This window comes from Papaver somniferum, chromosome 1, assembly GCF_003573695.1.
Source record: "Papaver somniferum cultivar HN1 chromosome 1, ASM357369v1, whole genome shotgun sequence".
NCBI lineage: Eukaryota > Viridiplantae > Streptophyta > Magnoliopsida > Ranunculales > Papaveraceae > Papaver > Papaver somniferum.
The window spans coordinates 16,517,333-16,589,421 of NC_039358.1; the positions used below are offsets into that span (position 1 = coordinate 16,517,333).

The 72,089-nt window shown below is 37.2% G+C and overlaps 6 protein-coding genes and 1 long non-coding RNA gene across 7 annotated transcripts in view; 3 read left to right on the forward strand and 4 right to left on the reverse strand.

The window, feature by feature from the left end:
• Positions 1 to 21,704: 21,704 nt before the first annotated feature.
• LOC113354505 lies at positions 21,705 to 24,898 on the forward strand. Its single transcript, XM_026597844.1, has 3 exons — positions 21,705 to 22,536; positions 22,702 to 23,844; positions 24,399 to 24,898. The coding sequence occupies exons 1-3, from the start codon at positions 21,705 to 21,707 to the stop codon at positions 24,896 to 24,898; spliced, it is 2,475 nt and encodes an 824-aa protein (XP_026453629.1).
• A 502-nt stretch (positions 24,899 to 25,400) lies between these two features.
• Positions 25,401 to 26,768, reverse strand: LOC113354594 (putative F-box protein At2g02030). Its single transcript, XM_026597871.1, has one exon. It carries the CDS (start codon positions 26,766 to 26,768, stop codon positions 25,401 to 25,403), a length of 1,368 nt encoding a protein of 455 aa, XP_026453656.1.
• A 423-nt stretch (positions 26,769 to 27,191) lies between these two features.
• LOC113354749 (F-box protein At1g11270-like) lies at positions 27,192 to 28,502 on the reverse strand. The gene is made up of 2 exons (XM_026597877.1): positions 28,302 to 28,502; positions 27,192 to 28,145 (listed from the first exon to the last, which is right to left on the reverse strand). Exons 1-2 carry the CDS (start codon positions 28,500 to 28,502, stop codon positions 27,192 to 27,194), a joined length of 1,155 nt encoding a protein of 384 aa, XP_026453662.1.
• A 2,531-nt stretch (positions 28,503 to 31,033) lies between these two features.
• LOC113326310 (F-box/kelch-repeat protein At4g19930-like) lies at positions 31,034 to 33,147 on the reverse strand. Its single transcript, XM_026574064.1, has 2 exons — positions 32,805 to 33,147; positions 31,034 to 32,449 (listed from the first exon to the last, which is right to left on the reverse strand). The coding sequence occupies exon 2, from the start codon at positions 32,430 to 32,432 to the stop codon at positions 31,260 to 31,262; it is 1,173 nt and encodes a 390-aa protein (XP_026429849.1). The 5' UTR covers positions 32,433 to 32,449; positions 32,805 to 33,147; the 3' UTR covers positions 31,034 to 31,259.
• Positions 33,148 to 47,778: 14,631 nt separating this feature from the next.
• Positions 47,779 to 48,222, reverse strand: LOC113326315. The gene is made up of 3 exons (XR_003348360.1): positions 48,142 to 48,222; positions 47,952 to 48,048; positions 47,779 to 47,865 (listed from the first exon to the last, which is right to left on the reverse strand). It is a non-coding gene; the product is annotated as an uncharacterized LOC113326315 (long non-coding RNA).
• Positions 48,223 to 59,124: 10,902 nt separating this feature from the next.
• LOC113354904 lies at positions 59,125 to 60,807 on the forward strand. Its single transcript, XM_026597880.1, has one exon. The coding sequence runs from the start codon at positions 59,125 to 59,127 to the stop codon at positions 60,805 to 60,807; it is 1,683 nt and encodes a 560-aa protein (XP_026453665.1).
• An 11,185-nt stretch (positions 60,808 to 71,992) lies between these two features.
• The window catches only part of LOC113280157 (probable 3-beta-hydroxysteroid-Delta(8),Delta(7)-isomerase), a 2,537-nt gene continuing 2,440 nt past the window's right edge, over positions 71,993 to 72,089 (forward strand). The window contains exon 1 of the mRNA XM_026528817.1: positions 71,993 to 72,089. This exon is cut by the window's right edge and continues 59 nt beyond it. The gene's annotated coding sequence lies outside the window, so the exon portion shown is untranslated.

A 72,089-nucleotide genomic window follows, 5' to 3' on the forward strand; every position in this document is an offset into this window, starting at 1 on the left:
AGACGTAAAAATTTACACAATACCAAAACATCCCATATATAAATAGTTGGTGTATCAGTTCAGGGTTAATCCTGTGTTTTTGGTATAGTTTAACATTTTGGAATGGTATTTGAGCAATCCTACTCATATGACGTAAGTATTCAGAAATCCGAACGATGACCCTGAAACTTTGATATCATAATATCCAAGTCCCAACCACCTCCAGAGTTTTGGCTATTTAATTTCATTCCTCATTCATCTCTACTAGGAAATAGTCCCAACCACCTTTCAGGGTTTTGGCTATTTAATTTCATTCCTCATTCGTCTCTAGTATGAATTGGTGTGCATTGTCTTCTTCTACAATCATTATTTATTTTCAGAATTATTTATTTTCCAAGTAGGTTAATTAGATTTTTATTAGGCTTAAAGATATATTGTTTTCCTACAAATGTGATAAGTGTATTGTAGTTCTACAATCTACTAAAATTATTCAACGAAAAAATGAATTAATTATCCCACCTTAATTTCTACGGTATTTTTATAGTTACCGCACTCCGTCAGGAGCCTAACCAAAAATAAATAAATAAATTATATAGGAGTTAAAAATTTGTACCTTTTATTTGTTGTGGACCGCGAACGTAACCTGAATGTGCAAAAATGCATCAAAGGCCAAAATTATGGACGTCTGGTGTAAACAAAACAATTTTTATTTACCTAAGGAAACAAATCCATCTTAAATATGACACGTAGGATTTTATATCTCTATTCACTCTCCAATAGTTAGTTCCTCCAGAGCAGGAGGGATGATATATCAAATCTAAAGGTGGTGAAGAAAGTCTTAACTAGACTTTTGGAATAACCCCTGGCTATTTCCATGTTATTAATTTATTTAAATTCTTTTATATTTAAAATAAGATTATATAAAAAAAAGAATGACATTTCTAGGTTTATCTAAATTTAAAATACATGATGCAACTTTAACTTCTGGAAATGAATTTAAAGACAAGAGGCCTTACTCGGGCTCATATACGAAAACCCCCGCAAATGGAGGCCTAAGTAAGACCTCCATATGGGATTATTTCGACACATAGCTGGAGAAGCTCTAAGGGGATAACAGCTCTCCTTGTTTTATCCCATCAAGGAGTTATCCGGCCACGGGGAAAGCATCGTACGTAGGAGTTAAGTATGAAAAGAATAACAATTAGCTAAGCACAAAATCATGTCCCTTATATATACGAAACCAGTATATTCTGAAATGGAGGGAGCATGTTATATCCAAGATACCCATTGTATAATTGATACGCTACCGTCGAGAAAGTGATGAGAGGATAGAATGACCAGTTTGAGATAAGCGGCCGAGCATTCAAAGAGTCATACGGATCATGAAATGGAACTCTTTGGAAGATACTTACATATTCATTTTGTATTAGTTTAAGTTAAGCGGAATCCATTGATTTGCGTATCACAATATATTTGTGCAAGTTATCAAGTGGTTACCGATTCGTATGACTGCCTTCCCGTGATCGTTTCATTGTATTTTGTTAACGATGACTTGAAGTTCAAATGCTGTATATCGTCTCGTGTCATAGCTTACATTAGTGTAGAGCTAGGCGGAAAACAAAAAAAGTAATAGAGCAAAATTCAAAATAGCAACTTGGGGTAGTTAAAAAAGTGGAACAGATACAATTTTGTTACTAACGACCCGGAGACATTCATTAAGTGCGAATTTTGATATTCCATGTTTCCGGTTCACTTTATTTTAGTTTGTTACAAAGAGGCATCACTTATGATATATGTAATTTTTTGATTCTTTGATGGAGATGATTAGGAATCCATTAAGTGCCTTAAATTACAACGTAACAGTTGGAATTTTATGCTCGCTACAAAAAATTTCTTGTTTTTGGTAAATAGATGATTTAAAAAATTGGGAGGGTCCCAATTTCCTGGTCAATGTGGCGTTTGAGTCTTTAGACTAGCGGAGTGCTTCTAAACAGACCGGCCTTTTAGACAATCTTTAAACCAAATACACATGAATTTTCTTTTTTAGAGTGGTTCTGATGGGTCCCGTGGAGAACAATAGGGGATATGTTGTTGTGAAAGCTTTTAGAGGTCCACGGTGGTGCGAGTATAACCAAAGACCAAAGACTAAAAAAAAGATCAAATTTGGGTTTAGTCCGTCGTGTGACGCAGTGGGGAAAGAATATATTTGGTCGCGTGTTGATAAAGCTTATGCCTGGAATCAGGTGTTGATAAAGATAACGCCTGACATGGGGCGTTTGTAAAGATTCCGCCAGACATATTCAAAAAAAAAAGAAATGGGGCGTTGATAAAGTTAACGCCCCAAGCAAAGTTTTGAAAACTTTGTGAGTAAAGATCATGACTATATCAACGCCCCAAGAGAGGCGTTAACATTATGTACGCCTGGGTGCCCGGCGTTAACTTTACGTACGCCCCATCCAGGCGGACATTATACCAACGTCCCATCCAGGCGGACATTATACCAACGCCCCTGCACCAGGCGTTAACTTTACGAACGCGCGGCTACAAACGGACATTATACCAAGGCCCGTGGGGTAGGCGGACATTATATAAACGCCCGACTATATTTGGGATTGGTCTTGATCGCCGACCAAATTTGGTCTGGGTTTTACTCTTTGATCAAATTTTGATCGATGATCCGTCCCACTACGCCAGCCCACTCGACTAAAAATTTGGGTTTAGTCGTCCACTGCAGTTGCTCTTAGACGAGTTTTCTTCCATACGGTTTTTATCACGGTCCGTTAAGAATTTTTATTAGAGTTAGAGTTTTAGGAGGTTGATGATTGTCTTGGATATTATTAAAATATTATTAGAAACTTAGCAAAACAAAATAATAAATAAAATAATTTTTATTATTTTTTTTTAGCTAGCACCGTTTAGTATGCGTCACTTAAAAACATAACTTAGAGAGTGCATAAAATTAGTTCAAGTAAAACTATCCGATAACTTTTCTCACCTGAAGATGCAAGTATAAAATCTTAGCGGTGAGAATACCGGCTACTTCTCCAAATAAATGTATACGAATCCTTACCCGAAATGGTAAATTTAACGTTAAACCTGCCTATCACAAGGTGGTTGATCTCAAGCGTGAATAGGTTGATACCCCACCTAATTATTTGTGTTTTGTTTTGGCTAGTGATGTAGAGGGAAGAGCCTTCCCTATATATGCAAGGCACAACTAGTTTACTGTTACGTAGATCCCAAGCATAATAGTAATATTATGATGCACGTATGGGGAAGTTATGAAGGAAATTATGGAGCTTAAACATACTTACACGAATAAAGGCTTTTCTATGAAAAAATTGTAAATGATATCATCCCTTCCAGTGAAAGAATGGCTAAAATCATGCACTATGGAGGGAAGCACTGTAACATGTGTCATCAGGTTGTAGAAGCCACCAAACATGTTTGAGACTGTTTATTTGCCCAGGGTTATATGGACTTTCATTTCTAAAGCAAGAAGAAGCATGGAAACAGCTGATATTTCTATTAAAGACTGGACCATGAGTTTGTTTGATAATGATTTCAGCAGATTAGATGATGACTAGTTAAAATGACTAATGATGGTTATAAAATTTGGAAACAAGATTCATGTGTGTATTTCAGGGATTAAAATCAAATCCCATTGAAGTAAGCATACAATATTTCAATAGCATGACATCAAGCAAAGAGATGAGAAGAGCTCATAATATCACCGACAATACTGGTATGAGCTCTGAGCCTCAGACTTGTTGGATACCCCTAACCCCTCTAGACTTTTTTATTTGTTGTGATGCTTCTTTTAATAATATATTTTCAATTTAACAAATAAGAAAAATGCAAAACAGAGTTTACAGCCTCAAAGATTCTAAAGATCTGAATTTAAGAGTCTCACAATTGTATAGACTTCATTCTATTTTATTGAGTATTTATACTATTTACATAAGAATGATTCAATTGAATCTGAACTACATGAACGAATATACAGGACAATTTACAACAAAAGACTAGGAATGGAAGACTAGGTTACAACAAAAGACTAGGACTTTACAACCAAATACGTCATATATGTAACAACTGACTAAGACTAGGTTTTATATGCCGGTGGTGTGTGCTGTTGCCGCACACTCCAAGTGTGGAAGCTATACACGTCTAATACAGCCTTGCTGGGACGCGTGACTGAGAAAAAGAAATCCGAAAGAAAAATAACTCAATATGAAGAAAACAAAAAATGTATGGATATACTTAGCAAAAGTATAAGCTCTGCTAAACAAAACTTATAAAATCCTTTAAATTGTTGAGCTTGCGCAAGATTCCTAAAAATAACTAGAATTAAAAATAAGAGACATACTAGAATAAATAAATAACAACGACTTCTAAAGCCAATTTCTAAATAACAGTTAATATATGCATGCCTGATGTTCTACATCATAGACTTATTTTCGCTCTAAACTGTTAGTGGAAGTCTAACTTTAAATATTTTGTTATTAAAATTTACCATAGATGAGCAAGAGTCCGTATCAAATTGAAGTACTGGTTTACGAGAACATCATAAAAAAACATACAAACATTTTGAAACAAACATCAAATTGAGTCAGTTGCTCAGTGTTTCTCTACCAGCTAGATATTTAGGAGGACAATATATTTGTATGCTCTTAAAGCAAGTCCAACGGGACTCACAAAGTAACAGATTTGTCCGTTATACGCCCATAATGGGACTGACAAACACTCAAAATGGATGGAAAAAAGGGTTTTCCCATCGAGCCTCAAGTTGAGACGGTCGGGTTAGCTTCAGACGAACACATCCACATAGGCCAGCCAACCTATAATGAGCCGAGTCTCGGCGCAGGTAGAGATGAGTCTCCTATCACAATGAGACGCCCGTCCTTGATTGAGCCGGAAGCGACTACTCTCATCCAACGGCTCTAATTCCGCTCTCTATAAATACATCCATCTTCGACTCCAAAACCGCAGCTTCTCCATCTTATACACCACAACTTCTCATAATTTCACCACAATCTTCATTTTTCATTCTCAAAATATTTAAAAAAAAAAGGCTATCAGAGTTCGTGGTTCTCAAGTTTACTCAGGAAGAAAATTTAGCAAGTTGCATAGATTATGTTTTTCCAATAAGAGAAAATATCCACAATGTTATGAATTTTTTTCAAACGACTTTTTGACAACAAGTTTTGTAATGTTCACTGCAGAAACAGGGAATCTGAAAACCGTGATGCTAATAGATTGTCTTCTCATTTTCAATCAATTTATCGTGTTGTCAACCAATTTCTTGGTATGCTAATGCAGATTAACCAAAAAAGGCTTAACGGTGAAACTGAAGCCGAAGTGATTCAAAGAAATGCAGCAAAATAACGTAAGAGCTTTTCAGTTTTTAGCTTGTCTCAACATCCTTAAAAAAAATTACAGGTTCAACGCATTTTGTCTTCTAGAGGCTCCACCAGTCGCTCCATGAATGAGGATGTTGATTACCTCGCCTTTATGATTTAGTTGTAATTGAGTCTAATGTAATTTTATATAATCTAATGTACTTTGATTCAAAAAAAAAGAAATTTTCAAATTGGTTATGCTAGTGAACGGATGGTGCAAATACAAAGATATTTACATTCCAAGACAACATAGCGATGGTCGAATCAGTTTACTCATTTAATCAGACAACTCCAACTTAAAACACAATGGACATTTCCAGAAGTGTTTTCCAAATGTGTCTTCTTCTGTTGAAGTGTGCAACTGCATAAAATATGAATAACTAGGGCTTAAGCATCTACTAACCAACTGTGTTGTAGACTCTACTTCATGGTCGTGTTGTGACTTCTTCAACTTTTCTTTAAGTTTCAAGTTTTTCATAATGTTGCTACCTTTTTATCTTCTTGCTCCTTCATAACATCAACTAGCATGCGTGGTTCTTCACGTCATTTAGGATCTTGACATTGCACATACCTAAGCTTTCCTGGTTATGATTCAATGACCATTATGTTAGCTGAACAACATACTTGTGGACACTTAGAATACATCCAAGGCCATTGCGTCAGACCATGGTCATCCATGAAACATAATGTAAAAACCTCTTTTGCTTCCACACATAATATTTGTTTTCCTTTAGTTTTATGAAACATGGTGTTGGTTGAGAACGTTTTCGGTTGAGAATGTTTTTGGTTGTGTTTGGAAAATATTGGTTGCAATGTATGATTTATATAAGGAAAAATATGACCGTTATAATAAATCCGTTATCTCTTCTCACATTGAGACAATCGACCTTGATTGAGTCGGCAAATGGCTAGTCTCATTTAACGGCTCTTATTTCATCCCCTATAAAACTCAAACGATTTCAGCTCCAAAAACACACCTTTTCTACCTTAATCTATCATTTTCAAACTTCTATAATAAAAATCCAAGAAAAATGTCTGCTAGAATTCATGGTCCTAAATTTACTCAAGAAAAGGATTTATCTATATGTAGCCTATGTTTTTCATACTATAGAAAATGATATGCCCGATCAAGCCATGTCACACATGTCTATATGGAAGAACATTTTCACACTATTTTTTTCAGAAACGGGGAATCCTAGAAACCGGGATGCTCGGGGATGGTATGCTCATTTTCAATAAATTGATCCTGCAGTCAAGCGATTCCTTACTAAGGTGAGGGAAATTGACCGAGAAAAATTTAATGGTGTAACTAAAGATGAAGTATTCTGAATAGCTCCAGGTAAATTGAAGCAAACTCACGGAAAAATTTTCCTTACGAAGCTTGTTTCAATATCTTTAAAGATGGTCCATCTCAATCACATCTGTACTGCACCCAAAGAGTTCTCCCTCACTTTACTATGGATGCAGATGTTACTCTTATTCGATGTTGGCTACAGATGGTAAGAAGAAATATGACCAGTGACTATTTCTGGGATAGGGTGTGTCAAAGGTTTGTAGTGTTGGGAAATGAACATTTAATAAACAGTAAGATCCTTAAACTAAGATTTTCATTCATCAATAAGGATGTCAGCTGTTATACATAAGTTTTTTGGATGGTTCACCGTGATAATTCTGGATTGTCCAGTGAAGAACTGGTCAGTATATCTCTTAATACCTTTTTCCTCATTGAGTAACTACATCATAGTTTAATTAAAATCATATTATTAACTTGTTGTTTATCAGAAAACTATGACTCAAGCCCAGTTTATTGAAGAAAACGAAAGAGACTTTAAGCATTTTGAATGCTATGAACTTCATAAGGCTTATGTCCCTGAATTTGATATGGTTTGATGTTATTGTTAGCATTATGAAAATAAAGTTACTTTATATGCAAGTCTAAATGTAGTAAGTATCGTTTAATATAAAATATGAGTCTAATTTAAGGTTTAAATATTTTCATTAATTACTGCCACTTCTTTTACAAGATAGAAACATACACAATAATAAGATCTTAAATATTGACATCGATAAAAATCTAGTAACATCTTTGGTCTCCTGGTTTTCTTCATTTGACGTATCTTTCAATCAACGCGCTCGTGAACTGTTTCACATTTGTTTTTGAAACTTCGGTTGTTAACTTTAAAAACTAGAACTTTTCTTTGCATTTTAGCAGGACATTTTCTTGGATTAATTTCTAAAACTTGCACAACTCCCTCCTTTTTACGATTTTCAATTTTCTAAATTTACCACCTATTTTATTTATAGCAACCTCAAGTTTGGATTAAAAAAAAGAGAACCAATAGCCCTATGAGACATTTCGAGAGAAATATTTATAGTGCAAATATCAAAGAGAAGATTAAACTTTGGTGTGGGTTGATGTTTGAATGGATTGATTATTTATTTGTAGGGTTAAAACTAGCCATTGTAAATCCGACCATTGTCGGTGCAATGTGGGACGGACATCCCACTTTGAGACGATCCTCGTCTCAGATTGAGCTGAGACTCATCTCACTATGGGACCGTCGTCCCATATTAACCACCTCATCTTAACCCGTCTCGAGAACATTTTCCCCACTGCACAAAACTCAGTTTGTCTATCCACATGGACAAGTAAATCAACAGATTTGATGGTGCCCATTGGAGTTACTCTTAGGCCCTGATTTTGACTGAAACTTTGCCAAGCTAGTTGCTTCTCTTCACTTGGCCTATATAAACGATAAAAAAAATTAGTAAAAAATTGTTGGACAGTTTTTTCATAGCAAGAAAATCCATGAAGATGTTATTGAAATTACCTTGGCATATATATGATGATGCCATAGATATCCAGTAATGAATTTTGGATCTTCCTTTTAGAGTATATTCAAATTCGACAAATATCAAAATGCACCACCACATAGAGATTATATTCGGATTTTAGAGGGTGATTGTGCAACTCATTCAAATAATCTAAATTGGCCATATCAAATTCAAGAGATGTTCTAGATCAAGTTGCAAAAGCCCTGTGAACACATCCTGAAAATTTTTTTTTTTTAATAAAAGAGGGTTACGATTTTATTGATTAAGAAAATGAAAGTATTACAGATTGTAACCAGTTACAAGTCCAACTTGGTATCTTACTTATTAGTTACATTCCATAATTGTTTCCCATTGCATAACCACCTCCCGGAATCCATGAAATCTAAACCAATTTGGTTTAGAACTCCATTGATAGATCATTCTCTTGATCTCTATAATTACATCATCCCTGTCTCTATAATTACTGTTAGAATACGGGCATCCAACTCAAAACCAATTGGAAATGAGTGGAGTGGCCCATAGAGTTATAAGCCGCGGGATCTTAGATTGCACATGATAATGTGGGACTAATAATCTCAACACGCCCCCTCACGTGTAGCCTCGTTGGGTTTAACGCGTGGACAATAAATCGGGTGACGCGGAGTAAAGGCGCGGTCAAATGACTCGGCGCAAATAGCCTACTCTGATACCATGTTAGAATACGAGCATCCAACTCAAAACCAATTGGCAATGAGTGGAGTGGCCCGTAAAGTTATAAGCCGCAGGATCTTAGATTGCACAGGATAATGTGGGACTAATAATCTCAACAATTACATCATCTCTATAACACATCCTGAAAGTTGGGGCAGCTCTTAAAGTTGCTACTGAATAAATCAACTTTGCTTGTGATCACTATAGTGAAGAGGTAATCCCATGAGAGATGCGATGAATTTATTGGAGAAAATGTCTTTCTTTGTGCTACTAAATTTAACTTGGTGCCTTAATTACGGCAGAAACCGTGGTCAGCATCCCAAAGAACAATCACATTGCACGGTGCTTCGAAGGAAAATGACAACATCTAACGGCTCAACCAACCACCGTAACAATTAACATTACGTCATTATAGGATCGAGCAAGAGAGAGGAGAGCACACGCAGAACCAAATAAAAGACTAAATTGATAATCAAATTCGGTGTACAATTCTTATGGCTCAATAGCACACGCAGACTCAAAGCAAACTTTCCTAACAAAGATAAAACTCTAAACAAAGGCACTTTCATAACATAAATCAAACTCTAAATAGAATTCTTCTGGAACTCTCTAGAACTCAAACATCTTGCTTCTCAAGTAATCTTGTCTCCCAAATGTAACTAATCAATGGAGGTTTACAACATACTGGTAAAGCTCTTAGATGGCGAAACAACAACCTTAAAATTCACAACCTCGGCGATATCAGGTGAATCAATAAAAACCCATCTTCATAAATTAACCAAAATCCCCCCAAATCAACAGAGATTGATCACATGTACTAAACAAATTCACGATGAAACACTAATAAAAATACCTGATAAAGATGGCAGTACCTTTTTCACAATCAATCTACTTGGTCTCCTTCTTGGTGGTAAAGGAGGGTTCGGTTCACAATTAAGGGGTGCAGGAACAAAAGTTGGGCAGAAGAAAACTGATAATTTTAATGCTTGTAGAGATATGAGTGGAAGAAGATTAAGGCATAATAATGCTGAGAAGAAGTTAGAGGAATGGAAATCCGAAGAAGAAGAGAGGAAGTTGGAGAAAGTTGCTGAGGAGTTTTTGAAAAAGAAAGGGAAAGAGTTGAAGAAATCTGGGAATAAAGGAGATGACAAATATATTGAGAAGTATAGACAGGATTTGGAGAAATGTATGGAAGGCATTGAAAATCTTGTCAGGAATGCGTTTAAACATTTTGGGGAGGATAAAATGAAGAGCATTCCTACTTCTGAGAATTCAGAAAAGCGTTTGAAGTTATGGTCGGTGGAAGAAGATGGTGATGAATCCGATAGAAGTGATGACGAAGGTGATGAAAAATCTGAGGTTCTTGATGATGGAAGTCATGAAGGAAAGTTAAAGGATGGTGAAGGTAGTTCTGGTTCTGGTTCAGTGGAGAATTCTGGTGGTGAATTATCTTCTCCTGGAGGTTTGACAGAGAATAACAGGGGATGTTTTGAAGTGGGGCAAGGGTCCAGAACTAATGATGAAATTGATGGGTTTATGGGTCCAGATTTAGGAAGTCGTGAGGATATCGTTCCTGAAGCTGAGACTGTTCATGTTGAAGGAAATGGGTCTGTTGAAACTGAATCTGAAAGTGATAATCAGACAGTTGATCAGAGTGTCAATGCGAACTTGGAGATTAGGGATGAGTTTCCTGGAAACTTTGTTGTTGATGAAGTGAACGGTTCTGTTGAAGAAGCAGCAGTTGCGAGTGAGAAGAGCTCTGATACCAAATGTAGGATCTAACAAGAGAGAGGAGAGCACACGAGGAAGCAAATAAAAGACTATATTGATAATCAAATTCGGTGTACAATTCTTATGGCTCAATAGCCTACTTATAGTCTCGCAAACTTGACGATCACTCAAAGAAAACTTTCCTAATAAAGATAAAACTCTAAACAAAGACACTTTCCTAACATAAACCAAACTCTAAATAGAACTCTCTAGAACTCAAACATCTTGCTTCTCAAGTAAGCTTGTCTTCCAAATATGACACATTGTGTCAACTGTTTCTGTTGATCCAACTTGACTGCGTTGGTGTGGTTAGAAAACACACAAAAACTCTTGCAAGTATACAAGGCCAAGTTTTAGTATAGAAAGTAAGCAAGGGATCATTCCACAGAGACTTGGGGTGTATTGAAGTTTCCTAGACTAAAGTTATCTAAACAAGTAACTAAGTGGCAGTGAGATAGTGATAGTTACAATGGCAATGAGCCAAAGGCAGTGAAGTAAAGAATGAAAGAAACTAAGAACAACTTAACCAAAACAGAACATGGAAAAGAAATTGTGGATGGGAAGTGTAAGGAGATGGATGAGAATTCCCTTCACCTAGCTAGTTCATCTAGGTTAAGTTTTTGTCATATGTCTAGTTAACTAACCTTACAGCCTTAGCTAACCCCTAGTATTGGCTGTCTGTTTAAGGCACAACCAATCACAGACTAACTAGGAAGTGGCTTACTAACTAATGTAGCTGATTAACTACTTAGAGCCACCACTGACCCCTAGCATTAGTGGTCTTCTTACAGCACCACTAATCACAAATCAGTTGGGCTTTTAGGAATCTAACTAGCCTAAGCTATTTTGAGTTCAACAAAAACCATCCTAATAGCTAACCATCATGGTTCAAAGGTCTTCTCTGAGGTTTAAACAGGGAAAATACATGATCATGTGAAGAGACATTACAAACATGCTAATTAACACAAACATAACATGACAGATGGATACAAAACATCACAGGAACAAACATCACACACAGAACACAACAGGATATTACACTAAACATGAACACAACATTAACAGCACAAAAATGATCATTAACAGAACTTGGTTCTGGACACACTGGCTAATCCAGGCATAACTTTTACAACAACACCACAGTCTATTTATACCCAAATCCCTAAATTATACAATTAGGGTTTATAGAAAAATACCCAAATTCAAACAGTGAAATTAACTCACCTAATCTTCAAATTGACGTCGACCCATCCTTCTTTGCCTTCTCTCAGTCCTTCTCCTGCTCCAATTCAGTCTTATAGCCTCACCTATTTTACTAATTTCCCACCTAGGGTTTCAGGGGAAAATTAGAGGGGAAATGGGTAAAATAGGTGGCTAGAGATGTATGTAGGGTATGGGGGTGATGTGGGTAGATACGGTTTGGTGGAGAGAGTTGTTGGCGGCGTTTGGTGGAGATGACAGGGGAGAAGGTGGTGGTGATGGTGGTTGCAGAGTATGGGGGAGAAAGAAGTCGATGGAAAGAAGGAGGGGAGTGTTTGGCGATGGGTATAGGGTTAGGTTGCTCGGGTGTGAGGCGGGCTCATCAGATTTCGATGTTAGGCGAGTGATAGGAGTTTGATCGATACATCTGAAATGCATCCAACGATAAGATGGAACATAGCCTTCAGCGACCGTCGGATGAAGAGATACAACGAAACTAACGGCGTGAGATGGAGTTAGGTGTTGTAGTGTTGGTCAGGAAATTCAGACTTTGATGCACGAAGAGGAGGCGACCGTTGGATGATGATATGGATCCAATCTGACGGCTACATGAGAAGTGGGTTATGGATTTGGGTTTTGGTTTGGGAGATAAGTTGGGCTTGGGATAATTCTGAGCCCATTTCTTCTTTAAGAACAATTTCTTCCTCTTCAAGCCCACTTCTAGCCTTTTGGTCTTGTGCACAACATTCTTCGCGGCTTCCTTGTGTAATTCCTCCCGGCTTTTCACCACTCTTCAGCTCTTTTCCGCTCCGCAAGTTATCCAGACTTTATTTATTACCTAAAAATGCAAAATTAAGTAAGAAAAATATTTATTCTTGAAAACAATGAAAATACAGAATATGGGATAAAATGTAGAATTAATGCACAAAAGATGAGTTAAATGCCAAGAAAAATATATAGAAATATGCACTTTTTAGGACTCATCATGCGTCAACTGTAGCAGTTGATCCATGCTCTTCTTCATACTGTGTCAACAACACTTGTTGATCCACAAACCAAATTACCATATCTTGGTTTAACTTCCAACAATCATGAGTAAACACCACTGGTGCCTTTGTCTCAAAGAAGGGAGTGAAGCTAAACCATCGTGAAGTGGAATTTTTTGGAGAACTCTCATCAGATTTTGGTCTTTACTACACAACTAGATTTTGTGCCCGTGTTATGCCCGGGAAGCTTCGCAAACTTGGTTCACCAATTCAATCTACAACTACAAACTACAAATACAATGCATCACAGCCTCTTTTCTTTGAGTTGGTAAAGATCGGCTTCGCCTCGCCCAAGTCCTTCCAAGATGTAACATTATTCAAAATAAATGCGTCAAAAGCCAACACTTTGTCGATGCCTTGTTTAATTTTCACAAATTAGAAGCCTACACACTATGAACAACTACATTATGAAAGGAAAAAAGTAAGAAAAGCTGCGGTACCTTGCCAGCTTTCTTGAAAGGAAATCTCCATGTTTGTAGGAACAGAAGTATGAAGACTTCCTCTCTGCCTATTCCGCTCTTTGGCTCTTTTCCTGATGGAAAACGAAAAAGTAATTAAAATACTTTACAGTGAGTACTTTCTTTTCCTGGATAAAATACTTTATTCGGTACAATAACAGTGACTAACAATATCATCTGAGCATAATATTTACAGGAATGGCGTTTTAAAACTACAAATCATGAAAATGTAAAGCTTAATTTGCAATATAAATTATGACATCATCATCACCTTAAGATACCTTGATCCTTCCAAAAGCCACGGTGAGAATACAGGGAGGAACATGGGAAACGACGCCTTAAGAAACAGTCATCACCATCAAAGACACGACCACTGTCTTCTTTCACCCATCACCAAGCATTAACAACATCACCCTTCCTTGTTCTCTCTAACTCGAGCAGCAGCTAAAACCCATCTTAATTCTTCATGTTAGCTGATATTGGGAGCATGGGGCATTCCCTGTTGGCAGCATGGATGGATCATTCCATGTCTTGAATTGATTCTTCCGTCTTTACAGCTTCTCGAGCTCCATCATCAATCACTGCCATCGGCGGGTGTTTGGCCGAAAGTATGTTTGATTCATATCTTATTTTGGTGCAAAGTAGTTAGAAAGTAACCAAATCATGTAAATGTAAAGCTTAATTTGCAATATAAATTATTTTTGAGGACATTCTCTGAAAAGATAAACAAAAAATATGAACCCCATAGGCTATAGCATGCTATATTTCCGAAGATATTCACTTAATTTGCAAATGTTTCTTAGCCTTTATTTGTATTTTCATGCTATTTTCCTAGCATTTTGACTACCGTAATTTGTCATTTTCACTACCGTAATTTGTCAACTTCACCTTGATAACTTTATATAAAATGATTAATACACTGAATGAAAAGTATTATATACCTTACATAGAGAACCTCCGATATGAGTATTCGAAAAAAAAAGAACAGCTCCAGGGGTGTCCTTGTTTATGAGGACGAAAAGCAGCACCTCCTAAATCTTCTGATTGGAATTTTTATACTTTTTTGCATCTGCATACAATTATTGAATTTACAAAACCCGCAATCCAGATATCTAGATATTGCTAATAAAGAGTACTCAGTAAATTTGTATTCGAGCTTTTCAACCAAAAGAAAAAAATCATATTTAACACCACCAAACTTACAATCAACTGAATTTACAGTCATAAGAAAATCACCTTGATTTTGAATGATTAGTCTAGGGAGGAATCATCATAATCCTGCTGAAAAATGAAGCCTACAACGCATGTTATTTCTCATCCATGAAGATATAAGTGTCCCTTAGATGTAACTATACTGGACGAAGGTTAAGATAGAGATTAAGATCGCATTCATATTCTACAAACGTAGTATACTTAAGAAGAGCATACATCTAAATGAACATTTAACAGAAAAACAATGCTAACGAATCCATAGTACACCAATAATGGAAATATTCGCCAACATTCTTCCTGCAACATTTCACCACACCAAGTTAGAGGTAATTTTGTCAAAAATTCAAGTTTATTTTTATCTTGCGCTTTTAATCCCAACACACGGTGCAGACAATAACAAAAGATCTTAGTCCAAAGTAGAAAATGACTCAACCAAATAATAAAAGGAAACTTACAATGAAAATTAGTTGTGAATACAGTAAGATACTCAAGGGTAATAGTAAATCCTGATTGAAAAAGAACGAAATCTCATGAGCATTTGCTTCCAAAAAATCCTATAAGCCCAGAAACTAAAAGGAAAAGTGGTAATTGAATTATTGTCCCTACTTTTGATGGTCTATACAAATATCCTTATCACATAATAATTATGTCCCTCTTTATAATTAAGCCCATCAGGGGCCCATCAACAATTTAGGGACTTACAAATATACCCCAACCTTTATGCCTTATTGCCTTTTGCTTCTTCTTATCTTCTTTATTTCTCATCCAGAGAAAAACGATCGAGCTCACCACCATCTTCATTTCCGTCGCCACCACCATCTTCATCTCCGTTGCCACCATAACGAACGCAACCAACACCAGCACCACAATCATCTCAATCGTCATCATCACCATCTTTAACCTCAAATCTTAATCGTCATCATCACCAGATCGAGAAACTAATTGAGAAACGATTTGGTGGTTCGATTCGATTAAGAAAAGGGGATCTGAGAGTTGCAACGTTAAAATTGATTTGGAGATGGTTTTGGTGTGTGAATCAATAGGATATGTTGGAGATAATGAACTTGTTGTTGCTGAGAAGTAATGAGTGTGTTCGAATCTGAAGCTGTTGATGCTTTTAATGGATTGTGATTAAAATGAATAGATGAATGTGTAGGAATTACAGTGAATATATATATAATTATGAAGAGAGAAGTAATGATGATAATGGTAGCGGCGATGGTGGTTCTGGTGGCGACTGTGGTGGTGGTTCGAATTGGTGTTGAAGCTTCATAGAAAACAGTGACGGTTGTTGATATGGATTATAAATGGTGGTTGATGGTTTTGTTGGTGGATCTGAAACTGCAGCTGGTGAAATGGTAGCATTTTTCCATCAGTATGGATAAACATCCATTGTTGATCCAACTAAATTGGATAAACTTATACTATTGATCCAACTGCAATGGATAAACTTTTATTGTTGATCCAACTGAAATGTATCAATTTCAGTTTTACGCCACTTAAAGTTGATCCAACTGAAATGGATAAACATCCATTGTTTATCCAACTGAAATGGATAAACTATTGTTGTTGATACAAAGTTATCTGAACCGATGGTGGCGGTCGCGACGGTGGCAGTGGTAGCTGCTATGGATTATTAATGGTGGTTGATGGTTTTGTTGGTGGATCTGAAACTGCAGCTGATGAAATGGTAGCATTTTTCGATCAGCATGGATAAACATCCATTGTTGATCCAACTAAAATGGATAAACTTATATTGTTGATCCAACTGCAATGGATAAACTTTTACTGTTGATCCAACTGAAATGTATTAATTTCAGTTTTACGCCACTTAAAGTTGATCCATCATCATGGATAAACATCCACTGTTGATCCAACTGAAATGGATCAACTACTTTTGTTGATACAAAATTATCTGAACCAGTGGCGGCGGCGGACTAGTGGTGGTGGCGGGGACGGATTAGTGGTGGTGAAGGACTGTTGGTGGTGTAATGGTGGTGGTGAAGGAGTGGTGGTGGAATATTGGTGGTGGTGGAGGTTGGTAGGTGGTGGTTGTTGAACGGTGGTGGTGGAATGTAGTTGAATGTTGGTGGTGGTGGTGCTAGTGGTGGAGGAAGAAATTTGTTCCATTTTGAAATAAAGAAAAATATTATATGGGTGAGGGTATTAAGGTAATGTAATGTTAAATGGAGAAGGTTATAAAAAGTAGGGACATATTTATTGTTGAATAAGGATATATTTATTGGGTGTCAAAAGTAGGGACATATAATTAATATACCCAAAGGAAAAAACCTTAATATTTTGTGATTAAAGCTCTCAAAATTCAGATAACTGATAATCCTTCTTAGTTCCAAGTTGAAAGTGACTCAACCAGATAATCATTATGATAAAGTTAGAAAACTTACAAATGAAAAGTAGTTGCGAGTCTTGTGACTTAAGTAAGACATCCAAGGTCCTAAAGCAAGATTAACTTCATGATTCACCATTGAAATCGTAACTGCAATATAAAACGGAAGGGTTAGGTCTTATGGATTCAGAGAAATACAGAGACAGAAAAAGAGTTAGCGTTTACCAATACAGAATTGGATTTGGTTATTTATCTCTTCTTCAGAATTGGATTTGGTTATTGAAATCGTAACTGCAATATAAAACGGAAGGGTTAGGTCTTATGGATTCAGAGAAATACAGAGACAGAAAAAGAATTAGGGTTTACCAATACAGAATTGGATTTGGTTATTTATCTCTTCTTCAAAAACCACACCTGCAAAATAAAATCAATAGTAAATCAGAAAAAACAAAGAGAGTTTCATGTCCTCTACTTATGACTGCAAGTGAAGCTTAGCTACGATATCTGTATAACTAATAGAAGCTTCATTGTTTCCTGTACAAAAGATCCTACAATATTGATTCTTTCGCTTCCGCTTTGCGGTTTTGTCAGCAGGTCCATTGAATTCCATAGATTTCGCAGCAGTAACATTAGATCCTTCTTCAACAACATCAAAAACAAAAACCAAACAATCAAGGTACTTGAAAATTGATTGATATGTGTAGATCCTCTCTGTTGATATAGAGTCAAGGTACTTGAAAATTGATAATAAGAATTTTGAGTTTCAAGTTTGCTGTAGAGATTCTAAACCTCCTTTTAGAATTATCGAGAGGTTTAATGGGTATGTCAATGGATGTACAATACCTTTTGATAGAGTAGAATGGATTATTAACTCTATTGCGGATGCCGGAGATGGTTTTAAGGATACAGGTTATCCTTTTTGGAGAACATCACTGGGTAATGGAGCTTCTTTACTCATTCTTGGTCGTGCTAACTCGAGGGGAAGATATCTTTCTCTTGATTGGTTTACCGGCAACAGAGGTGAAAAGGTCCATCGTATTTTGATTCCAGAAGGAAAGAGTAGCTATGGGTGGAGTAATTTTGTTCTTCTATTAGAATACTTTAGGGATAAATGTCTCCATCCAATGCAACCAAATTTTCATCCGAATCAAAAGGGAGCTTTTAATCTTCTCAAAGAGTCCTGGCCTTCAGTTATTGCTAACAAAGACAAACCAACACACTTTAATAACCAGGTGAAGTACTCTATTTCTCCATTAGTAGATGGGATTGATATTAACTTCAAAGGAAAAGCTAGGGATTTCGGAAAGTGGGTTGATGGCATTATATGCAAGCTGGATCAGGAACCTACAGATTGGAGAATGGTGGAGGATCGAATTAAAGCCTCTTTTCATACTCATGATAAAATCAAAATCCAGATTTTTGGTCCTGATGTGGGAATCTTCTTTACCTCATCAGAAAGAGAGTATGATATGATCATCAATCAGAAGAGTATAGAATTCCTAAGCGGAGAAATTAAATTCATGCGGTGGTGGCCATCTGTTAACGCCGCTAACCCAATTTTATCCGATAAAATAGCTTGGATTTCTCTTGTAGGGGTTCCTTTTTACCTTTGGTCACCAGGAATCGTTGAAGGTCTACTCATGAAGTTTGGATCGGTTGGAGATATGAATTTCAGTGATCTTAAAGGGATTAAAGTTAAGCTGAAAGCTTCTCTATTGATCAAAGATCTTCCGAGGACGGTTGTATTGAAGGAAGAATGTCTTTCTTTTACTGTTGCCTTAGTTATTCCCGTCATTCAACCGGAGAAATCGATGGGAGATCGAAAAGACCAAGTCAACCCGTGGGAAAAGAAGACGGAGGCACCACCGTTGGATCAGAATTTGTCATTCATAAAGGGAGCAGATGAAGGACAGATTGTAATAAATGCTGGAAACGAACTTGACAGGGATGGGAGGGACAATGGTACTGAGGCATTTATGAAAAGTCAGCCTTGCAACCTGCGTCAAGAAAAAGCAACCAGCATTGGTAATCAAAATAAAAGACTCATCCCCAATCCGACCGTTGACAAAACTTTAAATAATCGAAAGAAGAAAAAGGGTGGGCCATCATCTGGGCTCCATAACAAGACAGCTGTGGAAGTTTTGAAGGGAGATAATCACAAATCAAAAACAGTTTGGAAACGTGTCATACCCTCCAATGATATGGACCCAAAATTTTCGGGGTCAGTGATTAGTGAATCCCAGCATGTTGAAAAGAACACCCAGTTCCTCAAATCGACCGAAGCTCAATAAAAGTTAAAACAAGTTGATCCGTTAATGTTCCCATTTATCAACGGACCAATTTCTGGGGAGGTTCAGGTCGAGGAAATCTTTCCGGGAGGTGAGTGCTCTAGTAGGAATTTAGCTATGCCAGAAAATTCCCACACTAGTGAAACAAGATTTGTGCTGCAGGGTCCAGCTTATACTCCTAATGAACAGCGTGATGATAGTGAAAATTTTTCAGGATTGTGAGGATAACCCATTGGTGTTGAGACAGGTTAATAATAATGAGAAATCTTCGAATCTATTGCCACAAGTTCAGTCGAATCCTGTTTCATCAACTTCCGGTACACAAGGTGTTCGTCAATATTCCACAGAGATTGATGAAGAATTCAGAGAGTATGAGGATATACATCAGTCGGCATTGGTGATTATCACGACACAAGACTTTGAAAACTCGTTTGTTTGCATTGATGTTGTTCCCATTGCCCAATTGGATTCCTCATCCTCTCATTACTCGCCTAATGAAGAACATCTCTCTATTAACGAAGACGGCGGGGAAGAAGAAGAATTTTTCGATGTGGATCATGAGGATGGCAGTAAAGTAGGGGAATATTGTATTACCATCAGGGAAATGCTCTTGGAACGTGAAAAGGCCAATCTTTTTAAGTCAGTCCGGGCAGTGGGAAGTCTCATGGGTCTTCCTCTGATAGAGCAAGAAGTTGAGATCCAATAAAAAGCTTTTTAAATCGGCCTCATAAGATGCATAAAGGCAAAGAAAATTCCTCAACTAATGTAGGAATAACTGATGATTCCTTGGAAGGGGTTAAACTAATGATTCAACAAGGTGAAGAAAGTGAGCAGGAGTATTTTTATACTGAAGAGGATGATGACACTAGCGAACACACGGAAGATGAAGATGAGATGGGAAGCGATCCGATGGAAGGTATAGAAGAGGGCTCGAACAGGTCTGAAAGGGAACGAAGAAGACTCAATTGCAGCATGATTAGTTCAGTCCCATCATCGACAAAGGAGGAAAGAAGTAACAAAGCAAAGGCAAGTAAGTTCAAATGACGAACAAAATCATATCTTGGAATATAAAGTGTGTAGGAGATGATCACAAGAGGGTTTCCATAAATTCTGTTTTGAAAAAGTGGAAACCTGATTTTGTTCTTCTTCAAGAGACCAAATTGGAAGATTTTACTCATCATATTAGGAGGGAAGTATGGAGAAAACCGGGGATTCAACATTGCTTTCTTCCTTCCATAGGTACTAAGGGAGGCATTTGCATTATGTGGGATGGAGATAAGTTTGAGCTTTTGGACACTTTGGTAGGAATCCACTCTCTTTCTTGTCTGTTCAAAAATCTATCGAATCCTTTTGTTAACTTTATCTCGTCAGTATATGCTCCGAACGATAGAAAGGATCGAAGAGTATTGTGGCGTAAACTTGGTGAAGTGCTAGGTTTTTGGGATGTGCCATGTTGTATAGGGGGGGACTGGAATGTGACATCTGCTCTCGAAGATAAGAATAGGGATGGTATCATCACCAGAGCTATGCGTGACTTCAACAGGTTTAAATTCAACTTTGATCTTGTTGATATTCCTTTAAGTGGTGCAAAATACATATGGTCAAATTTTCAAGAAAATCCAGTATGCTCTAGAATAGATAGGTTTTTATTGAATCAAAAGTGGGATGAGTTTTATCCGGGATCTTTGCAAACCGCGAAACCTAGACCTGTCTCAGACCACATTCCGATTATGCTCTCCACAGATTTTACTGACACAGGTCCTAGACCTCGGAAATTTGAGACAATGTGGTTGGAACATGATGATATTAAAAGATTGGTACATGAGTGGTGGGATAGTTTACACTTTACAGGCAATCCGGGGTTTGTTTTCTGTAAGAAGTTGAAAGGGTTCATGGATTACTTGTCCATCTGGAACATTGAGACATTTGGAAAAGTGAGCAAGACGATGGATAATCTCCTCATCGACATCAAAAATCTTGACGCAATAGAAGAGCAAGGGGTTGCAACATAGGAAGACAGAATCCTAACGGTCAACAAGAAAAGGGACTACATCAGATGGGCAAACTTAGAAGACAAGAGGATGAAGAGCAAAATGAAGGACCACTGGATTGAGGAGGGAGATAGAAACACTACCTTTTTTCATTTGTTTGCAAATGGAAGAAGAAGGAAGAACAACATTGGATGTCTGAGAATCAACGGGGATCTCACGGAAGATAAAAAAGAAATTTCCTCTCATCTACAACAATTCTACTCAGATTTATATAAAGAAGACATTGTTAATAGACCTTTTATGGAGAATTTGGAGTTCACAACACTAGATGGGGAAGAAAGTTCCATGATGGAAGGACCTATTACTGAAGACGAGATTAAGATTGCACTAAAGGAGATGGACTCCAACCGGTCTCCTAGGCCAGACGGATTCCCAGTTGAGTTCTACATTCATTTCTAGGAGACAATTAAAGAAGATTATATGGCAATGGTAAAAAAATTCGATGAGAGAAATTTCATAGACTGGAGATCCAATAACACTTTCGTTGCACTTATTCCGAAAAGAGACAGTGTGGAGGATGTGAAAGATTTTAGGCCCATAAGCCTCATAAACATTTCCTATAAAATCATTACCCACGTGTTGTCTAACAGATTGAAAAGAGTCCTCCGAAAGCTTATTTCGGATTCGCAAACGGCATTTGTGGGTAACAGACAGATTGTAGACAACATTCTCATGGCGAATGAGTGCATTGATTCGAGAACAAAAGAAGATAAACCAGGCTGGTTATTTAAGTTGTATGTGGAAAAAACATACGACAAGGTTAGCTGGGTGTTCTTAGACCGTGTGATGCATAAAATGGGGTTCGGTATCAAATGGAGGAGGTGGATTCATACATGTGTTTCAACTCCACACTTCGCAATATTACTCAACGGTAGTCCGGGCAGTATGTTTAAATGTACAGGAGGGTTACGACAAAGCGACCCTTTGTCTCCATTTCTGTTTACAATGGTAATGGAAAGACTGTGTCAGATGATAGATAAGTTAGAGCAAAATGGTTTGTATGAAGGTTTCAAGGTTAATCAATATGGAAAGCAGGTGACCCATCTTCTCTTTGCCAATGACATCCTGTTATTCTCAAACGACTCTCCAGATCAAATACAAGTTATTAGAGCTACCCTTATCTGGTTTCAATTATGTTCGGGTTTGGGAATCAACCCATCTAAAAGCTCTGCAATCAGCATTGGGAACACTTCTTGTAATGAGATAGTAAATCTAATCTTGGGTTGCTCCATCGAAGAACTGCTGATTAACTACCTTGGTATGCCTACAGGGGGATCTTATAGAAGCAAATTCATATGGGATATTGTGATTGAAAGGACCGAAAAAAGACTACAAGGATGAAGCTAGAAGTTCTTAACTTATGGAGGGAGGCTTGTACAAATTCAGAATGTGTTGAGTTCACTGGCCATTTACTTGATGTCAGTTTATTCATTGCCAAAATCAGTATCGAAAAAGCTAAATGGGATTATAAGAAGGTACTTGTGGAATAGCACGGACTCTAATAGAAAATACCCACTGGTTGCGTGGAACAAATGTTGTCAAAGCAAAGAGAGGGGAGGGCTTGGGATTCGGGATTTGAACATCACTAATGATGTCCTGCTATGCAAGTGGTTGTGGAGATACCAAGAGGAACCAGAGGCAAAGTGGAGAACTTTAATCAAAGAAAAGGATGGAGAAAGTAAACTAAAGTGGGACACCAAAATTACAAAGCAGAAGTACGGCAGCGGAATTTGGCGAGGGGTCACAAACCGAATGGATAGTTTTTATAAAGGAATCATTTTCACAATGGGTAAAGGGAATAGAACAAGGTTTTGGGAAGACCAGTGGTTGGGTGATATGCCTTTGAAGATAGCTTTTCCCAATCTTTATAATGTCTCTCGGAAGAAGAACAATGTTGTCAGCCAATTTTACTTTCGCGATCAGGAAGGGCATTCAAATTGGAATCTGGACTTGCGAAGGAGATTATCAGATGTTGAGATTGCAGAGGAGGGGAATCTATCGCACAAGTTGCAAAACGTGACTTTAAATGAAGATGAAGATCGGAGAAATTGGAAGTGGACAGCTGATGGTGCATTTACGGTACGTTCGTGCTATTTATCTCTACTTCCTCCGTCCTCTTTCGTTGATTTTCCCCACAAGATTGTTTGGAATAATAATGTGCCGACCAAAATTAGTTTCTTTACGTGGTTGGTCCATCATAATTCCTTACTAACACAAGATAATTTAGAAAGGAAAGGAAGAACGTTGGTAAATAGATGTTGTATGTGCAAGAAGGAATTAGAGACTATAAATCACTTGTTCCTTCATTGTTCAGTAGCTCACTCTATTTGGGATGTATTTCTAAGTGGTTTTGGAGTGGGAAGACCTCCAGGAGATGACATAAAGGATGCTTTTAAAGATAGAGATAGGACTGATTTCACAATGGCTGGGAATTTCATTTGGAACATCCTACCTTATGTTATTTGTTGGAACATCTGGAAAGAACGCAATCAACGAATGTTCGTCGCAGAGGCAAAAGAGAAAGATGTTCAAAAGGTCGTACTAGACATTAAGGCAAATATTTTGTGTTGGTCTCATCCCTCAAAGGCTCCCCACGACATCAGATTTGAAATGTTAGTCTTCAAATGGGAAGAGTTAGTCAGAAGATAGTCGCTTTGTTGTTAAATCTTTCACTTTTTCCTGCACCTTAGTACATTATGGTCTTGACGTATTGTAACTCTTTCATTCTTTATTCTTTTATATAAAACTATATGGTTTTATTGATCAAAAAAAAAAAAGAAATCCGATGAGACGCACAACACGCAGATTCCAAATCCGTAACTCTATCCAATATTAGAAAAACGCGTAATATAGTCTAATTCAAGTCGGTTTCGTTCTGTATTAAGACTTCTCCGATTTTTCTTTCTCCAAGCTGCATATATATATCACCCGGCCATCAGTTTCTTATCACATATCTTTCATCTACCCCAGTAGCATCGATCTCATACTATACATCATCAGTTTTGGTTTGTTCTTATTACTTTTGTGCATCAATGGGAGGTTGCGGGATAATATGTTGTCTTCCAAAGTGTATCTGCAAGTTGATTTTTTCTGTTATCGCCTCTGTTATCGCCTTTTTAGGTATATTAGCTCTTATTATTTGGTTAATCCTTCGTCCGATTGATCCCTTGCAAATCCGCATCGACGATGCGTCGCTTACTCAATTCAATGTCACGGATAACAACATACTCCGTTACAATCTCGCATTAGCCTTAAACCTAAGAAACCCTAACAAGAAGATCGGTGTTCACTACGATCAGATTGAAGCTAGAATTTTTTACAGCGGTCAGAGATTCGATTCAGTTATGTTAACACCTTTCTACCAAGGGCATAAGAACACGACTATTCTTCGTCCAGTTTTCCAAGGGCAAAGGCTTTTACCAGATGTACAAGGTGAGTATAACAAAGATAAAACTGATGGGAAATTCAAGCTTAAAGTTAAGCTATATCTTAAGTTGAGATTCAAAGTTGGTTTTGTTAATTTTGCTGCTCTCAAGCCTCCTAGGGCTAAGTGTACGTTTGAAGTTCCTTTGGGTTCTAATCCTGCAACTGGATTCACTCCTAAGTATTGCACATTGTGATAGCTTGGTTCCGTGTTAATCGGTGATACTCTCCGTTCCTTTTAGGTCATTATTTACCTTTTCTAGTTTTTTTTTTTTTTTTTGTTAGAGGTACAATATTGATGATATTTTATTAATGAGTTTCATTATTTATAACATGTTATTATTTTGGTAAAATCTTTGATGGAGGTCAGAAAAACATGTTAACATGTTTTCATCAAAAACATCATCTCCCACGTTCAGAATTTATAAGCAGGTCATGATTTGCTAATTCTAGCTTGGTCTCCAGCTGCTGGTCAGAGACAAAATTTACTGCTGAAGTTTTTATTTGGGACAAAATTTTGTTTTAGCTTTCTCATTACTATATTAAGTTTCAAATTAAAAATGTAAACCAGAATAGATTTTACTCATTGTAATTCGTAAGTCGTAACCACACACGAACAGATCGACTGCAGACGTATATTAATAACTAGTTTAATGTACTTAAGACCTAAATATAACTAAGGAACGCCAACCATTCTCTTTAATTTAGCGGCATAAGGTTTTCCGCGAAAGTAGAGAAGCTGATATGATCACGTTCTTCATTATTGGGTTTCTTATTGAAGAAAGACTTGGCTCCATTTAATTCAAACTTCCTGCTATAGCTCTTCTTCTTCCAATTGTAGTAGTAGAAGGAGAAATCGTCATCCGGTCTTACGATGAATACGTCTGTTCCTGGAATGGGTATAATAAAATCCCTTCTCGCAAACATATCTTGCTTCCATTCAAAAGGTGGCTCTGCGAAGGACTTGGCCGGCATCCAGTGATAATTTGTCTTGTCTTGATCATCATACAAGATGTACATCTTCACGTCATCTTCATGCTCCTTTTTTCTCGATATGTAATTGTAACTAGGGCGTGCATCCTTGGTAAATAGAGCTAAACGGCCATCCACTTCCACTAAAGCAGTCCTGTATTGATTGCAGAAACCAGTCATGACAGGACTGGAAACTGAGATTTGTCTAAACTTTTCCGTAACAAAATTTAATTCGACAATCGATGGTGTAGCACTATCACAAAACCAGTATATGGAACCATTTGCATAAACAAAACTTGCTAGACAGAAGGGATGGACTGGTGGGACGGCGTCTATGAGTCGCCATGACTTGTCTCTCAAGCTAAAGATCTCACACACCCATTCTGTCTCAGTAGGTCCTACAATCCGACTCCAAAACGACACCACTTTGTAGTCCCCGGTAGCAACATCATATCCGAATTTATCCCACAAAAAATTACGAAATTTATTACTATCATGCTTTATAATCCCACCTTTCTCTTCTTGTTTTTGAACAACCATCGACTTGATCCAGGGTGTTGATTCTCTGGTGCTAGGGTTAAACACACAAGTAGAATGTGAATCGCGGTCTATAAGACAAATCAAACCATTGACAATATTGAGCATGCTTCCTCGAGAAACGGGATTATCTCCTATATTGAGAGGTATTTCCGTTTGAACAGCTGCTCCTCCTCCTCCACCGCTGCTATCATATGGGAGTAGTAATTCCGCGGATAACAAACACCGTTGTTCATTACGTTCAGTCGTATCCCAGATGAGAAGGGAGGTAGCACCAACAGTACCACTACAACTGCGTGTCTGTGACCGGTTGAAGTGTAAATCAATGAAGAGCTGATCTCTTTGAATCAAAGATTGCCAATTTTTGCATACACACTTGAACTTTGCAAGTGACTTGGCCGGGAGTCTGCTCAATATCTCACAGACTATTAATTCATGATCACCCAGTGCAGCAACTTTGAATATCTTTCTCTTCTCCTTTTTTGTTGCTCCCTTGTTGTGCTTTTCCCGTACTAGTATCTTTCTCTCCTCTTTGGGTATCATGATGCATTGCTTCATCTTAGTTTCAACTTTTTCGTTCCCAGCAAGGGTTTTGGTTTACGTACACAGATTGAGCAGCAAGAGCAATTTGTTTCTCTGACGAAGGTTTACTTATGGTATTTATACTATCTCTGTCCCGCGAGAAAAAGGAAAGTCCCACTTTTCATGGGACCGATGGAGTATGGGAAACACGACCCACCAATCCATACCCTAAATCATGCGCGGCTATGCCATATATCGTCAAAGCCATTCGTACATGTTAAACTTTGAGGCGTAACACATCCTAAGATAGAATGTTGGGCAAGGCTTCCAACTAACTTGTTTCGGTTGAGTTACCAAAACTAGCTCGAACTTAACTTGCACACATACCTGGGGATAGAATGTAATAAATGCATTCTCATACATAATTTTCCTTCGAGGAACTTCCTCCATTCGCCATACCTATGGTTTGATCCCCACTAACATAACACCTGAAAGATAAAGCAACACCAACCGACCGTTCTCTTTAATTTGCAAACAGGAGAAATTGTCATATGATCTTACAATGAATAGGTCCGTTCCTGGAATGGGTACAATAGTATATCTCTGCAATTGGCTTGAATCAAAATCAGGTGACACTGCGGATGACGCCGGAGTCCAGGCAGTACTATTCTTTGTCTTGTCTTGATCATCGTACAGTGTACATATCTCCGTGGACGTGGGTATTACGTCACCTTCATGTTCCCTCTTTCTCTTGTTAGGACGGACATCCTCTTTAGTTAAGAGAGCTTCCATTGCAGCAGTCTTGTAATGGCCACAAAAGCCAAAGACGACAGAGTTAGGAACTGAGAGTACTCTAAACTTTTCGGTACTCATGTTTAGTTCGACCACCATCGGTTTACCATCTACCCGCAGCCAGTATACGGAACCATTGGCATAAACAGGATGTGTAAGATGATATATAAGGTTAGGACTAACTGGTGAGACTGCATCAATGATTTTCCACGACTTGTTTCTCAAACTAAGTTTCTCACAAAGGACATCCGCCTTGTTATTTCCACCACGACGACTCCATAAGGATACCACTTTGTAGTCCTTGGTAGCAAGATCATATCCAAATGCATCAAGTGTTTCATCATGTTTCAAAGGCCTACCTTTTTCTTCAAGTTTTCGCATAACTACTGACTTGATCCAAGGTGTCGACTCTCTGGTGCTAGGGTTGTATACACGAGCACGATGTGAATCGGGGTCCATAAGACAAATCAAACCATTGACAATATTGAGCATCCTTACTCGGGAGATAGTATTATCTCCTATATTAAGAGGTACTTTCCTCTGAACAGCTGCTCCAGCTACTCCTCCATCGCCACTTTCAGAATCAGATGGTATTAGTAATTCCGCCAATAACAAACACAACTGATCACGTTAATTCCGCTTCCATAGAGATGGCACCTTGATGAGAAGGGAGGTAGCACCAACTGTGCCACTACAACTACGTGTTTGTGACCGACTAAAGTGTAAATCGATGAAGTGTGGATCTTTCTGAATCAGAGATCGCCAGCTTTTGCTTACACAATTGAACCGCATAAGTGAGTTGGCAGGGAGTCTGCTTAATATCTCACAGACTATTAAATCACAATCAGCTAGTGGATAAACTTTGATCGACATCATCATCTTCTTCTCTTTTCCTTCGATCTGCTCTCTTGTTTTGCCTTTTTCGCTGCTGGATACCGCATCCTGGTACTTCTCTAATGAAAGCTTAATTATGGGCATGTATAAAAAGTGAAATCGGCAACTTAATTACTAGATATAGAAAAAAAGAAGCCTGCATGACTCCGATCGCCAACCCATGTACCCTAAAATCATGCGCAACTATGCCAAATGTCGCCAAAGCCCTTGGTGTATGTAACTTGTCCTTGGGAGGTATGTTGGACCCATTGGCAGTTTGTATACTTTTTTGAGCTATATGCTACAAGATTTGCCATTTCTCCGATTTAAGTTCTCACGTTAATCCCATCTAACTAGATCCGTTCATGTGAATTGCTAAAAGTGCAAACACCTATTAGTTCCAACTAGCTTGGGTTGAGTTGCCAAAGTACTGAATAGCTGGAATTCTTATCACATCATGATCCAACAAAAGATTTGCACACTTACCTAGAACATGGTTACAAAACCAACATAGACTCTGGATATTGTTATGTCTGGAGAACCTCGTAGACTACTTTATTATCTGCTTTAAAGTCTAATCGAATGTTACACTGTTGGGATTTACTTTCGGCCATGGTACAAAACCATTACCGATGAAGAAGACATAAACAAGTTCTAAAATAAGCTCAATTATCAATAGTAGATACAAAGATAGTGAACCAAAAATAGTGAACCCTGAATCTATGTTGTAAAAGGCGCTAGGCGAGGCGAGGCGCCAAGTCCAGCGCCTAGGGCGAGCGCTTATTTGTAAAATGTAGAAGGATGGGAGAAACCGGTGGGACTGCGTCGATGAGTCGCCACGACTTGTGTCTCAAACTAAAGATCTCACAAACGTGATTCATCTTGTTAGTCCATAAGGTTACGACTTTGTAGTCCTTGGTAGCAAGATCGTATCCGAATGTATCCCTAGAACCATTGACGATATCGAGCATGCTTACTCGAGTAGTAGTATTAAGATGTATTTTCCTTTCAACAGCTGCTCCTCCTCCATTGCCGCTTTCAGATGGTATTAATAATTCCGCCGATAACAAACATCGTCCGTTACCTGCGGATACCATAGAGATGGCACCCTGACGAGAAGGGTGGTCGCACCAACAGTTCCATTACAACTGCGTGTTTGTGACCGACTAAAGTGTAAATCAATGAAGTGTCGATCTCTTTGAATCAAAGATTGCCAACTTTTGCATACACACTTGAACCTCATAACTTAGCCGGGAGTCTGCTGAGCATCTGACAAAAATTGATCATCTTCGTCTTCTTTGCTTTCTGCTGGCAGCTGTGCCTTTTCTGCACTTCGATATCGCATTGCTTCATCTTAGTTTCAAGTCCAACTTCTTCGTTCCTAGCTAGGGTTTTAGTTACGTACAATTTGTCGCCTAGTGAAGATTTATTTATTGCCAGGTATATAAAAAGTGAAACGGCAACTTACTGGATATACCGATATGAGACATCATCGCCAATAGTCCAACCCCTTGACGCATGTTCTCTTTGAATCCTTGGACCGGTTCTTTCATGTGCGATATATGGCAGCACTAATGGAACTTTAAGTGCTCACCACTTGACAGCTCCAACTGGATTGTCATATGCCCACCACTTTAAGTGCTCACACTGATCTCATCTAACTAGCTCGGTTCACATATTTACATGACCAGCTGGGGTGCATACTTGGAATACGTTAAAATCGTCTTAAAAATGGATCAGCTCTGGAGATTGTTGAGGCTTCAGAACTTCCTAATTACTTTTTTTTTTTATCTGAAACTTCATAGACTACTCCACCATCTTTCAGATCTACTTGAATCTTATGTTGTTGGGATTTACTTCCGTCAGAAGACTTCTCAGGCCTCAGCTGCCAATATCAAATTAGAAGTACTGGTCCAGGACAAAGTATACAAACATAAGGTTTCAAGTATGTGTGAGCTCAGTGACTGATAGGTTTTGCGCTACTAGTTAAGAGGCATCTTCATATGTTTTTCAGGCGCTGGCTCAAAAACTTGGCCAAGCTTGTTTCTCTTCACTTGGCCTACAAAAACAATAAAAAAAGAGTCAGTGAGAGACTGCCAGCAAAATGTTTTTCTATAAACTACAGAAAAACAAGTCCCCTAGAGAACTCTAAGCTAAATAAAGTAGTAAAATTCTGCTTACCCAGTATCCAGTACACCACATGCATTAGTCAGATTTCCGTAGCAAGAGAACTTAGAGAAGCCAGTACACCAATGACTTCGTTGTAAGAAACAATAAACTTTGTTGAATCCCATGCCAATCCTCACGTTATTAACATGCATAAAGAGGAGGCAATGCCTTATGGCGAAAACCATAGTGTTCTTTCTGAGTCAGACATTAGCATTGAAGTGACACAAAACAACCTGTAAAAAATAAAAAGCATGGTAACTGAAATGAATCATACTTCTATGTGTAACTTGTTTGAACTCCATATTCCTTATGGCAATATCAGCACATCATTAACGATCAAGAGATGCAAGACACAATCAAGTTGTAAAATAGTGAAACTAACAAAAACAAAATTCATTCAGTATAAGTCTAAACCACACATGAATTGATGTGCAAACTAGCTAGCTAAATTCATAAAAGGCCTAAAGATATCTGAGCCAGAATCAATCCTGAAGCTCACTTGGTGAATAATCAATCTGGTTTAGAATCTCATTTTTCCTTTAATTTAGTGGCAAGAGATTTTCCGTGAAAGGATAGAATCTGATGGAACCATGTCCTTCGTTCTCATCATTACAGAAAGACCCAGTTCCGTCTAACACAAACTTCCTACTGTAACTCTTATTCTTCCAGTTGTAATAGTAGAAGGAGAAATCGTCATTTAAATTTTATGATAAACCAATCTGTTCCAGGAATAGGTATAACATCCAGCGTTTCTGGTCTCCAATCTAATATAGGTGGCAGTGCGAAAGACTCCACGATCCAGGGATAATCAATAGTACTAGTAGCAGTACTATTCTTTGTCTTGTCTTGATCCTCATACAGTATACACATCTTCAAGGAAGTGGGTATGACATCATCTCCATGTTTATTCCTTGCCTTGGTAGGATTTACATTAGATAATCGGCCACCCATTTCCATTAGATCAGTCTTGTACCAATCAAAGGAACCAATGATGACAGAATTAGGAACTGAGATTACTCGAAACTTTTCGGTAACAAAACTTAACTCGACAATTAACGGTTCACCATCAGCAGGCAACCAGTATATGGAACCATTTGCATATACAGAATTGGTGAAGTCATGTAGAAGTATGGGAGCAACTGGTGGTACTGCATCGATGCGTCTCCATGACTTGTGTCTCATACTAAAGATCTCACAAACATAATCTTTCTCTTTAGGTCCTCCACACCAACTCCATAAAGATACAACTTTGTAGTCCTCGGTAGCAATATCATATCCAAATGTATCCCAGTCGAAATTACTATATCCTTTCTCCTTGCAATTTCCAAGATCACCTTCCCAAAGTGTTGATTCTCTTGTGCTGGGGTTATATACACAAACAGAATAGTTGTCCCTGTTTATGAAACAAATCAAACCATTGACTATATTGAGCATATATACATCATTAGGCCATGTAAAAGGAATTTCCCCCTGAACAGCTGCTCCTTCTCTCACATCATCAGATGGTAATAACAATTCCGCGGATAAGAAACATCGTTCATTACCTTTATCCCAATACCATAGAGATGGCACCCTGACGAGAAGGGAGGTAGCACCAACAGTACCATTACAACTGCGCGTTTGTGACCGAGTAAAGTGTAAACTAATGAAGTGTGGATCTTTTTGAATCAAAGATTGCCAGATTTTGCATACACACTTGAACCTCATAAGTGATTTAGCAGGGAGTCTACTCAATATCTCAGAAATTATTAGTTCATAATCACCCAACGGAGAAACTTTGATCATCATCTTCTTTTTCTTCTTCTTCTCTTTTCTGTATCCTCCCTTGTTGTTTCTTTTTCGCGCTTGGATACCCCATTGCTTCATCCTTGTTGTTCTGGTACCTGGTTAGAAAAACATGAAGACAAAACTATCGAATATTAGGGGTTCACTGACCTATCTATTGGGTAACAAGCCATATAACTGAATGTGGATTGATCACAAACAGGTTATACGCATTTGAGTTAAGGGTCGTTTGTAACTAACATATAAATGCAAACATGTATAAATGAATCGACGAATTCAAACTTAATTATAGAGATTGAAAACACACAGAAATTCGAAATCCTTAGCTTCCTAATCTTACCTTTGGTAATGCAATAGACATCAAAACCAAACAATGATTTTCCGAACGAAATTACGAATACAAAAGATGTTCTCTCAACAGAAAGCAAATATAGTAGAGCATATTAATTATACCTGGCGAAAATCAGTAATTTCTGTTGGATATTTTCTAACAATGGACGCATTGAAGGAACAGACACGCCTGTTCACTCTGAAAAAATGCATGTAGAGATGAAGAGTCATCTCCAAAGGGTGTGATTTCCTCTTTAAACTGGAGACTTGTTTTCATTCAAAATACATCTCTCAACTTTCTCTGTTTTCTTTCTCACAAGCATCATCAGTATCAAAACCAGTGTGTTCTTGGTTGAATCAAGGTCGTACAAGCTTTGAATCCAACAATTATTGTGAGGCTTCAAGTATCCTGACGGCCATATTCATTGACCTGTTTGTACTCGTCAATTCAATTGGAAAAGGGTCGAATAATTATCGAAAAGAATCTTTCATTAAAGCCTTGAACCCTAATCCAACATTCTTTCTTCACCCTGTTTTATCGTCTATTTTAACAATTTCTTTAACTTTTAATTCCGCCGGCTGAATACTAGTACAAAGAACCGAAACTTCATGCTACAGTATTTATTTGAAGTAGAAGAGCGGGAGGACCTTGAACCTCAAGTCGGGTACTAGAAAACGCCCATGTCCATCATGGGCCTTAGGTGCATACCGAGGCAAGCACAAAGGCCCATCATAACTAGGATCCTAGTTGGTTTGTGAATTTTATTAGCAAGGGAAAATGATGCTCAGGCCCCACCCATGGATAACCCATAATATGAGGCCCTTAATTAAAAGAAGTTTAAATCTAGGCCCCGAATTATTAAAAGACTTTGATACCCTTATGCATATTGTCAAGCCCATAATCAAATAAAATTTAAATCTAGGCCCAAAATTATTTAATTTTGGCCCGAAATTATTAAAATACAGTGCGAATGTGTAAACAGAAGTTACACATGCATATGGCATGTGTAACCAGAAGTTACACATCCTTATGACATATATAATGCAAAGTTACACTTGTATATACAATTATTACTTTAATATTCATTTACAATAATTTCTTAGCATGTGTAACTAGAAGTTACACATGCATTTGTTTAGTGTAACTGAGAGTTACATATGTGTCTATCTAGTGTAACTAAGAGTTACACATGCATCTGACTTGTGTATTCAGCGTCAACTTCAGTTCCAGCGAGACTGTTGCCACGTTTAAGCAATTAGCTTTTATGAAGTTATCTGAAACCTGAAATATAACAACAAGCAACTAGTATTTACACGATTAAAATGAACAGTACATGCAACACTGTATATTCAGTTTCACAAGCATCTGACTAGTGTAGCTAGCAGTTACACATGCATCTGAATTGTGTAACTGAGAGTTACGCATGCATATAACATGTGTAACTAGGAGATACACATGCATCTGGATTGTGTAAATTTCAATTACACATGCATATGACCAGTGTAACTAGGAGTTACACCTGCATATGGAATATGCCATTTATCATGAACTTGCAAGCCTAAGTTACCTAAAGCGAAGTATGTGTAAGTAAAGGTTACACATGATAATTAGATGTGTAACTTATAGATACACATCTACTTAACTTGTTCATATGCAAAAAGATACACATCTACTTGACTTATAGGTATACTTCTACACCACAGGCATTGATATGATAATAAAGTTAAATGTAGCGAAGGTGCAATATGGCAGGCAAAGAATATCTGCTAAGGATCAGAATGAACAATAAAAATGTATGTTCATTGAGTATGTATTAAGCATATGATATTAAGTATGTATCCATTAGAGCTTTCACGACTAGTAAACCTATGTGTGCTTCAACCTTCTTTGTGAAACCAATAACAATGTCAAAACCACCTTAAGTAAGTAAGAGAACCGTTCTCTGGTGTCAATTCGACTTCTTAGCTACAATTTCCTTTTCTCTCCGGGTTGTCAGTAAATGATTGAATGTTTGTGACAGAAGAATGTGATCAATCGACCTGATTCCCAATGAATAATTAAACTTAGCATATGTTATTCCAGTAGTTGATAAAGTGATAGTCAGGGTTTATGTCAACATAGATGATGAGTGCTAAAAAGTGCATATTTCTATATCTTTTTCTTGGCATTTAACTCATCTTTTGTGCATTAATTCTACATTTTATCCCATATTCTGTATTTTCTTTGTTTTCAAGAATAAATATTTTTATTAATTAATTTTGCATTTTTAGGTAATAAATAAAGTTAGATGAATTGCGAAGCGGAAAAGAGCAGAAAAGTAGTGAAAAGCCGGGAGGAATTACACAAGGAAGCCGCGAAGAATGTTGTGCACAAGACCAAAAGGCTAGAAATGGGCTTGAAGAGGAAGAATTGTTCTTAAAGAAGATATGGGCTTGGCATACCCAAGGCCCAAAACCCTCACCCAAATCCATTTCATATATCCATACCCGTTTCCCTTTATAGCCGTCAGATTGGATCATCTCAGCATCTTACGGTCGCAGCATCGCCAGTCATCAAAGTCTGAAGCTCCTGTCTAACACTACAGCACCTAACTCCATCTTGAGCCGTCAGTTTCGTTTTACTTCCGCATCCAACGGTCGCTCCTCGCTTCTTTCTGTCTCGCCGTTAGATCGATCCATCATCTTCGCATCCAACGTCTCATCCTCGCTGTTCATCAACAATTGCTAAACCCGCTCAACACCCGAGTACCAAATACCCTATACCCAAAACAAACGCACCCCAATCCATTTTCCATCGACTTCTTCTCTTTCTCCCTCACCCTCTGCAACACCACCATACCCTGTCGCACCACCACCTTCCTCAACTGCCACAACCACCACCAAAAGCCATCATGGCTATTACCTAACGAAACCCTATCTAGTTCCCCCTTCTTTCTAGCCAGCTATCATACCAATTTCTCTCCTAGGGTTTCAGAGACAGGAAAGAAGAGAAATTGGTAAAATAGCTCGAGCTAGAGGAGCAGTTGGACAACAGGAGACGCAGGAGAGGAAATTGAAGTATGGGTCGACACTTTGGAGCAGTTATCAGAGATTAGGTGAGTCGATTTTGATTTCTATTTCACAACAGAAAACCCTAATTTTACAAATTGAAGATTTTTGGGAATTGTTGATTGTAACTAGAAATAGCAGAGTGGGTGAAGATAATTGAGTAAAATCAGAGTTGTTAGGTGAGTCAATTTTGGATATTTGGTAAACCCTAATGTCTACTGTTTTGGGAATTTTTGGGTGAAAAGGGTGTAAACCCTAATTATGTAATTGGGTATAAAAGGGGATATTGGGTGAGTGTTGGAAGTATCTCTGGACTAGCCAGTGTATCCCCATGAGGGCTGGACTAGCCAGTTCCTCTTGGGTAGATTTTTCTTCCATGTTTGTAATCTTCTGTTTTAATTCCAAGTTTCAATTTCAATTACTCTTTATGTTTATCTTGTTCTAATTTCATGTGCTAGGGTTTAGATGAAACTCTTGATTGCATGCTAGGATAGTTAATATACATGTTGTTTTGTGATGTTTAAACTGAAGTAGGACTGATAATTAGCCATTTGAGCTAATTCACCTGTGATCAGCTGTGCTGTAAGAAGACAGCTGATGCTAGGGGTGAAGTTAGTGACTGTGGTTAAGAAATCAGTCCATTTGAAGGACTGTATTGAACTGCCTTAGTATTGATGAATTGCTATGTGGGTTAACTCACTTGTGATCAGTTGTGCTGTAAGAAGACAGTTGATGCTAGGAGTGTAGTTAGTCAGTAGTTAAGAATTCAATCCACTAGAGAGACTGCCTTAAGCTAAGTTAACTAGTTGAGCTAAATACCTGTGATCAGCTGTGCTGTAAGAAGACAGCTGATGCTAGGGGTAAGTTAGCAAGGTTAGTTAGTAAATCACTCATTGTAGTCTTCCCTGAAAGAACAAGTCATAGCTTGCATAAGAACTTCCTTAGTTTAGGATCAAGATGTGGAATCAAATGCCTTAGTATCCTCCTAGTCTACCATCTGTAGCTGTAATCTTCTTCACTGCCTTTGGCTCACTGCCACTGAAGTTCACATTCTTGTTTACTGTCACTAGCTCAGCTATCTAGGAAACTTCAATAGCCCTCTCCAAGTCCCTGTGGACAAACCCTTTCTTCCCATCACTAGCTACAACTGACCCTGTGCACTTGCAGGTCAGTTTGTAGGTTTCTTTCAAAACCCACCAAGTTTTTGGCGCCGCTGCCGGGGACTCGGTAGCGGTGCCATTGTTGTTTTCTTTTTCTTTACTTTACCCTGTACATATTTTGTGTAGTTTTTTTTCTTTTCAGTCATTGCTACTGCAACTGTGTAGTTCTGCATCATTTGCATACTACTTGTATATATGTGTTAGCTGTACTGTTAGTTGTGGTTTTAGCTGCATCATTGTTTTATCTCACTGCATCATTGATAGTGTAACTTAGTGTAACTTGCATTAGCATCTTGCATATTGCATATTAGTTTGCATCTTAGTTTGCATATCACTGCATACCTGCAAATCATCACTGCATCTGTAGCATTGCCCTGTTGCTTTGCTCATTGTCTGCATATTTGGTCACTGCATTTGTAGCTTTGCTTAGCCCTGTATCTGCAAACTACTAATGTGGATTCGCTCATTGCTCTGTAGCCTTCCTCTGAAATATACCTACAAAGCATCACTACATCTGAAGCATTGGTGTGCATCTTAGCAACATCACCTGTACTTAAGCATTGAGTCTTATCATTGCAACTACCATTGAGTCTATGTTAGTTGTAGTTGTCTCCCTGTAGTCAGCTGCACCTTCTCTTTGTTAGTATATCCATCTTGATGTGCTATGCTTCGCTTCAAAGAGACTGATCTTCTCTTTTGAGCCAACAGATGCTGTTACAGCCAGCCTCTGGTGCTGCTGCTGTTTTCTGTGTTGCCTGCTGCTGCCTCCTGTTGCTGAGCCTGTGCTGCTGCTGTGCTCCTGTTGCTGAGCCTTTGCTGCTGCTGCTGTGCTCCTGTTGCTGAGCCTGTGCTGCTGCTGCTGCTTCCTGTTGCTGCTGCTTGCCTCTGGTGTTGCTGCTGCTGTGGCTGATGCTGCTGTGTTACTGCTGCTGCTGCAGCTGGATTGAACCAAGCCCAACTGGGTTGTGCAACTAAAACAGAACAGCTGGGCTGTGCTACAAGAGTAAGCCTAAACTTTGGCTTGTGTAAAATTTTCTGGGTTTGTAAATTAGATTGAACTGAACTGTGGGCTTGACCCAAAAAAAGTTGACAACCATTTTCAAACCCAGTTGCACTTCTTTTTGGGCTGTGTAAATTCTAAAAGTGATTATGGGCTTGTGAATTGGACTGTGGACTTAGTTACATTTTGGGCCTCAAACTGAAATTTGTTTAAACTGTGGGCTCCAACCATTCGTGGGTTTAGACTCAACTGAACCTTAAACCCCTACATTGTGAGCTTAGACCCAGACCAAAAATTTGAAAAACGTTTTAAAGTTTTAAAACCCAACTGAGCTCCCCTAATCAAATCATAAGCCTAAACTAAAAGCCCAATTGGGCTGTGTGATTGTGTTTAATTTGTGGGCTTGCAATAATTTTTTGTTTCAAACTGTGGGTTTAAACCCAAGATAGGACTTGCACCTGAATTGTGGGCTTAGACCCCAAACAAATTTGAACTTCCTGCATTCTGGGCTTGACCCAAACTAAATCTGTAAAACGTTTTCAAGCCCAGATGGGCCTAAGCTTTTGGCTATTCTGTTAGCCCAAAACCCAACTGAAACTGAATTTCTGGGCTTGTTTCTGAACTGTGGGCTTGACCCAAACAAAAAAATTGAAAATTTGAACTAGTTAGCTGGGTTTTTCTCCCAATCTGAAAACCCACCTTTTTCCCTAAAAACCAAAAAGTTTTTTTTTCCCATTAAAACCAAAAGGCTTTTTCCCATAAAAACCAAATGTTGTTCATTCCCTTAAAAACCAAAATTTTCCCAAAAAAGTCCAATCCCATTAAAAACCAAATTTTCTTGTATAGAGTCTAGTAGATAGTTTCTTAGTTAAATCTTTTGTTTCTCTTGTACATATTTTGCTAATCCAATGTGACTCTTAACTGAAATATGTTGGATTTTTGCCTTGAATAACGGAGTTTTAATTCTGCTTTCGCCGAAATCGGGTATTCTCTCTCCTTTTACTCTACTCAGCATGTCCCTTTCCATATGTTGCATTTCAATTCTTTCCATATTTTGAAACATTGAGGACAATGTTTAGTTTAGGTTTGGGGGTATAGAGTAGATACCATGATAATATGCCATAATCGAAAAATTGAACTCTTCCTTTTTGTAAAAAAAAAAAAAAAAAAAAAAAAAAAAAAAAAAAAAAAAAATTAAAAAATGAAAAAAACATAAAAATGGAGCTCATTTACCTTGAAATATTGACTCTTGTGCAAATATGTAATTAGGAGTCTTAGTCTAGATATTTAGGCACCCTGATTCTAGCACAATTCACATAGTGATAAGAAACTTGCACGCGCACGATCTACCAATACATGTATAGCCTCGATCTTCAAGGTGTTTGATAGGAAGTTAGATTGCCAATCACTTTAGAATACTGAATGAGACTTGACTAGCTTGTTCTTTGGTTGGCTGGGATAGAAGTTGGAGGATACGTTAAGAAAAGCAACCATAGAATTTGACCGGATACATTCGATAAGGGCCACCTCTTGCTAAGAGTCATGTAATTATGTTTTTCTTTTTGTTCATATATCAAAAGTGTCACTATGTTGTAAAGATCAAAGTTATTTCTTACAAAAAAAAAAAAAAAAAAAAAAAAAATCAAGTATTTATTTATTCCATGTTTTGTCATGTTAAAGACAATAGTTCTCTCTTGTTCCAAAAATAAAAGAGAGTAATCAATGTAAATAAGAGTCATGTAAAGAGTTATCTTTTTGTTGTAAATAGTCTTGTAATAAGCAAGGAGGGTGCAGCCATCGATGTATAACGCGGGTAAACTGAAATATCACCAACTCACTGGGTGAACATTCACAATTCTCGTAAAGCCGGACAGCTAGCTTGGCTTAGAATTCGGTTCTTAGCCTAAAAACTATCTCTTGGTGGTTAGTAGTCATAACTTCAGGTCATTCTAGAAACATGTGTAGATACACTTTACACTCTTATCACATGTCTTTTTTGTTATCAGTGCTAGGATTGTGCCTTTGATAGCTAGATTGACATCTCCATTTTGCTGTGAGCTTAAACTGACTTGCACATGTCACATTTCATGGAATATGAGCTTATATTTTGTCCTTAGGTTTTGTAGGCACACCTCTGGTAAACCTTCACGAGACTTCACTCGTCCACTAGGGACACTTAGTGGTTTTAAAAGGCTTAGTGCATACGCTAAATGCATTCGGAGACCAGCGACAGTGGTATAGGTAGGATTCCTTAGTTTTGTTTTACTTGAGGACAAGTAAAATTCAGGTTTGGGGGTATTTGATGAGTGCTAAAAAGTGCATATTTCTATATCTTTTCTTGGCATTTAACTCATCTTTTGTGCATTAATTCTACATTTTATCCCATATTCTGTATTTCTTTGTTTTCAAGAATAAATATTTTTATTAATTAATTTTGCATTTTTAGGTAATAAATAAAGTTAGATGAATTCGAAGCAGGGAAAAGAGCAGAAAAGTAGTGAAAAGCCGGGAGGAATTACACAAGGAAGCCGCGAAGAATGTTGTGCACAAGACCAAAAGGCTAGAAATGGGCTTGAAGAGGAAGAATTGTTCTTAAAGAAGATATGGGCTTGGCATACCCAAGGCCCAAAACCCTCACCCAAATCCATTTCATATATCCATACCCGTTTCCCTTTATAGCCGTCAGATTGGATCATCTCAGCATCTTACGGTCGCAGCATCGCCAGTCATCAAAGTCTGAAGCTCCTGTCTAACACTACAGCACCTAACTCCATCTTGAGCCGTCAGTTTCGTTGTACTTCCGCATCCAACGGTCGCTCCTCGCTTCTTTCTGTCTCGCCGTTAGATCGATCCATCATCTTCGCATCCAACGTCTCATCCTCGCTGTTCATCAACAATTGCTAAACCCGCTCAACACCCGAGTACCAAATACCCTATACCCAAAACAAACGCACCCCAATCCATTTTCCATCGACTTCTTCTCTTTCTCCCTCACCCTCTGCAACACCACCATACCCTGTCGCACCACCACCTTCCTCAACTGCCACAACCACCACCAAAAGCCATCATGGCTATTACCTAACGAAACCCTATCTATTTCCCCCTTCTTTCTAGCCAGCTATCATACCAATTTCTCTCCTAGGGTTTCAGAGACAGGAAAGAAGAGAAATTGGTAAAATAGCTCGAGCTAGAGGAGCAGTTGGACAACAGGAGACGCAGGAGAGGAAATTGAAGTATGGGTCGACACTTTGGAGCAGTTATCAGAGATTAGGTGAGTCGATTTTGATTTCTATTTCACAACAGAAAACCCTAATTTTACAAATTGAAGATTTTTGGGAATTGTTGATTGTAACTAGAAATAGCAGAGTGGGTGAAGATAATTGAGTAAAATCAGAGTTGTTAGGTGAGTCAATTTTGGATATTTGGTAAACCCTAATGTCTACTGTTTTGGGAATTTTTGGGTGAAAAGGGTGTAAACCCTAATTATGTAATTGGGTATAAAAGGGGATATTGGGTGAGTGTTGGAAGTATCTCTGGACTAGCCAGTGTATCCCCATGAGGGCTGGACTAGCCAGTTCCTCTTGGGTAGATTTTTCTTCCATGTTTGTAATCTTCTGTTTTAATTCCAAGTTTCAATTTCAATTACTCTTTATGTTTATCTTGTTCTAATTTCATGTGCTAGGGTTTAGATGAAACTCTTGATTGCATGCTAGGATAGTTAATATACATGTTGTTGTTCTTGTGATGTTTAAACTGAAGTAGGACTGATAATTAGCCATTTGAGCTAATTCACCTGTGATCAGCTGTGCTGTAAGAAGACAGCTGATGCTAGGGGTGAAGTTAGTGACTGTGGTTAAGAAATCAGTCCATTTGAAGGACTGTATTGAACTGCCTTAGTATTGATGAATTGTTATGTGGGTTAACTCACTTGTGATCAGTTGTGCTGTAAGAAGACAGTTGATGCTAGGAGTGTAGTTAGTCAGTAGTTAAGAATTCAATCCACTAGAGAGACTGCCTTAAGCTAAGTTAACTAGTTGAGCTAAATACCTGTGATCAGCTGTGCTGTAAGAAGACAGCTGATGCTAGGGGTAAGTTAGCAAGGTTAGTTAGTAAATCACTCATTGTAGTCTTCCCTGAAAGAACAAGACATAGCTTGCATAAGAACTTCCTTAGTTTAGGATCAAGATGTGGAATCAAATGCCTTAGTATCCTCCTAGTCTACCATCTGTAGCTGTAATCTTCTTCACTGCCTTTGGCTCACTGCCACTGAAGTTCACATTCTTGTTTACTGTCACTAGCTCAGCTATCTAGGAAACTTCAATAGCCCTATCCAAGTCCCTGTGGACAAACCCTTTCTTCCCATCACTAGCTACAACTGACCCTGTGCACTTGCAGGTCAGTTTGTAGGTTTCTTTCAAAACCCACCAATAGACATAAATAATTCTAATCAAGTTCTATATTTAGATGCAAATTTCAATATGTTATTCCAGTAGTTGATAAAGTGAGAGTCAGGGTTTATGTCAGCATAGACATAAATAACACATTAAGAAGATGATCTATGGAAATGACTAATGCAGGGTACAGAATGATTGAATGTTTGTGACAGAATTACTAGTTACACATAATTTAGCATGTGTAACTACTAGATACACATCTAATTAGCATGTCTAACTAGTACATACGCATCCATTTAGCTAATGTACCTAGAAGTTACACAATAATCCAATAATTTTGCTTTCCCCCCTGTTAAATAACAATGTATAATGACTAGATAACGCCTCAAGATCATGCCAATTCAATACCCTGACAAATGAAACGAAAATCACTCAATCAGTTAGCATGTGTACCTATAAGTTACACATCTAATTAGCATGTGTAACTAATAGCTACACATACTTGAGATATTGAACCCAAGACCATAGTGATATAAAATTTCCAAAGCATCTTCCATACCACAAACCTAGTAAAGAAAATTGTACGTGTAAGGAAAACATTCATAAACGAGTACTCAGGTGGAAACGCTAGGAAATACCGACACTCATAAACTTGATAGAAGAGAAAATGAGAGAAACCTTTCCAACCATATAACTACTCTTTTCATAAAAACCTGCAATATATATAACATAAACTTTATATCCCAGGATGTGTAACTGCTAGTTACACATCCATATAACTATTCTTTTCATAAGAACCTGCAATATATATAACATAAACTTTATATCCCAGGATGTGTAACTAGAAGTTACACATCCTGGTAACTACTAGTTAGCAGAAATCATCATTAATGCATAGTTTATATAATACATCTCAGATATGAACCATTCATTAATGCATAGTTTATATAATACAAGTTGTTGTAAGCATGTAATTGTTTAGTCAATCATGTTTATAGACTTCATGCTAAACAGGGAGTTCCAGTACAAAGAGATTGTATTTATCGAATGAACTAAAAACTGAGAATCCATCTTACCTCAAGGTGCAGGTTTTGCTACTTCTCCAAAAGACGTATTCCAGCATGATTCATCCCAATCCCATCCACGGAGTGTGTACCATTAAGCTGATAAAAGGTCCACCAATTAAATTAAGACAAGGACAGGTAGTTACCAAACAATAATAAGATAATTCTTAAAGAAGTTCACAAATTAGGGAGAGATTCATACACAACTTTCCAAAGACATGAATTTCCTACGGTAGTAAACTCCTTCCAAAATTGACCAATCTAATCCATATCTTCTCTTATTGTGGTCATCGATAACATTCATTAGCCATTGCGTAATGAACCCTCCTACTTAGCCATTAATGTAGGGATATAATAGCACAAGACCAATGCAAGCTGTTGGCGTCTCCACAGCTTTATCGGTTAATAACACCACTTGACTTCTTCCTTACTCAGATAACATTCATCCCAGAACCTCCAGAATCCATGACAAATACCCACCTGGTTCACCGACCTTCACAACTAGATTCAACTGCCAAATACTCAACCATGCTCAAGCCATAAATACAACCCCAGTTCATATCCATGTAACATCCACCATACTCACACTTTCTTCTTTTCTCTGCCTGAGATCTTCACAACCTCAATTATCTCTTAAATCCATCATAAAGACCCACACATACCACTGCCTTTGCTTACTGGTGGATTTGATAAGAAGAACAAAATCAAGTTATCATAGAACCGCCCATTTCCAGCTATTTTATGTCTTGAAATTCCACAAATTCTTCACCTAACGGCTGCCAGAACTTAAGGCAAAAAAATTGCAGCAAAAACACTTGCACAGAGACTTACCAAGAATCATATGAACTTGAAATGGTGAAGAAGGGATAATCTTCCTGCAACATTTCCACATCCAACACAAAACACAATCATAAAATCGTTCAAATACACTATCATTGCAACAATCCCCTTCATATATATCCCACGAAAATAATCAGTAGTAACAACTTCAGCTCTTCGTTATTTTATTGCTTGAAAACAATAAGCAAAGGCAGACATTCAATATAGTATTCAGAGATATGAATGAAACTAATAATCTGAACTGAGATTCATTTCAAATTGAAAAATTCGTAATATCAAAAATTGAAATTAAACCTATAATTAGATCGAAACTCAGTGAAACTTAATTCCGATTCTGACTAGTATGACACATCTAATCAATCGATTGAACCACAGATCCCTTACGAATATCGCCATTGAACAGTTTCTCATTCAACCGAGTTTCTGACACAACATAATGAGTCGAATCTGAGTCAGAAACCAGTAATCAAAGTCGATCTTGCGATATTACCAGCAGATTTTTATCTAAATACTTGAACTACAGGTTTTAAGTTTACATAGCCTCAAAGAATAGCTGAAAACGCATTATGAGTTCATTTCACAGACATTTTCACTGAATTTTTATGGGTTTTGGCTTACGAAATTAACGAATCTGAGCTTAAAATGATGAGAAGTCCATGATAATTTCGAAATATGAGATCAGGGAGATGAAATGAATGAAAAAAAATGAAGATCGGTGAAATTTGGAGACGATGAAGAAGTTTTCTAGGGTTTTTGCCAGAGCCGAGAGAGAAAAAGAACGGAGAAGAGAGAGAAAAAAAATTGATAAATGAAAATATGTGTTGATATTCCTCTTGTATATATAGTAAAGGGTAGTCTTGCCATTATTAAAATTCGGAATAATTAATTATGGGCCAGATCTGAAGAAAAATTGATATTTTGGGCCTACCAATATCATTTTCTTAAAGTATGGAGTTGATAGTAATGAATCTATTTGATGGGGCTTGAAAATATAGTTACCATTTAGTTGGGGGTTCTAGTATTTTTCACTATTAGCAAACCCATAATTTATTTATGGGGATTTTAATAAAGTGCCACACTTCCAATATGCAGTTTCTGAAAATGTCACCGTTTTTTTCAGAGTTTATTAAATGCCATACTCTTGACTTTTTTATCCCGTTTTTTTGAGATAACGGTTAACGGCTGTTAGTCTCTGTTAGTGCATACGTGGCATTAAATAATCCGTACAAAATTACATAGAAGCCCCTGAATCAGTTAACAAGGATTGAGTTAATCAGTTCACTGGGATTGAGTTAACCGACTATAGAGTAGTGAGTTAACTCGTGACTCGGTGCACGTGAGAAAAACGAGAAAGATTTGCTAACGGTCGGAATACACGTGGGATCAATCTAAGAGAAAAAATCGACGATCCATATTTTACCTGGATTTATAACGGTCTTATTCATCATCTTGAAGCTCTATATACACTAATGAAGATCCCAAACTCTTCATTATTCAATTTCTTCAGAAGTTCAACACATAAAAATGAGCCAAAAGGTTATAAACTCTCCAGGTAGTGACAGTTGCAGTAGTAGTAGCAAGAGAAGCAGCAGCAGCAAATTTAGACAGCAAACTACCCCAGATCTATGTCCAACATGTGAACAAGGAAGTCATGAGTCTAAGATTTGTCCCTGGATGTACTCTAGATGCAAACATATACCTTGTAATGGTATAAGACAACTACTAAGATCCAGCACAAGAGAAACAGATGGAGAAATGTTCTTGAAGTGTTCAAATCCTACCTGCACCTACTTTGAATGGTTTGATTCTGCCAATCATCCACTCAAATCCAAGAATATCAATCTACCCAAAGAGAATTGTTGTTGTGCTTGTGGAGAAGAGACCCATTGTTACAAAGAATGCCCACTGCATAAGCAAGAATGCTACAAAGAGCAATGCAAGTCAATAATGCAGCTGAGAATATGCAAAAATGAACACAATAGAAACATTGCTTACCTGATCTGCACAGATTGTGAAGCATTTAGATGGGTTTCAGACCACCTTTTCATTGCTGTAAAAAATAGGGTTATCCATTCAAGTTTCAATCTCAATGCCATATGTAAGGAACTTCAAAAGACTATTAACATGTAATTAGTTCTTAACTAATATCATATCATTTCCATTCATAAAGTAAGATTATCCATCAAAATAAAACTGAATTCTGGTACATAAAAAAAACAGATCTAACACAATGATATCAGTGTCTAAAGCAAAATAAAAAGATCTAACACAACAAGAAGAACACACACACTTCTACTTCTTCTTAGCCTTGCTTTGCTTTCCCTTTGTGACAGGAATATGTTGACTAACAGATCCAATACCAGTAAAGTTCTGACTGAAATTCAGAACATCTTGTGTAGATCCATGGGTGCTAGGTTCTGCTAGTGCTCTTCCAAAGTTTTTAGGTCCTGTTGACTCACCAACAAATGAAGATGTACCTATGGATTTCTTCACCTTTGCTTTACCCCTTGCACTGCTACTTTCAGGATGATCTCTACTAGTGAAGGTGCAGTTTGCAGCATCATACTCGGTGCTTGGCATGAATCCAGTTGGGTTTTTACCAACATCACCACCAGCACAGGTTCTCTTATTATGACCAGCAGTAGATCCAAACTTTCCACATTTCCTTTTCTTCACCACAGTTTCAGGTTCATCATAGCTCATCTTCCTCTTCTTTGCTGGTCTTCCAGTTTTTCTTTGATAAGGAGGAGGCTTTAAGTTGATGTACATGGATGCCTGCCAATTAAGATAAGAAGAAGAGAAAAGAAATGAGAAAGTTAAAGTAAAGAAATGAAACCCTAAATATTCAGTAACCCTAAAAGAAATGAGAAAGTTAAAGTAGAGAAAAATAAGGATATAATAAAGTAGAGAAAAATAAGGATATAATAAAGTAGAGAAAATGTGAATGCATCACATTCAATAATATATTTAATGCTGAAAAAAGTACCTTATCTTCCCAGTTCCATTCACTTATGTCTTCTAGTGGATTTACAGCATCTGCATATATGGTCCTATAATATTCCACAGAGTAGTAAGGAGCACAATAATTGTTCAACCAATCAAACAAATGTGTCAGTTTACAGAAAAAAAAGTAATAGCATATTACAACCCAAAAGTAATAGCATATTACAAAATTTCTTACTCTTTCCAGTTGGGCCTGAGTAGTTTCAATGCACATACAGCATGTTGACAAGGGAATCCCCTTAGCTTCCATTGCAAACAAGTGCATTGTTTGTCTACAATGTTCACTGTGAAAATTTTCTTGGTAGACACATTAGTTACCAAATAAACCTTTCCAACCACACTTCCTTCTGTATCAAACTTCTCAACCAAGTCAAGCATCTTATTTATCAACTTAACAGCAGCAGGGACCAAATCATTTTGATTCCACTTAGCAGATTCTTCCCTTCTCTTAAATAACAAACCCATTACTAACTGACCATACATCATGCCTAGTTGGATTATTAGTTTATCTCTCATATTAGAACTCATAGAATTAAATGATTCTGAGAAATTGTTATTCATATGCTCACAACAGCTAAGGGGATCAAAATAAGCCCTAGACCAAGTACTTGGATCTTCTTTCCTAAGATATTCACCAGCAGCCGGACTTTCTTTGCATATGTTGTCAAAGTGCTCCTACATTATAGTAACCTGAGTTATTATATAACCTACTAACTATGAATCAAAAAACATAGGGATATTTAAAAAAGAGAGGCACAAACCTGAAAATGCCTCACTTTGTAAGCTTTGCATGCATTCCACAATAAGTTGTGCAAGGTTGGTGCCTTGTGGTACTTCTTGAAGTTCTTGTACAAGTGCCTGCAAATAAAGAGTAATTACCTATTTTATACTAACTCTAAACCCAAAACACATAATGTAAACTAATGTAAAAAAATAACTAAACTTAAATACCTGAAGCAATATCTAACTCTTGCACCAGGTAAAACCTTTGGAACAGATTCCAACAACCCTTTTTGCCTATCAGAAATAAAGGTAATTCTGCCAGCATGATGTGCATTGATTGCTGGAGCCAAATCCTTGAGGAACCCAGTCCAGCTCTCCTTGGTTTCACTCTTAGCCACCTTAATGCCTAAAGGCACCATAGAATTCTGACCATCAATTGTTGTTGCAGCCATTAGAACACCACCACGCTTTCCAATTAGATGGCATGCATCTAAACCTATAACTCCCCTGCAAGCTTTCTGAAATCCTCTCATTGGTGCAGCAAATGAAATAGTCATGCTCATGAATGTCTTATCTGCACATTTAGTAACCAACCATTAAATAACTGAGCACCACTTACAAATAAATGAACCAACCATGAATGTCTTAACATAATGTACACCTCTTTTCCCATAAGTGTATTTAGCAACAGACCCTGGATTAGTATGAGCCACCATTGCACAAAAGATGGGTACATCCTTGTAGCTGTCTTCATAATTACCAAACAGATCTTCTAAAAGAATATTTCTAGCCTTCCATGCACAAATATAAGGTATATTGATGTTATGAGTTACAAAAAAGTCTCTTGCAATGTGTTTAGGCTTTGGAATTAAGGCCCCAGCTGTCTGCTTTAACTTCTCATGTACCACATCTTTTAGGAACTCAGGATCCGCGGATCTGTTAAAACTCTTTGGATCCGCAACACAAGTGTGTTCTAGATTAACCTTCCTAACAATAAAAGTAGGCTCATGCCTTTTTATGCTAGCATTTACAAAATAGTTACAGCCATACTCTTCCCTAAACCTACATCTCACTCTTAATCTTGTTTTGTCACTCTTATAGACCGTATACTGATAATTATGTTTTACACAGTAACCCCTAAGATGTTTCTTATAATCACTCTTGTTATTAAAAGCATACTTTACCTCCATATTAGTAGGATCAACAGGAGTCACCTCTTCTTCTATAGGGAATAATGGTTCTTCTTCTTCATCACTGTGCATATTGAAGATTTCTTTCCACTTCTGGTAATCAAGCTTTGGTTTGGAATATTTATCATCATTTACTTCAGGACCATCATTATCCTTATCATTATTCTTGTCATCATTAGAAACTGCAATCAACATCAAAGTGTTAGTACATGTAAAAAATAAACAAAAAATTATAAACACTAAAGGGTCCATACCTTCTTCATTGTCTTCTTCACTACTGCTTGAATCACTGCTTTCATCTCCAACTTTGTATGTCTTGACAATATCTTCATAATCAATATCATTCTCTTCATCACTGTCAAAGATTGGTGGAGCATTTGGGTCTTCAATGGGGTGACATTCATCTACAGTAGTGTTCTCTAGCACCACATTGTCCTTATCATCACCATCAATATTGTCCCCTGCATCAGTCTTATCCCCTGTATCAGTCTTATCCCCTGCATCAGCCTTATCCCCTGCATCAGTATTATCCCTTGCATCAGTGTTATCCCCTGCAGCAGTGTTGTTTACTTCATCAACCCAGTAATCATGATTAAAGTTATCAACTGGTGTACTGCTAGAACCAATAACAGTGGCTTGACTTAGGAAAGAAAAACCCTGAGATTCCACTTCATTTAACAGATCCATGAACAACAACTTCCTAGATGCTCCTCCATTTGAGTTTTCATTCTTTGATTGAGCATGCAACCTTGGTGATCTCCTTGTAGGTGATATCTTTACTGACTTTTCCTTTGAAACTGGCTTCTTAGCAATCCTCTTAGGTGCCTTCTTAGGAGTCTCATCAATTGTTACTACTGGTTGTTCCATTGCAGTCTTAATGAAGTCATTATCATTCCTAAATTCTGAATTCATTACACTCATTTGTAAACATATGAAGCCTTTATCATCAGGTACAGCATGCTCCCAAAACTTAAACAAGTCTTCATTTGTAACCAAATACTCAGGCAGACATGGGTCTATGGTCCAGTATAAATTTGGAATTTATGTTTCATCAAGATGCAACTTAACACGTAACATCTGCTCAAATTCCTTAAGGTCAATTCTATCTCTATCCATGTGAGGGAATAGCAAATTAAGTTTACTATTCACAACAAACACACTGATATCTCTATATGGATAATATGTATGATCACTGTAAATGAACAAACAAAATAAAATTCATCAAATTCCACACTTCACACAAAAAACCCCTAAAATAAAATTCATCAATTCATCAAACACACGAAATTAGGGTTTTAAAAATTCCACACTTCACACGGAAAACTCCTAAAATAAAATTCATCAAACACACGAAATTAGGGTTTGAAATCGTACCATATCTGCTGCTTGTCCTTCCCGTTATTCTTCTTCATCTTCAGCTCCCCAACCCTAAGATAAAACCCCTAATTCAACTCAGAAAAACGAAATTAGGGTTTGCAATCATACCATATCTGCTGCTTGTCCTTCCCCTTCTTTTTCTGAATCTCGATCTTTACTAAAACCCTTTACTTAGACACTAAACCTAAGCAAAATCCCGCTGAAAACTGACCCAAACCCTAATTTCTTCCACTAGAGAACAGAGCGGACAGAGAGAAAGATCAAACCCTAGAAGAAAAATGAAACAATACAAAGTTACAAACTGTTTTCAATCCCACGAAGGATAAAGTAGTCATTTAGCCTGTGCTACGTGTAATAATCTCGTGCACGACATCTTGAGCCGTCCACATAAGATACGTGTAAGTAATCTGGACAAAGTCAAAAAAATTTGACCAATCATGTGGGTCCAAGGCGTTAGTGCTAACGGTTGTGGCATTAAATAAACTCTGAAAAAAACGGTGGCAGTTTCTTGAATCGGGATTTGCAAGTGTGGCAGTTTGTTAAAATTTCCTTTATTTATTTATTTATTTTGATTGGCAAACTTAAAACTTATGATGTATTATTTGAGTTCCAGTTCCACTATCTAGTTCACGGGGTTAAAACTAGGGCTGCACAACGGGTAAGGTGGGTAGGATATGGTCTATTTCGCCACCCTACCCGCTAAATGGCGGGTAAGAAATTTTTTACCCGCCATTAAACGGGTAAGATCCTACCCGACCCATTATTTCGCGGGTCGGGTAGGATAGGATAGCGGGTATAATCGTTTTTTTTTTCCCTTCTATGTTCTGGTTCCTACTTTCTACCATGTTCTGGACTTTGTGGTTCATAGTTACTACCTTGACTGTGTATACAAAAAGTGTTTCCCAAAAAGCAAAATAGAAAAAGAATAATCTTGCAACTGCCTATCTAAATATGTACCCAATGGTACTGCCAATCTAACTAGGGAAAAATGAACAGACAAAAACATCCTGCCAGGCACAAATCCATTTGTAGTCTCAAGAAACAAGAGTTCCATTCTTTTCAAAATCGACGATGAATCCCAGCATAATTTCATGTTCTTCACGTAACCTTGTTCTTCATATAGCAGTATCATCACCAAAAGCTCTTCATATGACCTTCTTCTTCAATCATCATCTACGAGGATGGAATACATACTAAGATCACCAAATAAATCTGCATAACAACAGTTGAAACATGAGTGGTTAAGGCTAAGTATTCATAGTTAAGAGAGATTCTAATTTTTTGCATTGTATACACTGCAGCTTATCCAAAGACCATCAACAACAAGAGGCTGAAGCAAGGGAAGCATGAAACACAATGTGGAAGTGATTAATTGTACAAATTGCAAAAAAAAATTGAGACAGTAATTTTGACAAGGTAGGTAGATCTGAAAACTTCTCAAGGAGGTACAGGAACTGCAGACTAATGTTTACCAATGTTCTATTTGAAATTATACTATGTGTCTGGTGCCTGCTGTACACTAAACTAGCATAGGGGGAAAAGTTTTACTAAATGTATGGGGTAAAGCCCCTGTGACAATTCATTAAAATCCAGAAAAAAAAACTATTCATTAGATGTATAAAATGAAACCCTTCTGGTGTAAGTTCGCACCCGCGTGCTTCAAGAAGGGTCAAGGACTGTGCACATCCTAGAAAGCCAATACCTGTTATATTGCTATAGTGATCAATATTAGGCGAACTCAGTTCATAACAACATTCCAAGTAAACCTATTTGAGTTTTCAATCTGACATACAATGTGAAACAAATGGTTTGAATGGATGAATTGAGCAGTTGAGAAAAAATGTACGAGTCTACTTGATGCATATGTATCTTTGATAAACCCTGAAACTACCATTTGACAATGAATATGATTGAATGCACTCAAATTCATACATTTATTCATGCAATATACTAACAACAAGTTCCATACCTGACTCTAAGACGTTATCCTCCTTCTCTTCAGCTCCTAGTGTAGATGGATCCATATCAATCGGCGTCCTCAACCAGTTCTGTAGGAGAATCAATGATTCCACAGTTCGGGGTCTTAAAGAACTACGGAAATGACCAAGTATTCGCTTTCCAGTACTGAAAGCAGATTCACTTGCAACTGAAGAGACGGGAATAGCAAGTATTTCTCTTGCTATAAGTGACAGAATATCAAAGCTTGCAGCATTGCTTTTCCACCAAGTCAATATATCAAACTTTGAACCTTCTTTCTTGTCTTTTGTTGGTGAGTAAATCTGCTCCGATAAGTATCTTTCCACCTCTGATTTGTCAAAATCCTCCATTGTAGACAACTAGGTTTTACGTTCTTCTCTATGGGCCTTATATCTTCTCTTTTTATGTAACGTAGAACTAGAACTAGAGATCTCTTGACTAGGACTACCACCAGTTTCACCTACAGATTCTGACGAGGCTAACACACTTCCTACACCTTCATATTCTTCCTTATAAGCTGTATATAATTCATTAAAATCCTCTTTCACTTTATCTAACCAATTTTTTACCAATCTTTGTTTCATCCAAGGAATATCATGCATAATCAAGTCTTCTAGTATTACTTGCATTCCACGTTCTTTTTCTCTTGGATAAAGAAAGCACAGAAATAAATAATAAAGGATTCATGTCTTTATACTCACCCCAATACTTGTTGTATTTAAGTAACATCTTCTCACCCATATGGCTTAAGTGAGGATCATAATGAGTTTTTTGCCATTCATTTAACTCTCCACGTACATCACAAATTTCTTCCAAAAATGTATGTGAAGTGACATACGTAGAACCAGAAAACTCAACAGTGGCTTCAAAAAATACCTGTAGAAACAGTTTTAATTGTTATCTAAGTAAGTTTCTCGAAATTTCAAAATTCCAATAGAGTAATATCTACGATGCATATTTCAAAGTCTGGACAATCTCATTCAACAACTTGTAAAGAATACACATATATGAGATAACACGGTACTTCTAACAGAGTCTGTGAATTCAATCATCAACATAGCTCGGAACACCAAGCAAGTACTACAAACTCAAATACTGCAACTAATTAAGATTGAAAAACAATAAAGAAAATAGGAGAGTAGCACAATACTTCTCCATGTTTGAACCTTCAAGTACTAGTAGCCTATGAACTATGTTCCCACTGGATTTCATAACAGCGAGTGTTTGATTTCATAACTGCTTGACTTGCGTCATTCCAAACAAATGTACAAATACTACAGAGTAACAAAAAAAATATAATTGCTCTCAATAGTCGTATGGAAGCACTGAACTGGATTCATAAGAACATATATAAGATTATATTCAAGTTCTAAAATGGTTTGATTATTGGGTGTGCAGTTTCACTCCAAGAGAGACAAAATAATGTTGCACAATTATTAGCCCACCACTCTGTTACTTTACTTCGGTTAGAGGACTAGAATGAAATCCTACCACACTGGTTAGGGAACTGCATCCAATTGGATATGTTGGATTCTTAAATTTAACTTCAGATTATCTAAAATGAAAAACAGCAGTAAGTTCACAAAAATTTGGGAGTATTTTTCAGTAGTCAGTTTGGTTTGTTTCAGTAGTCACTACCAAACATTTGGTAAGAAATGTCTACTCTAAAACATATGACTAGTAATCTAAGTTTCATACTTTGTTTTGTTTCATGCAATTAGTTCAAAAATGGTTAATAAAGAAAGATAAAATACCTGTAAAAATTGAACTAGGACTTGAGCATTAGCCCAATCATACTTTTCAGGAGCATGCACACGAGGCTTTTTCTTCTTGGATTTTCTCCGACCAGCTACGGGTTTTTCAAGAGCATCAGAATCAGAAGAACTATATTCGTATTCATCAGGAACGTATGTACAGTCAATATCATCAATATTAACACCCATTTCTGGTTCACCGGGAATATCGAAGACAAACCTATCACGAAATGCTTTATCCGACCGTCCTATCCTTATAAAGGCCTTTTCATATTTTTCTGCAGCTTCCAACATCAAATAAATGGATTTCCATCTTGTTTTCACGTATAACATTCGGAATTTCTGAAATCAACAGCGGGACTAATCTCAAATAAACTCAAGCTTTTGTTTGCTAAGCCTTAGTGTGTATTCACATGCTTGGAATCTGTAATTATATTTTCAGAATCATTGTAGTTTTGTACTCCATCCAAAATGTATATGAAAAACACCAAAAGATCATTGTCAAATAATAGCAAGTTATTACTTATCCAAAAGTAATGGGGAAAAAAGAAGTAATTACTATCCATACTGAACAAATCAAATTCAAGACAAGGCAAAAAATAAAAAATAAGTTGGACGTAGATGACTACATATTGCATAGTTATGAGCAATCACATCTCATAGTGAGATGGGTTCTAGACACATGCAGTCGTTTGGGGTGATGTAGACTGTAGAGAGTGCAGTGAGTAAGCAAACTTTCTAGTAGACAACAAAACCCCTTGTTCTTCCAGGAATCACATATAGTTATGAGCAATATGTATAGACTATCTGAAAAGCAGGCGAGTTCAGTCACATACCAAAATAGGGTTAAAAAGAGGACAAGAACCATATAGACTTAAAAAGTCGTTGCTTCTTTTCCCAGTTGAGTAAGTTGAAGATCTCAGTTACATCTACTAACTGCTGCTTCCGGATATACCTGATCATGGAATAAAGAATCACAACTAAGTAGGAGTTGGTATAGCTTAATGCTTGAAGCACCAAAATGTAATCACTTAAAATGCTCTACTGAAGCTTCGGTACACATTTGATATCGAAACAAACAATTAATAACAGGAACTATATGGCAAATGATAACAGGATTATGAAATGATGTAACAATAACATGATTCAAACACATACTCCAGCTCGATTATTTGAGTCTTAGTGTTTAAGCAGACCCTGTCAACTCTTGAACTGAACCTATACTAGTTACACATGGTAATCGAAAAACTAAACTAATAAGGACCCTCCGCAGAAAAGAATCCACAAATAGACTACTTTGACCTTAAAAAGTAACACCGATTTAACTTGAACCTCTATTGAAGTTGAAGAATTACTGCAAGATTAGCCTACACTTAAACTAGTAGATTATACTGCCAACACATTCAACATGGGAGGAAAATGCAAGATATTAATAGGGAGGTGGGTTCTCAACGATGAGCAGAAACCTGCCAACACATTCAAAGCTACAGAAATATTGATTGTGGTAAGTTACAGAAATATTTGTAATTGATAATAATAAAAGCATTTCTACCCAAAATTCCTAAAATCAAAATAAGATGCATAATTCCCACAAGTAATGTTATCAAAATGCAAAATTAAAGATAACCCAGATCGATTTTCTATGTAAAAATGGAAAAAGAAATCTGGGTTTAGTGAATTTTCACCTGAAAATTAGTTTGGATTTCAAATCAGGAATTAATCGAGGAGGAGGAGGAGGAAGAGCCACTTATTAAACCCTTCATTAGCTTTGCACTCTCAGATTCATTGTATACTGCAACAAATTCATATCAAACAATGTACATCAATAATCTCAATTAAGATTAGCTATGATTGGAACTATTTCCAATCAATCATATATTGGAACTGTCCTAATCAATTAAGATTACCTAATATCGTATCCAACAACATGCATGAAATCGTAAAACCCTATGATTTTGTCAATCAATTTAACACAAAAAAATAAATGAACAAAATCAACTTTGAAGTTAGATCTTACCTTAAATCAACCGAGCATAGGGTTCTCAACGAGATCCGTTAACAACTTTGAATTTGATATGTAACTTGAGAGGTGTAGAAAAAGGGTTTTATGCTTCTGCGTTATGAATTCACAAGAATCATCCTCAAACCCTATCTATTAATCTCAAAGCCATGGATGATTTCGGGTACTTCAAAGATTTACCTGAGATTCTATTGAAAAAGAACAGGGTGGAAGAAATGGTTGAAGGAGAAAACGAGAAATGATAATTTTCTGTTTAGATTCAGATCGACTTGACAAAAGAATGGAGTTAACATTTTACCCCTTGTTTGTTTTAAAATAACGGTACAATGGACACGAGACAGAATAAAGGATAGGGATTATTTGGTCTTTTAAATATATCAGACGGGTAAGCGGGTAGGGTAGGATAATTTCGGGTTTTATCTGTCACCCTACCCATTTGACGACGGATAAGATAAAGTTTAACCGTCACCCTACCCGTTAATTATCGGGTAGGATAGGATACCGATAAAAATTATGACGGGTAGGATAGGGTGGCGGGTAAGGATAGGATATGTGCACCCCTAGTTAAAACACTCCCTGATCTCGTCTGTAGTGCAGTCAAGAAGTAGGGGTTTCACTCCTATTCGGGGGTTGGACTTTTATTTTCCCCGTCTACGACTGAGATGGGAATCATGTTATGGCGGTTATAGGTTCATGCGAGAGAGTGGGCCTAGTTGTGCCAAATTTTCAAAAGAAAAAAAAAACAAGACTTTTTTTTTATCGGCTATTATGATGTATTAAAAAAGGCTTACCAAAGGCAAGCAGAAAGAGCTCAAGAAGCTAACAAACTCAACCGCACTACAATTCTATATAGAAAACCCACAACAAGTAAGCACAAAGACATTAAATTACAAATAAATTGTCCCAAGTTGCTAACTTGAAGTCTAGAATAATAATTCTGGTTCTTTTGCACTTGTTTTCCAAACATAAACTTGGACTTTTAGTTATCGGGTAACTCCTTCAATGTATGTTTTACCATCTAGAAAGACTATAATGTTCCTACACTTCCAAATTGACCACCAAATGGAGGCACAAATAAGCGTCCAAAGAAACTTTCCTACTTGATGAAGCGAGTAAGATCTCCACTCCTTGATGATGAGGTTAATACAATTTGGTAATGGACCTATAAACCTCACTGCGTCCTTGGAATGCTTCCATATTCTCGGAGAAAGGTTAAAGTTGAAAAATAGATGATCCACTGTTTCGCTAGCTTGGCAACACAACGATATGCATCGACAATAAGCTTTCCTTTGAGAGTGTCCATTGTAGTAAGTTTTTTATGATACACAATCCAAAATAGAACCCAAGTTTGTGAGGCCACGAACTAGACGAAATGCTGAGATGGATGTTTGGAGAAGTTTGTTCGTTTTCTAACTTGGTATAACGCAACTTAACTGAGAAAAGACTGAGGTATTTGTGTTCCATTTGATGAAATCATGACAAGTGGATGGTCGTTCAATATCATGTTTCTTCTTGGATAGTCGAGCAACAAAAATGTTGGTAGAAGACCAAACATCAAATAACAATTAAAATATTGATAGATGGATCAATATCAAAATTATTGATGTTCAGAATCAGAGTTATCATAAGTTCACTACACCAAAACCAGGATTTTGTAACAGTGCAACCTGTCACAGTTTATTTTTTAGTCACAGATACACCTGTGATAAGTCCTGCAACAGTTATAACTGTTATTAAATTTTGTATTCGTGATAATACTTAGGACTTTTATTAGTCACAATAATATTTGTTGATAATTATCTAAACAATAACAATTATAATCAGAAATGATGATTCCACCCAAAATTTTCAACACATTTAAAACAGCCCCAAATTTATCACTCTTAGAAATTTTCTTGTCACAATTTTCCCAACATTTTCACAAACTAACAGTTGTATTTAATTTTTACAAATCATTTTTTTTTTCATTTTCTTAATATTAGAAAAAAGGCATCAAGACTAAGTCAACAGTACATGACTTAGCAGAAAGTTGACTTGAACAAATGTAATCCCTTTTGTATCGAATTTTGTCCAGACAAATACAAAATAAGAGAACTCTTCCTCCTTTGTTCTTCGTTCGTGCCGCCATTGAAACCCTCTGAGAGGGTAAAATTTTCTGAAAGTTAGTCGTTCACCAAAAAAACATCTGAATTTTAATCTAAACCCGATCAATTTTAGCTAGGTTATATATTTTGGTATTCATGTCGATTGATTTAACCTAAATTGTGAACGATGAAGATGAAGAAGATGGCTGAGATTTGATTCTGGTGAAGATAAATTTCGTTGATTCTTCCATTTCTTCGGCAAGGTAAGTGATTATGAGTTCCAAATTTCTTAGGAATGAATTGATAATTTGTTTTGTTATATGAAATTGGGTGAAAGAGTAATCATTGTTTGTAATCCCTAATCCTACCGTATCTAGTATTTGTATTCCATTATCCTAGTTGGAAGCTCATATGAATCCCCGTACTCAATCTAAGATGATGTATAATTTTTAGTAGGTTAAGTGTTTGATGAACTGTGTTACAGAATCCAAAGTTGTTTCCTTCAATTTTCATTAATATCAGTAGGTTTAGTGTTTGATCCCAAAGTTGTTTGTTTTGAACTTTCAGTAAGTATAGAAAATGCCAAACAATCGCTTGAGACATGGGTTTGATTCATCTTGGAGAGTTCTGATCCAAACCATAATCAGAGTTGTCTGTTTCCCTTTTTAGTATTACTAAATTAGAAACATGGCAATTAACTTTCGATATTTTTTGAATTTGTCAGGCTATATGAAACTGAAGAATACATGACATGCTCATTGAAAGAAGGAAGTTATTTAAAAGCTTGAGATTTAAGACATATTTTTAGAATGTTGGCTGTTGTGAATAAAGCTTGGATGAATGAACCAGACATATTTAGCAAAACATATAGAGATGGGGTTAAATGTTTTATGAATTATGAAGCTACATATGGTAATTCGGACACAACATGTTCTTGCCCATGCTCTAAGTGTCAAAATGGGAAACGTTTGGAAATGTGGGAAGTGAGGAAACATCTTTCTGAAAAGGGTATTGATAGGAGTTATGTTGTTTGGTTCTTTCATGGAGAAAAAGAGGGTGATAGTACGATAAGACGTCCAAGTGGTAATTTTATACCAACTGAAATGAATGATGAGCAAGCTAGAGAAGGTGTAATAGAAGATTTGGGTTCCTTTGTCGATGTTGCTTATGGAGTTTTTGATCAGGGTGATGGTGTTAGTGGTAATGAAGAAGTTGAAACTGAAGAATTTGTTCCTGAACCAGATTTGGGGAAGCGATATTACAGGTACAAACAGTTGTCTGAAGACAAGTTGTATCCTGGTTGTAATACTAGCATCCTAGCTGCAATTGTGGAGCTGCACAATGTGAAGAAAACATATAAGATTTCAGCTAACTGTGTAAATAGTTTGTTGGGTGTGATAAAGGGTTGGTTGCCGAAAGGAAACAATTTTCCAGTAAAATACACAGCGATGAAGTCGATGCTCAAAGATCTGGGGATGAAAGAAAAGTCGATTCATATGTGTGAGAATCATTGTATTTTGTATTACAAAGAGAATGAAGATTTGACAAGCTGCCCGGAATGCCTCGCACCAAGATATAAGGTTAAGGTTGATAAATTTGGGGAAGAGCTTTCATCGAACGAGCCTTCCAAGGTATTGATATATTTTCCCCTTGGGCCAAGGCTCAAGAGATTATATACGGTACCTTGGATAGCACGTGCAATGACATGGCACGATCGAGCAGAAGTTTCTACAGATTATATGCGTCATCCGGTTGATTCATCTCAATGGGATTTAGTGAAGAAGAAGTTTCCTGAGTTCGCAAATGAGGGCAGAAATGTTTGGCTTGGAATTGCAACTGATGGATTTAATCCTCATGGTATGCAGTATCTGAATTATAGTTGTTGGCCTGTGATAGTGGTTGTGTACAATCTTCCTCCTTCCTTGTGCATGAAACCTGAGTTCCAAATCATGATGATGTTGATTCCTGGGCCTAAGGCACCGGGGAAAGATGTATGTCTCCGTGTGCTAGTAGACGAGCTGAAAGATCTGTTTGAGAATGGGATATCAGCTTTTGATACACACAAAGAAGAATCGTTTCAGCTGAGGGCTACTTTAATGTTTGGTATTCATGACTTGCCAGCACAAGGTAATATGTCTGGATGTACCACGCACGGCTATTTCGCATGTGTACATTGTGCAGACAAGACTCGAAGTGCGTATCTGTTATACGCAAGAAAGAATGTTTACCCTAATTATCGGATATACCTCAGGGGTAATCATCCTTTAACGAAGGGAGAGAACTTGGTATTAGAAACTAATGAAACTAAAAATGCTCCAAAGCGACTGTCAGGAAAGAAGTCGTTGGAAAAACTAGCAAATGTGACTTACAAACCTGGTAAATTGGTAATAAGAATCAAGGCGCCGAAAAGAAAGAGATATGATCCTGATGCCGATGATGATCCTTATGGCGATGGTGTTGACGAAGAACTTACCGGTGCATTCTATAAGTAGTCCATCTTTTGGGAATTGAAGACCTATCGTATCCTGTATTTCCGTCATTGTGTAGATGTAATGCACACTGAGAAGAATGTAATGGAGCATATACTTGAGACGATCTTTGATATTGGTAATAAGTCTATGAAATCGTGGAATGCAAGGGATGAATTGAATAAGCTTGGCTTGCATTGTGGAAAGTGGACTACCAGTAAACCTGGGAGCGCAGTTTCTGGAAAACCAATATTTGTCTTAAGCAAAGCTGAGAAGGAATCATTTTGCAAGATTCTTAAAGACCTCAAATTCCCTTCTGGTTTTGCGTCGAACCTGAGTAACAATGTTAATACAAAGAATTCAAGTTTCAGTAACTTCAAATCCCATGACTATCACGTCATTATGGAGTATTTGCTACCTGTTTGTCTTCAGCATGCTTTTCCAAAGCACCCTGAACTGCGTCGCGCACTTCACCAGGTCAGTTTGTATTTCAGATTGCTTTGCTCCAAAGTCCTAAGCAAAAGTGGACTGCAAGAGGCTAAATTCATGGTTGCCGAGGCAATGTGTGTGTTGGAAAAGTATTTTCCAGCTTTATTTTTCGATATAAGTGTTCACCTCATGGTTCATTTGGCTGATGAAGCATTGGTCTGTGGACCCGTTAGATATCGGTGGATGTACCCCTTTGAAAGGTGAGTTTATGTTTTGCTTATAAGATGTTGTTTTTCTGGATTCGGCCTATATTTTGTAATGAAATTGCAATGTACAAACTGATACAGGGCAATGAAGGAGTTCAAAAACATTCCCAATAACAAAAGATACATTGAAGGGTCTATTAAGGAGAACAACCTCGTAAATGAAGCAGTCACGTATACCATGGAGTACAAGTCAAAGCCACGCGATGGCAATCACCAAGCCAGTTGGGAGGCCTTTCTCGGAGAAGAGTCAGAGTATAGTGATGTAGGTCCTATGGGTAAAAAAGGAACAACAGTAATGCTCTCTTCCATGCAATTTATACAGATACGGAGGTGGGTGCTTTTTCGATGTAATCCAGATGGTCTTGCTGATTATTATAGGTATTTTCGTATAAATATCTTTAGTCTTTCAATTATACACATGGTGAATTTTAACTCATTCATAAGCAACGATGATTTTGCTTATCTTACAAATCTAATTTTGCTTTATGTAGCTACTATTGTGAAAACCTTTTGTTGATTTCACGAGATGCTGGAAAGGAGGTTCCGGACGACGAAGTTGATTTAACCGAAAATAATGTTTGTGAAGTTATGTATTCCATTATGGCATGCAGCTGGTCCAAATGGATCAGTTAACTATACTTGGCGAAGAAGTAAGAATTTTTGTCTACTTACATTTATGGTTATATCTTTGCCTAGCTCCTGTGAAATTATGTATGCTATTTGTGTCCTGTATATCAATGGCCAGGAGATGTATTCTTTTATTTTGCTTGGTAGGGAGGATTAACAACTCCCCTGTCTATCATTGACGTATTTGCCTTCCCTTGCTCGAGCTGGCATAGGGAAGATTTACAACTGCCCTGTTGTTAGCTTCATTAAACTAACATACTGGTATTATACTAAAACCTGTAGATTTTAACAAGTTGAAGGCATAATCTAACAAAGAAGGGTTTCAGAAATTAAAGTCAACCGTTTGTTACCAAGTGTCTGTCGAACTCTGATTTATGTGGTTAGCATTTCAACAAGATAACACAACTATGTACTTTAACTAAGATTCTCTACCTGTTTAATTGTTATTGTTATTTCCAAAAAGTGTGGTCTGTGTTAGTATGTATTTAACTTCTGCGCAATAGATTTATCCATGTATACTTTAGAACCTGTTCCAAAAAAGTTGCAACGGTAGCATGCAATAGAGGAACATAAATTGGCTGTTTTTAATCCTGAAGTTTCTCAGTATAACATCTGAAAAGCACTAACTCCAGCTCTTAAACTCCAAAACTGAAGAAAGCACAAAAAAAATGTCAAAGTTGTAATATATCAAGTAATTGATTAAACTTACCGATTATCTTTGAACTGAGAACAACACCATTTGGTTTTCGCTGATCCACCATTGTAGACTTAATTTTACCCCAACTTTCTTTTTGTAGACACTACAGTTATTCAAAGAAATAATAATCAAAAGCATTGCAAGATAACTGAAACAAATTGTCCGTCTGCAGACTTGGTTGAGGCATTTATCAAGATAATAGAGGAGAAGGCTGACACGATGTAAGTTTTATCTGCTATTCATTCATACTTTTGCATTACAAGCTTAAGTTTGTTAGTCCAGTTTTCTATTCTAATTTTGATTACAAGGTGGTGATTCTGGAGGAGGCTTTGATAGGTCTGAGTATGGTTATGAACTTCCACCATTTCCTGATGAACTTGTTCCTAATTATAACCTTCACAGCGACAGTATTAGTCAGGTGTATGGCTGCATAATATAGTAATAAGGAAGAGATCGAGTATGTTAATAATTTTCTTGGCCTAGCTATTTCGCAACCATCTTCCTAAAGAAGTTTAAAAACTAGTGTAGATTTATTTTTGATTTCACCAATATAATTATTTGTTGATTCTGAACGTCCTGTTTATTTTATTTTTCATCATTCTGAACAATGCCATATGGTGTATGTGCACTGTCTAATTTGTTTGGAATTTCAATGGCATGGGAATTTTACAAATATATATCATGGATGATGAGTGCCTCACGGGCATGATTATGATTTCTCACTAATGGAATGCATTCTTTTAAACAGTGATAAGGTAGATCATTTGTAAATATGGATGCCCTCCACCGCCAGCGAGCAATCTGTGAACTACTTGGATCAAGTAAGAATCTTTGTAGCATAACTTTGATCACTACTTTAGATGGTACAAGATGGTCAGTTTCTGTTTTTTCGGAATGTAGGCAGTAGATTACTTCACTGATAGATAACTTCAGGGCGGTGTGATACTAATCTGATGTGAACCTTCTATTGTTGGTGTGTTTGAGAAGAGTAGTAAGCCTTCCGGAACAAAAAGACTTTGATATGCTGTATATTGACATTTAGATGAAAATTACGCGGAGCCTAGATTAGGTGCTACCTAGTTAGTGACTAGCATTTCTGTTATTCTCCAGTAATGTCGAGTGGCCAAACCTGTACCAAGTCATTTCAGTTGCCACCAACACTAGGACAGCGTACAATTACTGCTCTTAATAAAATTTTACGGAACAATGTGTTTTCACTTTCTTGAATGATTGAATCAGTAATCATGTCAGTCATTGATTGTTGAATACCATTTTTTTATCAGCTTGGGTTTTTAAATACTAAAGGCTTGATGGCGAGGCACATGCTGGACAAATTACGCATCATTAAAGGGCTGCATTACTTTGAGGATCTTTATGGAAGCTCAGTGTGTTAGCTTTGAATAGTTTTGGGTTAAATTTCATAACGAATGGAACAATTATGTTGTATTTGTATTCCTAATGAATGTATGAATCTTCTTTGAGAATGCATGAACTGCAGAATACAAAATAAGAAATTGCAGGAACGGGTTCCAAGTTCAGTTTTAATTGCATTACAGGCCTGTAAACTGGAATCCAGGTCCATGAAAATGTTCTGGGCTACCCTTTTTTTTTAATTGTAACAGAAAGAATTGTCACGGTTATAACTGTGACACAAATTGTGAAGACAAAACAACACGCGTCATCTTAAGACGTGACGAAAGTAAGACAGGTGTCCTCTTAGTAACTGTTACAAATTATTGCAACAATAACATATGTTACCATAAGAGTTGCAAAAAAGGACACGTGTCGCCAGAGCAATCGTTACAAAGATTCAGTAACAGTTATAAGAGTTGCTGTAAATGTGACTTTTAAAGACTCGTGCCATACTTTGAATTGTGGTTAATAGAGAGTAACAGTTAAAACCGTTAAGATAACCGTGACAAATAAGACACGTGTCGCTATCATAAAATTAGGCCAATTGTGGCTATTAGTTATTGTAACGCTTATCAGATGTGACTTTATCTGTGTTTTGTCACAGATAAAACCGTTACAAAAGACAATCATAGTTATTAATAACGGCCTAATTAGTACGGTTATAACCGTTACAAATTCAGTTAGTAACAGGTATAGCCTGTGACAAAATCATGGAAATGGTGTAGTGGTCTTAAACCCTAATTTTAGGAAGCCATGGATCCAGGAGACGCAGATCTGTCCAATATGGGTAGAAATACGACCAAACAATGGGCATGGGGACCGGCCATTGGTGGTGGAGAGACTGGATGGGCGGTGTATGGAGGATAATCCAAGAGGATTCACCAAGATATGGAGGATTATCCAAGATATGAAGGATTATACAAGTGGAGGATTATCTAAAATAGATTAAGGAATGTGGGAACGGCCGGCCATGATGGCCAAATGACTGGCCAAGTCCGATCATAGTGTTGCACGGGCCACCGTGTCGACGACCGTCCATTCATGGGAATTTTGGTATTTTTGTTGGACGTTTGTGCAATATTTTGTATTTTTAGAAGAGTTTGATCTTAACTGAAACTCTCAATTTTTGCATGAACGAGCAAGTAGGGTTTTGCTTACACGTTCAATATCTGAGAATATTAAGATAATGATATTTTAATATGTACTGGTGAAAAGGCCTGACAGTCGTGAAACCATTTGATTTGTAGGCTTTTTGAAGAATTGAGCAATATTTGGAAAAAATATGAAAAACCAAGAGTTTTCACGAATGTGGGAGCCAAAAGTTGTGGAATGATAATAAAATAAGAAAAAGTGAGGAGGCTTGGGACCAGGCATGGTCGGCGGGCCCAGTCCAATACGCCTCTCTTTTCTATTTTTATTTTCCATTTCCTATTTTGCATATCTCTCCATATATCTTCATATTTTGGGTGCTCGTTCGTGGATTATTCCTAAGTACACTCGTATCATTTTATCAGGGCTTACTAGGTGGTGGCCCATATGCCCGGAAAGTGAATATTTATTACTAATCCATGGAATTCAACTGAGAAAATCTGTGAAATATTGTGATGAAAATAGAATATTTTTTAAGAATTCAATTGATGAATAATGCACTAGTCTATACTAGCAGACAATTTGTATAGGAGCATTATATTTATTCGAGAATCGAGGTATGAGATAGTGGAAGCACATACTCGTTCTGAATGTTTATTCTGCATAGTTGGAGAACTTTTACGACATCTTGAAGACGGTATTGCTTTATATTAATGGTCAATCCATCTAGGAGCCGTCCATTCTTTCTCAATTCTATACAGAAGTGTGTACTGGAATTGCTCAATATAAATTATGAAATATGCAGAATATTGAAAGTTTTGAGGCTTTAATAATTACATATTCATGCATGCTCTGAAGAGGCTACACACTCAGTCAGAGATCATCGTGACATGAACTTTCATGTATAAATTCTAAAATATGAATTTCATACATTCATCTGAAGCTAGGTCAGAAATATACAAAAATATGATTTTACAATTTTAGCCTTCGTCAAAAATCCACCATTGACAACTTTAAAAGGAAGTCTCCTCTAAGGGGAAAAAAACACCTGATAAAAGTTCTTGAACCTGAATATGTATCTATAGAGAACCGGAGTTGATCAATATATTATGTATCTGAGAAGTAGGAAATTTCCTTAATATAAATGTATGGGAAGATAACTGGATTCCTGGTTTGGAAGGTACCTAGCATCTTACTTCAACTCTTCTCTATCTGCCATCACCCTAGTGGCTGATCTAATAGACCAAACTACAAAAAATGGAACAACACCCTTATTCATGATATTTTTCCAGATGACAAAGCTTCCAGAATCTGTAACATTCACTTATTTTTAGTTAAATCCAACTCCCAAAAAACAGACACACTTATATGGACCCTAACTAAATCAGGAGACTATATTGTTAAATCCATATATGACAAATTAAACGAAATAAGGATAAACGTAGTTAGCATATCTCTCCCTGATTTTTTTTTTGAAATCTCTCTGGAAACTAGATGTATCATAAAATATAAAATTCTTTTTCGGGAAATATATTCAAAATTTTCTTTCAACTAATGTTAAATTAGTGGGAAAAGTAAAATATATAAATCCTTCCTGCACAATATGTGGAGAGAAAATAGAAACTACAAAGCACCTTCTCTTTAATTGCAGGTTTGCCAAAGCGTTTTGGGAGACATGACCTAACCCCGTAAGGATGAATATTGATCCTTCTTTAAGCATTCTGAATCTTAGTTAATCATGAATCCAAAATAATAAAATGGGGATATCAACTGAACCCCTCATTATTAAGATATGGTTCATACGAAAAGAAAGATGTAATCGAGTTTTTGAAGGAGTCCCAATGACACATACACAATTATTTTTAAGAATCCAGAACCCTCTGGTAGGAAAATTCAACAACCAGTGAAGAAAAGAATATCCCTTGAACAACTCCAAAGTTACAGAGTCATAAAAATAATGTTGATGTTGCATGGGACTTAATCTTTTCTCCATCTAGTTTTGATGCAAGAAGTTTTGAAGGTGGAATAACAGGACCAATAACAAGTGCAGACCCAAAAGAGGCGGAAGCTGTAGGCATTCTTCGGGAAGCTTATTGGTCCAAAGAAAAAGGAATTCAACATTTTAGCATTGAAGGCTGTGAAAGCCTTTTTTTTTATTTAAATGGCTCCAATTCAGAAATCTCCTGGCGTAGTAAGAATTTTTTGGATGAAACAGATAAGGTAGCATGATCATGTGCTGCGTTTTTAGGTTTTCATTTTATCATTAAGACAGGGAATGCAATGGTGGATGTTTTAGCAAAATATGCAAAATATTTTTCTTTTATGTTAGACGGGGATTATAATCCACCGGAATGTATTAAACTTAATTTTTTTCAGTAGATAAATCTAATATGCCTAAGGATTATCCCTCCATATTAGATGGCTCTTCTAACCTTGTAACCCTGACTCTTCATGAGTCGTAGTTTCCCTTTAATGCACTATTTATTCACAATAAAAAAGAAGAAGAAAAAAACATTTGATAAGATATTTATAACCCTGATATCCCAAATTTCGGATAACAACTTGAGGATTGATAGACACATTTTTGTGTCTAATTTGTCTCGATTCTATATATTGATAGTGCTCATTTTTGTACTTATTATGGTGTTTTATGTGTGTGTAGGTATTTTTGGCCAATAAACATTTTTGGAAAAATCGGCTCGAAAAGTTGCGTGGGCCACCCCCGGAGGACACTTGCTATTCGGACCCCTCAAATGGATAAGGGGTGACTAATTACTAAGGGGCATCCATTTCCAGGAAACTGCTAAAGGGAGACCAGTACATGATAGGGGGAGGTCATCTTCATCGTTTTAAAAACTGAAATTGGCGGGAAATTTTGTGCATGCAACTGGCAGAGTTGGGGATTGATTTCGAAGGTGTTTTAGTGAGATTCAATCGCCAGAATTGATTGGGCTGGACGTGATTCAACTAAACAAGCCTGGTATAGTCGTTTGTTTGGATCGAATTGGGCTAGAAACCGAGTTGGAGCTAAACAGGGAAAGTGTTTTTACACGGAATCTATTGAGATTATTTTTAGAAGTTCTAGAGAGACTAAAGACCTAAAAATCTTTCCAAAGATACATATCTATGTAAGGAAGAGTTTGAGATAAGTTGGAAAGCTCAGAAACGCGTGAAACAATTTTGGGAAGAGATTATTGTCGTAACTGCCAAGAAAAGAAAATAAGAGATTTCGAGAAGTTTTGGGGAGATTAAATCGATGTGTTGGCTATATATAAGTTGCTGGGAGTTCATAGAAGGGAGTCGAGACTTTGGGGGACCGAGCTGAGGGCTTGGTGAAGCTGCAGAGGTGAAAATCAAGAGTTGCAGAGAAGACGTTTCTGCTGCTGAAGAAAAACGTCGTAGAACACTTCGCAACTTAGCAAGAAACCGTTACCTAATCTTTCAAATCCAATACCTTTGTAACAGCTTTCCAACAACTATTCCTGTTAGAATTTATTTGTAAGGCCAGCTTCCGTAACAGTGGATTCTGTAACAATTATATCTGTTACAGATTCACTTATTCAATAAAAACACATATTTGAGCCATGATTAAATATTTTGAGCGTGTTTTTGACATGAGGAGCTAAACCCCAACACTGGGATGATGGAGGAAGCCCTATTTCACAATCACTTGGTAACTATAATTGATTCTTTATGACTTTTGCACTTGTTTTAATTGATTTATGATTTTTCTTGATTAGTTGTGATTTTGTTTGATGTCGCATGCTGGGTTTTAGGAACTTTTGATGCGTCATGCTTGTGATTTACATCTAATGCTTTATAAAATATACTTTTGGCAAAGAAAAGAGTCAACAAAAGAGCTAGAATTGTTATGAGTCATCATATGAACCAATTGAATGTGATTAGTGTTGAAATCCTAAGTCTCAGTACCTCTCGATATTCGTGACAACCTTGTGAATATATTTTTAGTATTTTTATTCTTAGTTCTTAAATCAAACCTTTACACAATCCGAGTTGAACGAACTTTACTACCACTTTCAAAACTACATCAAGGATTCAGACGGATATCGAATATGGACATTTGACAGGCCTTGAGAAAGGACTTTTTTTTTATGCAACAGAAACTTTATATTAAATCCTAATATTACATAACTTATGACTTAACTTTCTTTCATCCCTTACCAGATTATCAAATTCACTTGGGATGTTACAACCAAAATCAAAGGAAGTTTTCCCAGTTCTAGCCCGGTGAGCTATTACATGGTCTATGTTGGTCGCCGTTCTTTTTACATGACTAACACCAAAATACATAACTGACGACAGCATATGTCTTATTTCATCTACATAGATCTGGTTCATCCAGTGGACTACTGAGATGACATTGCTGATAGATCTAATTACATTTTTACAATCTGATTCAAATATACCATTTCTGAGATTGAGTCCCTTGGCCCACAGTATAACATGTTTCATAGCCAAACATTCAGCGTGTTCCGGATCTACTCCTCCATAGAAGTGCCTGCCCCTGATTTCTTTGGCGGTACCTGCAGAGTCCCTTATTATTAGTCCAATGCCTATTTCTTTAGAAGAATAATCAACCGAAGCATCAATGTTCATCTTAAGACCATTGACTGTTGGAGGAGACCATTTATGTATACTAACATCAGAGCTATTTTTGTTAGGTTGAGCTTCTTATTTCGTACAAAGTTGGACTAGGCTTTTTATTTCATGACAAGTAAACCAGCAGGTGACGTTTTTATTTTGAAAAACTTTGATGCATCTGTTCTTCCAGATCTGCCATGTTGTACACCTTAAAGTGGATAACCACAATACATTTTCCTCAGTGTTTGTTGTAGCAGAAAACCAAATGGAAATCCATGTTGACACATTAATCCTCTGTCTGTGTATATTATCCATATTCACATTCATTCCTAACCAAATTGATCTTGCATAATCACACTCAATAAGAAGGTGACGTAGTGTTTCTTCATGAGAGTTACAGAAGGGACAAATGGTGTTAGTATCTTTCTTGTAGTGACTAATTTTTTTACAGAGTTGGCACAATATTCCTTAGACATTTGTAGAGAAATAATTTGACTTTATGTGGAGCTTTAGATTTCCACAGAATTCTCCACACTACTTTAGGGATTAATCTATGTTGTTCACCTTGAGAAGATGAAGTGTTAGTCAGAGCTTTGTAAGCAGTTTTAACTGAAAAATTTCCAGTTCTATTTGGCTCCCAAATTAAGATAGTTGTTAGGGGGAAAGACATTTTTACTAAAGGGAAAGCTGAGTTTGGGATGGATATAAAAAAACTTATATTATCCCCTTGCCAATAATTTTTTTCGGCCAATTTTTCTTTTTAACAATTTCAGACTGATAACTTGTTAACTACCTTAACAACTAATTCTTCGACGAAAGCTTTGACATGTACATATATTGGGTGAAACTTCTAATATATACATGGGTGGGCAATGAAATAAATTTACATTCCAAAGATTCTCCCTCTATGCTAACGTTAATCATTGTTTTACATTTTGGTTGTGAAGTGATGGTAATCGATGGATTATTGATTATGGGGACGTAAATAAGATCCATGTCAGGAAGTTATGTTGCAGATGAGTAATGATTGATTGGCTCTTGTTAAAGCTCGAAAAGGATCTTATATTTCTTAAAAACCAAGATCCATCATTTTTCCTTCGGTGCTTGTCCGAATATACCGAATAATTCTAACCATTGGATTTAGGGGTAGTAGTTATGTACGAGTCTGTGATGGTATTGGGTTTTGTTTTACGCCGGAAAATAGTGAAGAAGCTGTAGATGTTGGTGTTCAAATTGAAGATGAACGGAGAGTACAGGGAAGGCCGATTGGTTTGAACAAGATATTATCCGAGAAGAATGAAGAGGAAGAGTGGGTTCGTGTCTAATTCAATCTTACAGTCAGAGAAGCTCGAGTTTGGAAGCTAGAAAGGTCAGTGAAGAAGAACGAAGATGAGCTGCCGTTGATTTGAATGGAAGTGTGCTGCCGTGGTTTCAGAATGAATCATTGAGAATAATGTGTGCTCTCGAGAATTTGTGAATGTTATTGTTGTTGGAATCGAATTGGTTTGCAGGGAAGGAGTTGATTTGCCGTCCTCAAAATACAACTAGTGCATAACCTTTATCAGCTCGCAATACGCACATTGAATGCTTGAGAAAATGCCTGAACGGCAGGTCATGTCCTCAGGCAGGTCTGTTTTACGACCAAGTTTTCTGTCATTGGTTATGACGTAATTGTGGGGATCATATGGAGATACGGGTTTGTGCTAGAATGAAGTTACAGCGAAAAATAATTAATCTTTGTGCCAGTATGGTGCGGATTGAACTTGAATTTCCAGCGAGAAGATAGAGTGTTGTTGTTGTTGTTAAACTCAAAGAATATTTCTTATTAACAGGAAATTTTTTGTTTGGAACCGAGTCTAGTACCGGAACCGTACCTAGTACCTTACTGGTCCCGAATAGTACCGGAACCGAAGCACAAGGTACAGACACCGGTCCAAAATTTTGGAACCGAGTCTAGAGAGGTACAGGTACTCGGTCTCGGTAAGAACCGAACCGAACCGTACCGTGTGCACCTTAGTTGGGCCTGCCTGTCTCTGGATTGGTTTAACGGAGAGTTTGCAATCTGTCAACGTGCAAACATAAGGGGACTCCCTATCTCTGTCCCTTTTCTTAAAGAGGATCTCTCTCTCTCTCTCTCTCTCTATTTCTCTCTGTCTGTCACTCTCTCTAAATTGACCTTCGAA

Excerpts from the sequence above, each read along its gene's own strand:
- LOC113354505 (XM_026597844.1), top strand. The coding sequence starts at position 21,705 with ATGGTAAAAAAATTCGATGAGAGAAATTTCATAGACTGGAGATCCAAT. Across the intron at positions 22,537-22,701 it reads ACTGCTGATTAACTACCTTG|TTTATTCATTGCCAAAATCA; the intron begins GTATGCCTACAG and ends ACTTGATGTCAG. Across the intron at positions 23,845-24,398 it reads CATTAAGGCAAATATTTTGT|GTATATTAGCTCTTATTATT; the intron begins GTTGGTCTCATC and ends TCGCCTTTTTAG.
- LOC113354594 (XM_026597871.1), bottom strand. The coding sequence starts at position 26,768 with ATGAAGCAATGCATCATGATACCCAAAGAGGAGAGAAAGATACTAGTA.
- LOC113354749 (XM_026597877.1), bottom strand. The coding sequence starts at position 28,502 with ATGCCCATAATTAAGCTTTCATTAGAGAAGTACCAGGATGCGGTATCC. Across the intron at positions 28,146-28,301 it reads CACTTATGCGGTTCAATTGT|TTGTGTTTGTTATTGGCGGA; the intron begins GTAAGCAAAAGC and ends TAACGTGATCAG.
- LOC113326310 (XM_026574064.1), bottom strand. The coding sequence starts at position 32,432 with ATGAAGCAATGGGGTATCCAAGCGCGAAAAAGAAACAACAAGGGAGGA.
- LOC113354904 (XM_026597880.1), top strand. The coding sequence starts at position 59,125 with ATGTTGGCTGTTGTGAATAAAGCTTGGATGAATGAACCAGACATATTT.